The sequence below is a fragment of the Watersipora subatra genome, chromosome 4 (genome assembly GCF_963576615.1).
Source record: "Watersipora subatra chromosome 4, tzWatSuba1.1, whole genome shotgun sequence".
Taxonomy (NCBI): domain Eukaryota; kingdom Metazoa; phylum Bryozoa; class Gymnolaemata; order Cheilostomatida; family Watersiporidae; genus Watersipora; species Watersipora subatra.
In genome coordinates, this window is record NC_088711.1 from 8,843,729 (window position 1) to 8,904,348 (window position 60,620).

The 60,620-nt window shown below is 36.9% G+C and overlaps 3 protein-coding genes across 3 annotated transcripts; all 3 read left to right on the plus strand.

Annotated features, from left to right (window-relative positions):
* Positions 1 to 9,439: 9,439 nt before the first annotated feature.
* On the plus strand, positions 9,440 to 26,721 carry LOC137393883 (neuropilin and tolloid-like protein 2). The gene is made up of 12 exons (XM_068080595.1): positions 9,440 to 9,677; positions 10,153 to 10,302; positions 11,253 to 11,384; positions 15,267 to 15,392; positions 15,911 to 15,937; positions 17,072 to 17,214; positions 18,594 to 18,825; positions 19,990 to 20,115; positions 21,521 to 21,860; positions 22,492 to 22,673; positions 23,408 to 23,654; positions 26,109 to 26,721. Exons 1-12 carry the CDS (start codon positions 9,440 to 9,442, stop codon positions 26,212 to 26,214), a joined length of 2,049 nt encoding a protein of 682 aa, XP_067936696.1. The 3' UTR covers positions 26,215 to 26,721.
* Positions 26,722 to 28,320: 1,599 nt separating this feature from the next.
* Positions 28,321 to 49,487, plus strand: LOC137392831 (dual specificity protein phosphatase CDC14A-like). Its single transcript, XM_068079163.1, has 15 exons — positions 28,321 to 28,381; positions 29,517 to 29,653; positions 30,508 to 30,598; positions 34,960 to 35,035; positions 36,821 to 36,919; positions 38,115 to 38,194; positions 38,475 to 38,541; positions 38,881 to 39,031; positions 40,147 to 40,377; positions 40,551 to 40,689; positions 40,981 to 41,176; positions 41,322 to 41,398; positions 41,633 to 41,689; positions 42,593 to 42,736; positions 48,884 to 49,487. Exons 2-15 carry the CDS (start codon positions 29,587 to 29,589, stop codon positions 48,915 to 48,917), a joined length of 1,509 nt encoding a protein of 502 aa, XP_067935264.1. The 5' UTR covers positions 28,321 to 28,381; positions 29,517 to 29,586; the 3' UTR covers positions 48,918 to 49,487.
* A 2,280-nt stretch (positions 49,488 to 51,767) lies between these two features.
* LOC137393884 (uncharacterized) lies at positions 51,768 to 59,981 on the plus strand. The gene is made up of 3 exons (XM_068080597.1): positions 51,768 to 52,704; positions 58,671 to 58,748; positions 59,863 to 59,981. Exons 1-3 carry the CDS (start codon positions 51,768 to 51,770, stop codon positions 59,979 to 59,981), a joined length of 1,134 nt encoding a protein of 377 aa, XP_067936698.1.
* Positions 59,982 to 60,620: the final 639 nt, after the last annotated feature.

The following is a 60,620-nucleotide window of genomic DNA, read 5'->3' on the forward strand; positions in this document are numbered from 1 at the left end:
ACCAGGATCTCTGATATCTTGTGAATATCGGGGATCCTGGTACCTACAAGATGCCTGTCCCAGTGGTCAAAAAGACCAGTGCAAGCATAATGGAATATAAACTAAAAGATAAGATGGATGTTAGTCGGGAGGATTGAGACACGGAGCAAGCGGATCGGAAAGGTTTCACTGCCAGCAACATGTTTGAAAAGTAAGATAGTGAACGCCAGAACTTTTAAATGCACATGATGAGCACCTGGCATAGGGTATTGAGAAAAAGAACAAATCAAAGCAGGATTCTTTGATGTGCGTCAGCAGATCATACAGCATGCTTCAGAGGAACACTAGAAAGATTTAGACCTGGTAGAAAAAATCTTCAAGCTGCAGCAGACATGAGAATATTCTATCCCAGACTGTGAGAGACTTGTGGTTGTACAAAGAAAACTTGTACAACTTCATGATCACGATTTGACTAAAATATAATTACAAAATGATGAAATTTTTCGACGATTTTCGAACCACTCTGAACGTAGCAAGAGACCTTGTTGGAATGGCACAACATCGGATTGTGGAGAGCACAGTTGTTCCTACACCCCTCTGACATAATTTGGTGATTGGTATAATTCGTAACAAAAAGGCCATTAGCTGAGAAAGCCTACCATCTGAAGTAATATACAAAAACTGTTTACTTGTACCTGGAGCATTAATATAAGTTGAAGTACCTGCGATGATGAGGATAAAATAGATTAAACAATTTATAAACTTTCAGATTTCTTGAATGAATTCAGTTTTTAGTCCAAACAGTTCACAAGTCAATTAGTGAAAGTGAGATAGGAGGCGGATGGCGAGCAGCCCTGGTTGTGTTACACAGTATAGAATATAATACATTGTCATCTGACATTGTAGCAATCTCTGTTGTCTTACAAATTCTAATGTATGAGTTGCCAGCCTAGTTTTGGTAGAAACTAAAGAAGGCTTTATCTGCAATGAAGGTATACAGTATACAGGTAAGTTCCCATACAAATACACCAAAACATTGTTGTGACAATTATACAGTAGTACCACAAAGTGACATAAACATTAACAGGACATAAATCGTAGTAATAAAAGTGTTAGTAAGGGCACATGTACAGGTAGTAATAGAAGTATGAGTACATGTGCAGGTAGTAATAGAAGTATTAGTATGAGTACATGTACAGGTAGTAATAGAAGTATTAGTATGAGTACATGTGCAGGTAGTAATAGAAGTATGAGTACATGTGCAGGTAGTAATAGAAGTATTAGTATGAGTACATGTACAGGTAGTAATAGAAGTATTAGTATGAGTACATGTGCAGGTAGTAATAGAAGTATGAGTACATGTACAGGTAGTAATAAAAGTATTAGTATGAGTACAGCGGGTACCTTTGCAGCAGATCTTTTAAATCAGGTATCGACATCATGTATTATCTTGAAAAACATTAAAAATTTTATTACAATCTTCTTATTGGTTTGCCCAATCTAAAGAGCATATGCATGTAAAATTTACTGTTTTGGTCACTCAATCCAAGATAAACAAGAATAAAATATATGAAAGATCTGATTTTTTCATATATTATATTGTCAAAAAAAAGCTTTGATTTCTATTGTGCTGTGTACATAGAAGATAAAAGGAAGGTAGTTGGTTACAGGAATTTACAATGATATACTTTTAAGGTAAGTTCTTTGTTTTTTTCTTTATTCAGGTAGTGAGCTGGAAAACTTCACTGCATAGTTTCAAAACTGTTCAGAGCTAATGAACGAAGCAACTCGTGATGATAGAGACATAGACCTATTAACTATACTATATAGTATAGTTAGTAGGTCTATGGATAGAGAACAGAATGAGCAACTGATGTCATGTTTGAGCATATTTTTATCTATTCCTCAAAATACACCCATTGTCATGGCAAGTATTTATTCAATACAAAATAAGCGGTAAAGCTGGGAGAAGTATTGACAGTTATCGAGTGATTTTGCCCAAATAGTGTTTTGCCTATTTTTTTAATTAGCTAATAATACTTATATATGTTGTTCTTTATGGCTTTATTCAAATGAACTATCAACAACATCTAAACAGTACTAGGCCTGTCAACTACTAACCTATAAATGTGAAAATATTTTAAATTTATGTTTGGAGTTGTCTTCTTCCTTTGTTGTTAGTGCCTGAGGCTATTTATTTGGTATCAGAATATGAATGTATAAGAAAAATACATTGTTTGAGCAACTACTTCTACCTGGTCTAATCTACATTGTTTCACTTTATATATACTTATTTACAACTCTTATTGTGTATTCAGTATTTGTCATATCACCTGTAGGTCGCTGCTCACAAGTAACTCCTGTAATATTCTCATTAACTTCAACCCTCTATCAATCATACCAATGCTTGAACAAATAAGCTCTGCTTGTCTCAACTCTCTACCTCTTACAGAATATCACCTCAGGTAAGTTGCTGGCCAACAATGGCATCTTGTCTTTTACATTATCATTGCTGTCCAATCAGCAGCTAGATAACATGGCAGCGGCTGTCACTGCTTATAATCGTAATGTAACAGTGATAGCGCATGGTATGAGAGCCTTGAATGGCCCGCGGTTGTTCTCCATGAGAGTGCCCAGCGTGGGTGGTATTTGTGATCTTGTCAGACTCGTATTCTGTGTCAGCGTTGTGTAAGTAGTTAGGAGTACTACTTTTTAATGCAAAATAGAATTGCTGCCGACGCATGTATTCCCTGACCTATGACAAGTGGTGAAAGGAATTAGCTAAATCAGGGTGGGAAAAGAAAAGCACCTGACTGCTCTTTAATAGCACTCAGCTGGATATCACTCGAGGAGCATCATCATAATCTCGATCTAGTCGACCAACCAGACGCTGAGTAAACATCACGAGCAGCTCTATCAATTGTTACATTATCAAACTTCTGTCGCAGGCGCTAAAGGCTTGAAGTAATACAAATGTTTTGTTAATCGCCTGACAAAGCTAACAGATGTAATTTAGCTATAATATACTCAAATCGTTTTGTTAACAGGTTTTTTACGTCACGGCTAATTGAATGAATAGAATGCTATAGTTGAGCAGTTGAATAAAGAGCTACATGCACCGGACTGGCAGCATAAGATCGGCAGCTAATTTGCTAGTGATTGAATTTGTCATTGAACTCTCTACCATGAACTCCAGCCACTTCGTATGGATTATAGTAACTCTCTACTGCTTCACTACATTATCTGCTGCAGGTAAGTACAGTATACTACGTTATCTGCTGCAAGTAAGTACAGTATATATTCTGATAGGATTAATTGCTATTCACTTTAGCTTTACAAACATTTAACAGATATTTCATCGAATGCCATTCTACTGCTGTATCATATACATGTATATTACTTTATTGGCAATAATTTCATGTCAAAAAGAAAACAGTGTTTCAAATTATGCCATGCTAGAATCATAAAGCCAAAAAAGGGTAGCACTAGCCACTAAAATCAAATAAATGGCTTGACATAAAACATTTAAAATACCTTTCTCTGCTAAGAGAACGGATATTAGGTAGAAGATTGCTAAAGCAGCTAGCAATGATGTTTTCAAAATGATTGTTAGATGCTGTATGCAATTTGTTTGTATTACATAAGTTGAAATGAGTTAAAAACTTTTTATTGTCCTGTAAGAAACTAGGATACAAACTGTGATCTTGAAACTTTTAATAGATGTAAAATAAACATTTAGCATAAGTAAAATAAAAAGATGTGAAGATTTGGAAAGATCATATGGGAAATATAATGACACTTTTCTTAACTGTTAGTCTAGTTACACTGACAGGCCTTGAGGGTGATTGATGAGAGAATCAGTTAAAGGAAAATGCCAAGTCTTGTTTAAATAGAGACATATCATTGTCTCTCGGGACATATCACAAACTAATTTTAGAAAGTAACATTTGCTTTCTTGACATGTTTGTAACCACGCTGAAAGCCATGTTCACTTGGCTTGAACTTCACTTGGCTAAACAATGCAAATAATGCATATAATAAATATCAGTCACTTTGAGAAAATGGGATAAAAAAGGAGAAATCATGTGTTGACCATTGAGAATATCATTTAAGTGCAGACAATGAACAGTTTAATGAGTTTCATAGCCTAAGTTTATAGTTAGGACGCATACATACAATACCCGTTGTAGGTACGCATGTATAAAACGAGTGTGTGTATGTAGGTATAACTTATTATTGGCATTGGTAATCATTAAAAAATGACATTTTTCATTACATGCCAAAAAAAAGAAAAAACATAAAAAGACGTAAATCAGGAAGTATTGAGAACGCTTTAAAAGTTAGTAATATAATAGTTTGGTAGAGGAGTCTGGGTATTGAATTGGAGGTTGTTGCAACAGCGAGTTCATGAACTGAAACATACGATGGTGGATGCAGTATGTTGGTGTCACGGAATTGAAAACTATGTTGACCATATGTGTGGAAGGGTAAATATAAATATTCTGTGCATAATTTATCCAGAATTTTTAAAGGTGTAACACAAAAACATAACAAATCATAACACCGGTTTCTTATGTTCTATAAGAAACAGTAAAAAACTTGTTATGTAACACAAATATAGCAGATATATTTGTATGACAATGGTAAGATGTCTTGGCTCCTGTTCATCACACTAATATTGCCCTGACACCCCAGTTTGTTATAATCAAGTGTATTGTGATATGAATAACAGTACATAGCAGGTGAATCTTGTAAACACAAACATATGGACTTACTGAGTGCTTATTCACCAAAATTCATATCATAACATCATCTTGCATCACGCTCATCACGCTCATCATCAAACATATCCGGTTTTTTGTTTTGCAAATCCATAGGCAAACATTTGGCAGGTCTTCGAAGAGTTATGGCAGGTCTGTAATAACTCTGACAGCTGGCTGTCATGCCAATGAGCGCATCTGTATGATAAACGGCTGCCGATGAATTCAAAGGCAATTTTCAAGCAGGTGCCCACAGATCATAACAAGACTTTGATAACCCTCTATTGGCAGACATATGTCATAACGTATTGAGTTATCTCTCCTGCACCGTAGCAATTAGCCTACTGAGTACCACATTGTGTTTGCTTGTACAGACTCTCACCTATATCTACACGCTGCTTTATAGACTAAACAATGCCAGTTTCCACCTGCATCTACTCAGCTTCATCATAGCAGACTGATAACTCAAGTTCTCCGTCTACTCCATGTCTGAAAGGCCAATAACCGATTTGGCTAAAGATAAATTTTTAGATTTCTTTGACAGGTTAGCTCCTCAAGTTTTCGAATATTGCAGTGCTATGATTGCTTTTTATCACTTACAGTGTAAAGGTCCAGTATCTGTCAAACACTCTGTTCTATTTATCTGGTTATGAATGGCCTCAGGTCTTTGCTACACACAGAAGTTGATGTAACAAACTGCAATTAATGTCATTTATCATGCAGTTTAAAAACTCAAATGTTGTGAATTAAAAAAAAAAATTTGAATTGAGATGGTTTTGAATTTGATTAGCAATTAATGTGCCTATTGTCAAAATTATATACAATCTTCGGTTGTCATTATTCGACCAGAAAATCATAATTTTTATTCATTTCATTCTGAAACTGATGGTCCTTATATTCACATTACACTTATTAGTCATTATATTTAAGAAAGTCAGCAACAATTTGTGGGCAAGAAGTCAGTATTTTATCCTCCTTTTGACATAGCATTAGTAATCAGCGACAGCGACTTTTTCACACGATTTCTGACCATTGGCAGCACTTTTAGGCTGTTGTCAGCGTCTAGATTGTTTTTAGAATTCTACAATTTTCAGCACATTTAAGCGCTAAAAATGATGTCAGCACTTTTAGGTAGTTTTCGGCACTTTCATGGAGTTTTTAGCACTTTCAAGTTATTTTAATATTTCAACAGCAATAGGTACTGATTCGAAAGTAATGATACATTTCCACACAGATTTATTCCAGGTATACATGCATAAGGTAATCCAGTGCTAATAAGGAGTGATTAGCAGAAGTAGCAGTTAGATGAATCAGGCAGCGCAGATGCTAAATAGCATATGATGCACACATAGAACTATTTACAGTGTGCCTGTATAACCATTTTCATCTTTCTACCTAAATGAAATCATTTGTCTAAGAGAGAAAGATTATTTTCTACAGAATGAGGATAACTTGAGGATAGCTCTTTTAAAAGCGACTAAGGAATGGTTGTAGGTAAAAGTAAAGTGAACTGCAAATTGGTTTAATTAAAATGATACATCTGTAAACAGCTCATGTGTAATACCAGCTTTTTATAATACCTAGTTGTGAGATGCTGTGCCATCCCACTAAATTCTGCTGGTACTGTTAATAAATATATTCAATTTCAAGAGTAAGTGTAATTTTTTTTATAAATTGCATTTGTTGTTCTATTTTTAAAATTTACATCAAATAGCCTAGTTTAAATTACAACACACTAGAAAATCGTGACATCAATCATATTGGGAAGAATATTGACTAGTTTGAGTGAGGTCACACAGGAGTGTTGATGAATAGCTGAGATATGGCACTCAAGGTGTAACTAAATAAGTCAGATTTACATGTTTTGGTTAATTAAATTCAACAAACAAATTCAAAACCTTTATTACTTTTATTAGTTTATTTCTAATCGAAATGAAACGAATTATTGAAGTAATAACTTTGTTATTTCTAGTAGCTACCGCAATTATCTAGAGAGATGTAAAAGGGGAAAGTGTTTTCAACAAACCTCAGCATTCTAGACTTATTGCCAATATCATCAAATGACCTGTGTTGCTACCGTTGCGACCCTTTATGACGACCCTTTGGGACGACCCTTTGGGACGACCCTTTGGGACGACCCTTTGGGACGACCCTTTGGGATGACCCTTTGGGACGACCCTTTAGGACGACCCTTTAGGACGATCCTTACATAAACTTAATCATTATTCAATTGTTAATTATTTTATTCCGACTTGTTATAAGTAATATATTAACAAAAATGTAGAATTCTCGATTTTAATTTATGAAAAAATAAGAAAATGGCTCAATTTGTCCACTTTTGGTTCTATGTTCTATCGGTTTGTGTTAACTAATGGGTAATCAGCTCAAAATGTGAAATAAAAGGCCTTCAAATGCATCATTAGCAGCAACTTGAGTTTTGTATGTCAGTAAAAACACAAAGTTCAAACTATTTAAAGATTACAACACTTTGCTTGACACACTTTTTGGAGCAGATAGAGAAAGGGTAGATGGAGTCGAGATGTTGCAAAAAAAACTTTGTTTTGGAAGGCACTTGAAATGACATTAGCACTAGAATCAGCTAGGGGTGTCACAGTTCAGGAAGCTCTTTTGTCACTTGTTTGTCGGTATTTAACTCTACAACAGTCAAGTCCACTTTAAAGATTAACAACAAATTGTATACTTAAGGTTTAATATTAACTTGATTATATGACTTGATCAGGAGTGATGCCTGCACTCATAGGTGACTCTGCAATCAGGAATAGAAAACATTTACTGCTCTTCAGAAGATATGATTGAGACCTGGTCAACTATTAGCGGAGCCTAAAGGCGTGGTCACACGAGCACCGAACCGACGTAGGTTCGGAGGCTGGTTCGGTTCGGGGAACATGTCACACGGCCACCGAAGTAACTTCGCTTCTTAGATACCATACGTATAGAGACAAGACACGGTTTCATTAGTAGTTTTTATGTATTTGAGTTAAATATTTCTATTGTAAACAAAAAACTTTGAGGAACAATTATAATTACACAGCAGGTTTATCAGAAGATCGTTCAGCTGCTCAAAATAAATCACTCGATACAAAGATTTTGCTAACCCTTCCCATCTACATAATTATATTTTTTTATTAACATATGAATGTTTTTCTATGCTGAGTACATAACAAACAAAATCAGTCTTTATCATAGTACTGTGGTTTTACATAAATAAATCAGTCAACGATACTTCATCAGGATGAATATGACCAATGATATACAGCCCAATATTTGGGGCTGTATATCATTGATATGACACATTACTTATATTCCACACGAAAGAAAATCACAACCATTCCCTTACATTTATGCAAAACTTAAGTGCAACATCTTACATTTATGCAACCCAATCACAAGTCCGGGTGAACCTTGTCGTAAATTGCTTCATGTTGTTTACCTATTTAACGAAATAAAAGTATCGTCCCATTTCTTTTTTAACTTTACTCGCACGCACGTAAGAAGAAATGTGACGCGTGCTCGCTAGAATTCTAGAATTTTAACCAGCCAATAAGAGCAAGGGTTCGGCACGAAATTTCGAGCAGTACCGAAATAGTTCGTTTCGGTCAGAAATGTCCTCAGCCGAACTTTTTAGAGCTGAAAACGACGTCGTTTTGCGTCATTTAGTTCGGTTCGGTGCCCGTGTGACCACGGCTTTAGTTGACTCTCTAATTCAAAAATTCTGACGAGGCACGAGCCACTAGTAAATTTTAATGACTGCGTGAAGAACTAGAGCTTTTATGATTGTAAATGTTAGGCTTTGAGAGTCGGATGCGCCGTAGCCCATAGCTTCATTATTTTCATTATTTTTTTGTTACCAAAAGAAAAATTACGTGAAAAAAATGAGAGGAAAACTATCTTATAGTAATAAAGAGCACTTTATACACTACTAGTTGTGCACACCACTTTTCTCATATGGTGTGGCTTACTGGTAATAAACCTGTTCAGGTATGAGACAGGTAGAAGCTCACTCCAAGAACATTTTAAACAAAACATTTCTAGTCATATGGCATGCTCAGTGGCTTCCACCACTCCTACCCCTGACCAAGCCAAACAACAATGGTAACTGCTATTTTGTGAGGCCATTTGGTGTGGTTTGCTAATTATAAATCAGATATTGCAGTCATGAAACAACATTCTTCATGAGCTGCTGCAAAATTATTTGAACCAAACAAACAAAAATCACTTGAGCCCACCAGACATAAACGACTTGCCCGGTCTGTATCTAGAATCTACAGGAGTGGGAAACCTGCGGCCCGCGAACCGCATGCGGCTCGCGAGACGTTTTAATGTGGCCCTCGTTCATAAGTTGTAACCGATTAAATAGATTAAATATTTTCTTGAGATGACCTTGCCAGCATTTGGCATTCATATCAACGTCTTCTCATACAGCCTTGTAATAGCATAATTTCCTATTGGTGACTTAACAAATGTTATAACTAACCTCGCCTTCTTTTTTTGCCTAGCTTCGCGTGCTGGGCCAATGCTGTCTCACTGGCTGGGCACACACGGTATGCATGCCCATACACACCTACTGATATCACAATCACATGGGCATCAGGCTAGTACAACACAATACTCAAACTGCATTTAGTTAATGAGCATGTCGCAATATTTTTGAAAATGCGATTAAATTCGGAATTTGCAAAATGGCTTCGGCTAAAAAGAGAAAGATAGTTTATGAAGGTGGAATGTTCAACAAGGATTGGGAAAACTCTTATTTCTTTGTCGAAATTAGTAAAAAGCCTGTCTCTCTCGTTTGTGGCAAACATGTAGCAGCAATGAAAAAGTCAAATCTGCAGCGCCATTTTGATTCCTGCCACGGTAATCTTAAAAAATTGACAGCGCAGACTCGACAGGATAAGAAGATTGACGTTCTAAAGAGGGGTTTGAATGCACAGCAAATTGATTTGAAAAGGTATTGCAAGACCGATAATGATATTATTCAAACGAGTTATGAAATTAGCAAACTAATTGCGAAAAAGCTGAAACCCTACATCGAAGGAGAATTTGTGAAAGAATTTATTGTTGTAGTATTGTTGTATTGTTGTTGTACTGTTGTCAATAAAAATCCCTTGTGTATTTTGAGTGTATTTGCGCATAAGTTGAGTCAAGTTTATGTTGCGGCCTGCCATTAATGTAATGCAATTCATGCTGCCCATAGTACCAAGTAGGTTCCCCTTAAATTATTCTAGAATATCCTTATACCGTTAGAATTTCTTTTGCACATAATGTTGAATTTCCATGTTATTGTTTTTTTTTTACATGGCCTGAGTTGCTTTTGTTAAGATCAAAGTTAAGATCAAATGATAAACATATATTGCTGTATTTATGAAGCCGCTGAACACTTATCATGTTGCAGAGGGTTATGAGCTTTCACTGAATGGATATGAAGAAACTATTCAACAAACCAATTGTACAAACTTCACTAACACAATATCTGAGCACCTTCACAGCCCAGGATACCCAAATAAGTACTTTGAAAATCTTGACTGTCGCAAAGTGATCAAAGGTAACTAGTCTCCCATATTGTCATGGTGCCTGATTATAGCCCCCAACGTAAACCCATTTGTTATGAAGCAAATGTTCGGTGAGCACATGTACCCAATCACGTACTTTCTAGCCTTACATGTACTGTATCACGTACCCTCTAGTCTTACATGTACCCAATCATGTAGCCTCTAGTCATACATGTACCCAATCACATACCCTCTAGTCTTACATGTACTCAATCATGTAGCCTCTAGTCATACATGTACCCAATCACATACCCTCTAGCCTCTTATGTAACCAATCATTTACCGTCTAGCCTCACATGCACCCAATCACGGACCCTCTAGAGTCTAGCTTCACCCAATCATGTACCCTCTAGCCTCACCCAATCACGTACCCTCTAGCCTCACCCAATCACGTACCCTCTAGCCTTAAATGTACCCAATCACGTACCTTCTAGCCCCACCCAATCACCTAAAGAATCCAAAACACTCCTCCTGTCCAGTTAACCCGCTGACTATATTAGTCCTTTAATTCAATTAACCACTCATTCAATTTTATCTTTTGTTAATCTTCATCACAGCCAAAGTGTTAAGAGAAAGCTTTGACTTGAAAAAATCTCAACAGTTGCTAGAAACCAATAGTTGGGAATATGATTCAGAGCTCTCTATGGATAATTTATTCAGCTGATTAACTATTCTATTATAAGGGTAAAAAAGCTAAATTTATAAACTATTTCCATCTTCAGTGTTATAAATAGAATTATAAAGACATTAGGCAGCGGTCAGCGTGACTGAAGAAACAAAATAATGGGTTGCAACATCTCTCTCTGATGAATATGTACTTCCGACAGCGATTCATCAATGAGAGACTGTGGCTATCGGTGGAATAAAAACGAATCATAGGTGGAGTAAGGGTGTCACATCAATCTTATGTAGTGTTATAATAACTATGGGTTTGTTTATATAGCTGGGCCTCAGTTCACAATCAACCTCAAGTTTATGATCTTCCATTTGGAGGCCTCTCAGGAATGCCAATATGATTATATTGAAATCAGAGATGGAATGTATGGATTCTCGCCCCTTCTCTTCCGAGGATGCGGTAAGTATAACTCTGTAGTCCATATTATTTACCTTTTCTTCTGAGGATGCGGTAAGTATAACACTGTAGTCTATATTATTTACCTTTTCTTCTGAGGATGCGGTAAGTATAACACTGTAGTCCATATTATTTACTAAAGCATTTATAGTTCTTCAATGATCAATTGAAAATAAAAACTATATTCCTTTGACTTATCCTTCTTCAAAAACAGGTTAAACGATTTAAAGATGTAATAAGTTGACAGCTTTACAGCAAAACATTGTGTAAGAGCACTTGAACGTTTACTTGCAACAAAACTCACATTAAATTACAGTTATTTGGTATCAAAAAATTCAATACGTCTTACTCTGTTGTATTGTAGGTGCAAAATATGTGGAAATGCGATTACAAGCTCTTAAAAGCTTATAAACGAACAGTTAACGAAAACGTCAGGGTGTAGAATCTCTTTATTTTGATGACATTCGCAAATATTTTGGCTATGTTTTGACATGTGATGTTAGTGATGTTATCACGTGAATTGAAAGGCTAATAAAAGGCTTAATATAAAAACGTCTAGTAGAACTAGTTTATGACAAACACTTCAGGTTTTATCAAAAAGCCCGTATCAAATATAGATGCTCCTCTACTTTACAGTTTTGTTTCGGCTTGGTCCAATCGTCTAGTTGTAATCTGATCATGTTACCCATACTTCCAGCCAAACAGTGAGAATAAGTTCTGCAGTATTTTTTGACTATAACAGGTGACCAACAGGCTCGTCATACTTATTAGAGGATGATATGCAATCCTTCAAGCTAAGGTTAAAAAATTAAACCAACCTTTACGGTAGGTTTTGAGATATCAGTGCTCAAAGTAACAGCATTACAATGATGATGAAATAGACATGGTTTTATTGAATGCTTGGAGTATATTTGTGATAATATTTCGACAAATGAGGTTGCATGAAAGTGTAACAGAGGCCATCGTGTTCAACTACGTCCCATTTGAGCCGTTTTGGAAAGGGATACCGATCTACGGCGTTTTTGTGATGGCTGTGATTAACTGTTCGTTTTTGAGTTTTTAAGAGCTTGTAATCACATTTCCACATATTTTGCACCTACAACACAGCAGAGTAAGACATGGGGAATTTTTTGATATCAAATAACTGTAATGTGAATTTTGTTGCAAGTCAACCTTTAAAGATTCTTAAACTTAAAATGCAAGAAGTAGTGACGAAATTGACTTAATATACTCTCCTTACCATTTTAAGGTCTAATTATAGTTATTGTACTGAGCTTTTAGGTGTTTTTGTAATATCTAAACGTATAAAGTACATGTGGGGTGTTCGCGTATTAATTACGGTAATTGATTGGGTTACATGATGGTACGCAATAACCTAGTCAAGTAGGGTCTGTCGACAGCGAATGAGTGCACGGTGTCGATGAATCATTAAAAGCTGTAGCTTTATAAAAAGTTTTAAAGTTCGCAGGCTATGATGACCAAATCCTTTTCTTGTAACATGTTGTGTTCAGTGTAAGCAAAACATGCTTTTGCTAGATTTGTTCATGGGTCATCAATAGAGTAATTACCAGATGAATTCACATATCGTTAAAGGCAGCATGGAGAAGATAACTCTGGGTTTGTCGATACGCATGGGACCACGAATTCTTATCGTTCATTCAATTCGTCAACAATAAATTTTTTTGATAGTTTATAATATGTACCTCTTTGGGCTTCATGCAAGAAATTCAAAAGCACCCTTTATCTTCTGTAACTACAGTAAGGAAACAAATAACTTGGTATTAATTTTACATACAGAAGTCTAGGAGAATCGTTGCAAAAAACTGTTTTAAATTTTGGACAGACAAGTAATAAGTAGGCTTGTTGTGGTAAACAATAGCTGCGGGTTTTACAAAATGATCAGCATGATTGCTTGTTGATATTGTTTACTAAGACAGATGTGGGCGTGACACATAGCCTGTCTTCTAACCAACTACCACAACGTGACACATAGCCTGTCTTCTAACCTACTACCACAACGTGACACATAGCCTGTCTTCTAACCTACTACCACAACGTGACACATAGCCTGTCTTTTTACCTACTACCACAACGTGACACATAGCCTGTCTTCTAACAATGTTTACTAACAGCTAACTATGATGGTCTTTTGAATTGCTGAACTTCTATGCAATCATTTCAAATGTTCAAGTGATATAAGTGATATTGAAAAAAAGGTTTCATGCACGTTTAGTAGAGTTTATATATATATTTGTATTGTCAGTAACTTTTTTGTAAATAATAAGTATGCTTGACTAACATAGACCTATTAGCTATCCTTAATATATACAGTATATATGTAGCATAGTTACTAAGTCTATGTTGACTAGAAAATTTTAATCTTCTTGATCTCACAAATTTCCTACCCAAACTTAAAAATAAAATGCATTTAATTTTTGGGCAAACAGGAAACTTTCGATACCCCCTAAACGCTTGGACAGCAAACACTAATGTAAAAGCTCAAATTTTTTCGACGTGTACTTTATTTGACATCAATATCATCACCAAAAAATGCTTTTCACAATGTGCTAGTAACAACATAATTTAAACAAAAGAAAAGAAATGTGACAACAAGTTTGACTTTAGTGAAGAGATTTTCTGAATAACTCTGACCATATTCTGTCAGTCGGTTGAATATAGTGGCAATGGTATAGTTGTTAATTTAGTTTATTGATTGATGTCATTAGATAACCAACGAGTCAGCCAATATATTTTTAAACTATATTGGCTATAAACAGGCACCAAAGCTATATAATTGAATATTGAGTTGAAAAAACAGCTACACTGAAAATTCAAGTGTAGGCTACTGATATTCTGGTAAACATGCAAGTTACATATTGGACGAGAATGCAGTATCGACTAACAGTTAAAAATTCTCTGAACAACATTAGGCTATACATGTACCTATTAATAGGGTATAAACCGAAACACGCAATGTGTGCATGAGTAGAGTTAGCTCTATTGCTAGCCGCAATAGAGTTAACTCTTCATAGAGAGTGACAGTGTTCAGCCGCGAATAAATTAATCCGCGAATATGCATGAAATGGCAATTTTCCCAAAAATTAACTCCGCGAATAAATTCATCCAGTAGGGTACGTCATATCCTATATGCACAGTATTGCGCATATATTCGTAGATATAGCCACTGTTTGTAGCTATTGTTTGATCAAACTTCTAACAGCTAACAGATTGGCATCAATAAGATGCAAAGGTGGGATATAGCGAGTTGTTTCATGGTTCTGTGCATGGTTGATTTCTTCTAGATCCAGCACGCGTCTCATTTCAGGCGTTGATGATTGTGACAGTAATAATGGCAGTGGTTAGGTAAAAGTCTCAAAGTTACTGGCAACAAGAGATGACTCAGTCTTGTGTTCACAAATTGTCGACCATATTTATTATTTTTGTACATTAGCTACTTTGTTGTGCATAATAGGTCGATCTTCCATATGTAATAATTCCTTGACAGGATTAATCTATTAAATTGTATAGATCGAATTGCGCCGATTTAGCTTTTGTCGACCTTCTCTGACACGATGTTGGTCCATAGCTGTAATTTTATCGATCTTTTAATGTATGGTTGAATGGTTTAATGTATGGTTTAATTTTAATGTTGGTCGATCAAATTTGTGTGATGAACAGTGGTACATAATTTTTTTGAGCTCATGGCCCGTAGTTGTATGCCTGGTTGTACAATTACATTCTTTGGCCAAACTGTATGTAAAGTGTACTAAGTATTTCATGCTCATTGCATAGTTACAGACAAATTCTCTACCAACTTGCAGAAGGCTAAAATTGCTCTAAATTAATAGTCCTAAAATGGCAAGTTAGAAATTACAATGATTTTAGGTGATGATGTTCGGCAAGGCACCATTTTTAAATCGACCGGTCAGTACATGTGGATTAGATTCGTTTCTGATGGTCAAATCTCGCGGAAAGGATTTCTCGCTAAAATCTCTGCAGGTCCTCAAACAGGTCAGTTTATATTTAGCTCATAGCCTCAGTGAATATTTATTTCCTGTTTCACACAATATGAGCTGAACAGCATATAGCGGTGGGGGGGGGTAAAGTAAGCGCAGAGTTGTGTAAATGAACAAAACTTAAACAGGAAGTGGTTTATACCATCTAATTGTAAAAAAAATATAGATATGTATTTGTAGCATAGCTGTATAAAATCTTGTCAAGGGAAGATTGATAATTTGGATGAGTGCCTGTAATTTCCAAGATGTATTCCTTTTATAAATACTTAAATTAGTGTTATAGCATAGTAACTGTGGGTGGTATAGTTATATTGTGTCAACTGTCCACAGTGGTCTAAAAGTGTCCACAAGGGTTATAGTGAACTCTCAAATCCAATAGTTACAGAAAGAAATTTACATGTGAGCTAACGTAAAAAAGGAAAATGTTATATTATATTACAATAGATTATATTATACTATATTATATATATATATTATATATATGTTTTTGAAGCTGAGTCTGTTCTATTTCAGAATCGTCCAATAAGGAAGAGTCATTTGGTAAGTACACTTCCATTCATGTATTTTCATGCTTCATGTCTGGTAGCAGTCATGTGAAGGGAGGTACACCTTCACCTTCATTCCAATCACTAATTGTGTACCACTTTATGCATAAGGGGTACACTAATCGTGTACTCCCACACATAGGGGACACTAATCGTGTACCCCTTATGCATAGGGGGCACTAATCGTGTACCCCTTATGCATGGGGCACACTAATCGTGTACCCCCATACATAGGGGGCACTAACCGTGTACCCCTTATGCATAGGGGGCACTAATCGTGTACTCTCATGCATGGGGGACACTAATCGTGTACTCCCACACATAGGGGACACTAATCGTGTACCCCTTATGCATAGGGGGCACTAATCGTGTACCCCTTATGCATGGGGCACACTAATCGTGTACCCCCATACATAGGGGACACTAACCGTGTACCCCTTATGCATAGGGGGCACTAATCGTGTACCCTCATGCATGGGGGACACTAATCGTGTACCCCTTATTTAAAGGGGATGGTGGATCACCTATGCATAGATAGTCTGACAACAATCCAACTGCATGTATAGTTGTGACATGCGTTTACCATTGAGCTGTTATTAATAAAACTTTTTGCAAGTCACAGTGAAGTTGGTCATTCCTCTGCAAGCTCCTTCAATGCCTTTATAATGTGTACATGGAAAGGCACTTTATTCTAGATTATTGCTACGGTCTACTAACACCTTATTTCATTGGCCTACATTTGGGCTCTCATGGTGATGACAACTTCCAAATACATTTCATCAAAGACAGTGCTTCCATAACCCAATCAATTGTTTGTTTATTTAGTAAACATATTATAAAGCCTAAAGTTCACAGCAATACCTTGGCTTTCTTCTTTCCAGTAATATTTAGAAAAAGATTTCCATTATTCATAAAATGAGTATTTGTAAAAAATTTATGCTCAATTTTAAAGGAAGCATCAAGGTTTCTCTCTAGCTAATCCTTCTGTTCCTCATGAGAAAAGAGTGGCAGTGGCAGCATCAATGGCGCCAACAAATTCTATTCATACTTTTTGCGCCAAAGTGTTAGCTTATTAGGGTCACCCTTGTAGGCATAGCTGAACCCATTTGTTATTGCGCTACTTTTGTAGCCTGCTACAGTCTAGTTGAGGGAGTGAGTAGTTTTGAGATCAACTCAGCCAGCATACCGAGGGAGTCGATGGACTTTTATGTACAGCACCCAGAAGAGCCGATCGACTGTATATGGGATATTCGTCTGCCAGTCACCAGCAAGGTAACTTGTCAACTTGGTAGATGCTGCTCGCTCTAACACATAATGCTGATCCTGAAATTCGGTCCCCATGTATTTCCTAAGCAGTCACACCGTGTGACTGCTTAGGAAATGGTATGTTTCTCAAGAGGCATCACACACTGCGTGTGACTCACATGCAGTGTGTGATGCCTCTTGAAAAACATACCGGTTATGAGGGCCAACTAGCTAACAATGCAGCTCATTGGTCGATGCAATGATCCGAGCTTAAACGATTCAATTAATTGTGTCACTATTAGCTCTATGCTTTATACAATTGTCGAGAACCTTGAAAATGACTATGCACGGTCATTCATGCAAGATAAATTGGTTTTTTTTCGTGGCCTATGAAGTCTCAATCAAGGTTACATCTTTCATAAATGGTTTCTTCGATGATGATTATAATAGACAACATGTGGAATCATAAATAAGTGGAATCGCTTAAACAGTTAAACTCGTTACTTCTTGAAAAACGATCATATTGTTATGTATTAACCTGTGAACCACCTGTGAGCCATGCAACATCTTAGAAAACGTGCGAGAACCCACCCCTTTAGTATCTAAACATACTCATTTTATGACATGCATTCGCAACATTGATTGAGCATTCCAGTAGCTAAACACTCACGCCAAAGAGCTCTCGCTGTCAGAACTGACTTTGTTACCTGCTGACTGGCCGTAATTCAATAAGCTCTTTACCAAACTCTGAGACAGCCATTTTGAGTAGATAAAGAACGCTTGACACGAAGATTGTTTCGCTATTTTATTTTAACATTTCTAATGTCTATGCTATGAACTTTGATGTCTATGTTATAAACCCTGATGTGCATTACTGCGCCCCTTGCCAGCAGGTCCTGAGTCAAACCTTTTCTAGAAATACCTCTTCATATTATTAGACAACAATTCTCTGCACACCTGCTCCTATTACAATTGTGACCTGATCTGTAGAAATTGAAATCATCTTTTGCTGCTATTATTTTTTAAAATTTAATCTCTATTCTGGATCGTTCTAAAAGTATCCGAATGTCCACCAAATATGGGTAACACTTTCTTAGTGACCATTTGGTATAAATATCTAAATATTGTTTATTACAATATTATTCTCTTCTTTCATTCATGAGCTTTCAGCAAGTACAAAGTATCTGTAATTAGTTTCTCTGTACTATCATAAGTTCACTTTAAATTGAAAATAGTTTTTATTAGGCATATGCATACGCTCTCAGGAATTTTCTGTAGTTCTATGGTTAAAAGCAATTGTATGTACATGTATCTATCCAATTGGCAGCCATATTGTTAAAGCTAACCCACCTATCAATAGTTTTCATTCAGCAATAAGTTGGAGTTGTCTCACTCTTGTGTTTCAGGTATTATCAAGGATTTACAATTATTCCATCGAACATTTAACAGCCAACTGCGACTCCAACTACTTAGCATTCTATGACATGTCAACAGCATCATCAGATGTGCAACAGAAAGAATGTCGAAGTGTATACTTACCATATATATCTAAAAACTGGCGAACCATTGTCCGTTTGCATGCGCATTCCATTAGAACTTTACCAGAGTTTCGCCTTCTTGGAAATATTTATTGGCCAAGTAAGTATCCACTTACGCTATGCACTCATATGTGCTCACCCTATGTGCTCTAATCTATGTAAGTTCTCACTTGAGCAATGTATTTTAATTTAAAAGTGATTTCAAAAATTTTAAAGCATACTCGAGAAATATTCACTAAATAACAATAATTGTGGTATTAAAATTCTAAATGTAAAAGACAGTGAATAAATTTGAAAAGAAATTTGGAGTTATCTGACCATGTAAACAGGTAATATCTAAGTACGGTACATGTACTTAAAACTGTTGCTAATAGAATGTTGCCTGTCAATTATAAAGTGTTATGGCCTACCACACACTTAGTATTAAGTTTATTTTCAGTGTTTAAACAACTATTTAAACATTTTAATAACTTATGCGCTGCTGTTAGCATCATCATGAAAAGATTTCCATTGTGAGAATAAACGAAACAAGTTTTTCCAATATTATTATTGATAATAGTAAAAACATTTGATGTATAAATATTATTTTATTTTACTAATTCAAATACAAATTTATATCTTCTGTTTATACTAATCCTAAAACTCAATTGCCTTTTTCATTGAGACTACTGCTTAACTTTTTTGTGGATATTTTAAATTTCCTCTTTTTGTAGGTTTTAGAAATTTTATTCCCAGTTTTCAAAATAGATTTAGTGGTGTTTAATAGTGTAGAAAACACTATTTATTATCTACTATGCTAGTAAGAGTTTGCCACCTCAGAGTAAACTACAACCTGATTGTATGACTGTTTTGACCTCTCATATGCAGCTTGAGCCACTAAAGTACTGATTGCTCTTATCGCTTTTGTAGTACTACTGTAGCACTACTGTAGTACTACTGTAGTACTACTGTAGCACTACTGTAGCACTACTGTAGTACTAAAGTAGTACTACTGTAGCACTACTGTAGTACTACTGCAGTACTACTGTAGTACTATAGTAGCACTACAGTAGTACAACAGTAGTACTACAGTAGTACTACAGTTGTACTACAGCTCTACAACATCAGCACTACAGTTGTGTAAGAAGTAATAATACAATAGTACAATGGTAGCTCTACTTTAGTACTACGATAGTACTGCTACCATTGGAATAAGTTATCATCTAAAACATTACTGCGGTCAAGTTGCTTTTAACAATTGGATATATGTATTTTGTTGTTCCAGCTTCAGCAGGTAACTGCACCCATGAATCTATGGTCAACTGCTTTGATGGCTACTGTATCCCCACTGAACTGCGATGTGATTCATATGAGAATTGCAGAGAAGGCTATGATGAGGATTGTACATTAGGTGAGACTGTACATTAGGTGAGACTGTACATTAGGTGAGACTGTAAATTAGGTGAAACTGTACATTAAGTGAGACTGTACATTAGGTGAGACTGTATATTAGGTGAGACTGTATATTAGGTGAGACTATATATTAGGTGAGACTGTAAATTAGGTGAAACTGTACATTAAGTGAGACTGTACATTAGGTGAGACTGTATATTAGGTGAGACTGTATATTAGGTGGGAATGTACATTAGATGAGACTGTATATTAGGTGAGACTGTATATTAGGTGATGCTGTACGTTAGGTGAGACTGTATATTAGGTGAGACTATATATTAGGTGAGACTGTAAATTAGGTGAAACTGTACATTAAGTGAGACTGTACATTAGGTGAGACTGTATATTAGGGGAGACTGTATATTAGGTGATGCTGTACGTTAGGTGAGACTGTATATTAGGTGAGACTATATATTAGGTGAGACTGTAAATTAGGTGAAACTGTACATTAGGTGAGACTGTATATTAGGTGAGACTGTAAATTAGGTGAGACTGTACATTAGGTAGGACTGTACATTAAGTGAGGCTGTACATTAGGTGAGACTGTATATTAGGTGAGACTGTAAATTAGGTGAGACTGTACATTAGGTGGGACTGTACATTAAGTGAGGCTGTACATTAGGTGAGACTGTACATTAGGTGAAACTGTACATCAGGTGAGACTACATTAGGTCAGACTATTACAAGCTATTAACCTATAACCTTCATGACTAAAAGCTAGATTACCAAAGCCGATAAACTTGTCACAAATACACAAGTTAGTGTGTTTAAACTGGGTTTCTACAACAATAAAATAATAATAATAAAATAATACCATAAGCTTTAGGTATTAACTATAGATTATATTGTTACACGAACTAGCTCACAACTTATAGACAAGGAAGGTCTAAGCTAACTGCCGCAATTTCTTTTATTGGTTCACATAATGCTGTTGTGATTTTTCCCACTCCCCCACACTTCCTATCTTTTTTAGTTGCTCCAGCATCTTATAAGAATCTTGGGCCCTGAAGCGAAGTTAAAGTAGTCGGTTCAATATTCTACCTATACCTGTGACCCACACCATCTATACCCATGACCCACACCATCTATACCCATGACCCACACCATCTATACCCATGACCCACACCATCTATACCCATGACCCACACCATCTATACCCATGACCCACACCATCTATACCCATGACCCACACCATCTATACCCATGACCCACACCATCTATACCCATGACCCACACCATCTATACCCATGACTTACACCCGCTGCCTTTTGTCTTACCAGAATTTTGAGATTACCTGTGAGAGTTGTTTGATTAGTTTAAAACTGATTCCATCCCAAATGTAATGAAGTTCTGACATATTTTAGCAAGTGACACCAAAAGCTTCAACCCAAAATACATTACATTGTTCGCTGTCGTCATTGTGGGCAGCATAGTTCTCACCACACTCATGACACTCGTCGAAGTTCTTCAGAAGCAAAGGTCCGCTAGAGAAGAAGCGAGAAGAAAAAGTTCATCTACCTCCTCATCAACAACCTTGAAGTCCGCCTCTCACACATCTCACATATCATTGCAAAACACAAAGCAGAGACCTGTGAATAGCCCGTGTACCGAGCGAAGTATGTCTGTTGCGGCTGGGAGTGTCACAGCTGGCAGTGCAACAGACACCTTCACAAGCAGCCGATTAAACGAAAATGTATCTTTCAGGTGAGTGAGTACTGCAAAAGCAAATGCTATTTATAGCTAATTCCTATACATTTCATAGCTAATGTATGCCTAATGCATATCAATCATATGTTAATGCATTGCTGTGCATACCTAATGCATGGCCAGTGCTAAACTAATGCATCTGTAGCAAACCTTTGGTAGGTCTGCAAGTTGCCATTATTCTCTCTCAAACTTGAGTTTTAAATGGTAAAATTCTCAGTAAAATTATTTTGCATTTCAGTAAGCAAATAAAGTCCAAGAGTATGCAATAGCTGTTTAAAAAATTTATTGCTCGCATTCATAAAATGAAAGAATAATAACGAACAGCGCTTCAGTAGAAAATGGGGCCCGCGGCTTCAAAGCATGTTCAAAGCAAATGATATTGGTAGGTATCTCACAGTTTAAAACTCTTTATCTTGTCAATTTTCAAAATATTGGCAAAGTTTACAAACGTCACTTGAGTACTCCGGTGCGAAGAAATTTCAAAGTGGGAGTCGTCAGTCTATTGATATGACAGCCTTTTTATAACTCCCATGAAAATTGTTTATACAGGGTGCAATTTATAAAACAAGATTACAAGTTACAAAGAGTTAAATTATAAATATGTCTAATAATCTACTTTCCTTAGCAGAAAGCCTTCGACACCTGTAGTCCCGCGATTGGTCAAACCTAAGCACGATGGTAATGACAGAATTTATGCCATGCCTCACATCACCCTCCCTCCTACCAGCAGCATGGCTAAACTCCCTCCAGCTCCACCCACGCCACCCCCTCCTCCTATTCCAGTTGATGAAGGAAAAGGATTTAGGCTAAGTGAGTATATTATTATGCATTGTATTGACCGTTGTATGTGGTCTGGTTTCTTTTGGTTTGATGGACTGTCTCATCAGATTGTGCTTTAAAAAAATAAAAATGTGATAAAAATTGATAAAACGGTGATAAAAATGCTTTCAAATAGCCACAGCTTTTAGATTATAATATACATTATTCTATTACATCACTATGTTAATAAAAAATGGCACAATGCTGATGAGATATTAGAATACTGTAGAAATTTATTATTCCTGTCATACATGTAAATATCTTAATAGACATATTTAGAGCCTGGTGAGTTATCTTCGGTTGATATAATTAGAGTAATAGAGATATAACTTTCATTCAGTCAAGCCATTTACTTTCTCGATATGCATATAATTAATTATAATCATGTAACCTGTTGCCTTTATCTGTAAGCTAGGAGTTTGATCTGTGTGTTCTATAGACATCATATATTGCAATATCCTTATAAAAAATCCCAAAATGCAATACTCTTGTATTTTATAAAAAAATCCCAATATGCAACCATGTTGTGGTTTATAAACATTCCCTTACACAATCATCTTATCCTTTAAAACACTTTCTATTATGAAACATGCAATAAACATGTATTTCACAAACACCTCATTATATAATCCTAAGGTCTCTTCAATGTTTCGACAATTTTATCCTACCATTTTGATAAGAAAATAGTTGTAAACAAAAATAAATCTATATGTTTTTTCCCTTAGTTTACGACCTCACTCATATGGGAAATGCCGCAAACTTTGAATACCCGCCTCCTCCATCCTTCGTAGAACATGAGTCTACAGATTATTCAAGTACTAGCAGCTCGAGTTTTGGTAGCCTTCCCAGAGATCAACACTACGACGTCGCATGTTTAGGCCCTAAAAGAAAAAAACCGACTCATCTAAAGGTTGAAGTCGCAGTCGAGCCAAGTCAGACTGAACCTCTATTTCAACCCGCTCAAACAACACCGTGAGTTACCAGCATCTGTACTCATGATAGTTATGTTATGTCTATTAAACTCGACACAATATTGTCCTTGAAAAATTGAATGAAGCCAAAGTTTTAGTGTACCAGTCTAATTTTAGTATCACTTATTAGCATATGCATCTGACATGAATATTATAACATGCATGTGAGTTTGAAGCTATTGGATCTGGTACTTGATGACTACAACAACAACTAGGGGCCTACAATTTTCATGCATCATCGGTCAGTCGGTCAGTGTATAAGTAGTGAACAATAGACTTGTTTATCAAACATCCCATTTAAATTACGAATTATAGCCTATGGCCATTTGGAGACCTTACTGCTTATACGCATATAACTTCAAACTCTCTATATATGGGCCTAAAGGAGCTAGGTTTAAGGTTCAATATAGCTGCATTGGATGCCCAAAAGGTTTTGTGCCTGGGGAGTTTGAAGCTTTTGATGATTTATCAATACACTTCAGTTGACATGTCTGCTCGCTAGTCTGAACATGTCTACTCGCTAGTCTGTACATGTCTACTTGCTAGTCTGAACATGTCTGCTTGCTAGTCTGAACATGTCTACTCGCTAGTCTGGACATGTCTACTTGCTAGTCTGAACATGTCTACTAGCTAGGCTGGACATGTTTACTCGCTAGTCTGGACATGTCTACTTGCTAGTCTGTACATGTCTACTTGCTAGTCTGAACATGTCTACTTGCTAGTCTGAACATGTCTACTTGCTAGTCTGAACATGTCTACTTGCTAGTCTGTACATGTCTACTTGCTAGTCTGAACATGTCTGCTTGCTAGTCTGAACATGTCTACTCGCTAGTCTGAACATGTCTACTTGCTAGTCTGAACATGTCTACTAGCTAGGCTGGACATGTTTACTCGCTAGTCTGGACATGTCTACTTGCTAGTCTGTACATGTCTACTTGCTAGTCTGGACATGTCTACTTGCTAGTCTGAACATGTCTACTTGCTAGTCTGAACATGTCTACTTGCTAGTCTGGACATGTCTACTTGCTAGTCTGTACATGTCTACTTGCTAGTCTGAACATGTCTACTTGCTAGTCTGGACATGTCTACTTGCTAGTCTGAACATGTCTACTAGCTAGGCTGGACATGTCTACTTGCTAGTCTGTACATGTCTACTAGCTAGGCTGGACATGTTTACTCGCTAGTCTGGACATGTCTACTTGCTAGTCTGTACATGTCTACTAGCTAGGCTGGACATGTTTACTCGCTAGTCTGGACATGTCTACTTGCTAGTATGAACATGATTACTTGCTAGTCTGAACATGTCTACTCACTCTAGTTGTCTGCTGATGTATGAGTTCAAATCTCGTTGCTGATTTGATGAAAGGGAGTTACATTATACAACTTAGGCATGGATGCAAAGCAAATTGCATCCACAATTTTGAGAAAATGTGTTTTGACATGCTCAGTACTACCCAACATATGACACTTCTCAAAATATAACTTTTCTATTAGTACAAATCTAACAATTGGTAAAAATTAAAAATAAAACGAGAAAATAGTCAGAAGTGTATATCAATTAACGTGATTTAAACTACATTGGGTGTAAGTCAGAGGAAGTTACAGATACATATTTTTATTACTCTATCACTGAACCATAGCATTGCCAATCCTGTGCTTACCGTTCAGATGTCTCTAAGGTAAAGCAAAAATACAAACCCTATTTTACTGATTATTGCTTTTTTAATTTATATTTCACGTATAATTTAGGTTTATATTTAGTGTTTTTACATAGTTTATATAACACATTTGTTTTCATGTTTATATAATTTTAAAGCATGGTATTATTTAAAGTATTTATTCTTACTTTTTGGGCTTTACAACGAATACAATGTATAGGATACAAGGATGTAAGATGTAAGGATACAATGTATCTTTACCGGAATACTCCAACTTATGAACATTTTCAACATCAAAAGCAAATATCGGAAGGAGTGAACTCGGTGTATCAAAGAGTGCATGAAATAGTTTATACATACAATGTACATAATTTTATATCACTAGACAACCTGTTTCTAGATCCAAAAATGCCTCTTGTCATATATTCATTTTCCGCAATTAGTGCTGCAATTAGGCCAATTGCAGTTTTCTTCTAGTAGTCATGTCAACTCATCTTTTGTTCTACTCATAGATATAGTAAACTCTATACTTACTATATCTATCGGGTTTACTATATCTATAGGGTTTACTATATCTATGGTTCTACCTTTTGCACTTGTATGATTGCGACATACGTACTAGTTACTAGTTATGTTGGGTTGGGCGCATGCAGCTAGCGTGTCAGTTACTACAATACTTATAAGCAATTCATAGAGAGAACTTCCACATTTATGAACTTTAATATATTTTGAATATTTAGTATTCATTTAATGTTTAATATTTTTAACATAGTAAAATTGTTGATACCTCTATTTAGGAAAGCATCAAAATTTCGAAAACCTATAGAAAAGAAGTGCTGGACATTTGATGACGATACTGATGATGGAGCCATGGAATTGACTACGTATATTAGCACATGCTAGCCCTTATTCATATAATATTATAGGGTGCTGTACCCAAACACCCCTTATTCATAGAAAGTTATAGGGGGCTGTACCTGGAGACCCCTTATTTATATAATGTTATAGGATGCTGTACCCAAAGATGGCAAAACAAATTTGCATGTGAAAGGATTTTTATGTTAACCACAGGATTATTTAGTTTTGGTACTTTATATTTTTATTGCTCATATTTTTGTATAATACAAGAGATAGTTTCCTTCTGCCTTAACTAGCTATGCAATTGTATGTTTGCTATTCATAACTGTATTAACTAATATAAAAGCAAACCACAGCTACAGAACATATTGTCAGCTGTAATAAAGCTGTCTATAATTTTAGCTTTCGTGTGTAACCAAAAATATCCGAAAATCTTTCCAATGCTTTAGTGGGCTATTAACGATGCTCTAAAATGTCTTTCATACTGATTTCCTTATTATACAATGCATGTACATGTGACTCTTAACTTTTAACATCCCTTATTGCCTATACTTAGCAGCCATTGTTAGTTATTTGCGTAATGATTTACCTCAAGAGTTAACAAAAATTCAGAGACGAAATGTTCAAGTCTTTGTTCACCATGCAAATATTCCATCTTACATTTGGAACTAAATGATTTAAGCGAAGCAAGAAAATCATTTTAAAAGTTTGTTCTTGGTACAAGTCAAGCCTGAGAAAAGGTGTAAAGAACAATGACCCATTCAACAGGTCGGGATCATGCTGAGAGCAAAGCGCTACTGGCAGGTGTCACAGGTGCTAGCTTGTATTGATCAGGTGAGAATAAGACACATGACTGACCACACACATTGTTGCTAGAAGGTAGTTAAACTGCGATTAACTGGCCAACAATTAAAGAAATTGCTGTAGGTAGCTAATTTATATTGGCTATAGATCATGGTTCACATTGGTAATAGTTCATGAATATCACTTGAATAAAAAACAACATGCCATCAGAAATGTTTGTCAAAGTGAACTAAGAGTTGAAAACGTCTAAGTTTCTACCATGTACTAACAAGTCCTTAGCAAAATTGTTTTCCTGCACTGAATATTTTCCTTCAGTAGTTATTCAGAGACCAGCAAAAACTAGCTGCCAGTCTGCCACCAGTGAACATATACGGTAGAAGTACCTGCAGTAGTTGATGGTTTTTAACTTTTTATGTGTTGTGGCGAGTAAACTCACAAGGGCTGATACTCTGACCAGCAAGTCAAAATTTTGGAAGTGAGTTGTGAATCCTTGTGATTCACAGCTAGTACTGTTTTATCTTATGTTGTCTCTACTCTTCTCAATAGTTGGCTACTGGGTGAGTATTTTCGGTTTGTGGGAAATACATACTGTACATTTAGTGTATATGATTGCATTATTGTTAGGCCTCGGTAGCTGGTTTACAACAAAAATTAGCAAATCATATGCAAATCTCAAGCAATCTGGTCAGAATAGATCTATAATTGTCTATGAAGACTGAAAACACAACCATCTGTGAACAGTGCCATGCTTTAGCAATGTCACATTCCAGCAATGAAGAAACAAATGATTACACTAACAATGCAGCAAGGCAAATGTTGAGAAATTATGCATATGCATATAAATTACACTAATAACACTACTTTGCAGAGGCCCTATGCTGTTCAACGCGATGTGTTAATTTTCCACAGCCTCTAAAGACTGATCATAGAAATTTATTGTTAGAATTAGTGCAACTTTTTTATTAACTTGCAGCGCCAATAGATTGAGAGAAAATGAAAAATCAAAACTATTAAAACATATACAAATGACAACTGCATAGTTCCGAAAGTTCATAGTAACGAGAACTAAATTACGTAGTTTGATGTCCATGTTTCAATCCCATTTCAATAAATACATGTAGTGTATGTGCATTCACTAACTATAACCTAGGAATTATCTTGTCGTTTATTTTAACGAGAAGACAATTTTCGTATTTGGCTCACCGCCAAACGGCCTTACCCTTAGTAGGTCCTTGCGAAATACATGTAGCTTATGATTGGCTTAAACTCCAACGGTTCGCCAGGCAACCGTACGCCGAGCCATTTTATTGGCCAATCTGCAATGTAAAAACGCCCACGTGATTAACCATTTAAATGGCCAGCAAACAACTCCGAAAAAGGCTACGAATCCGGCTTATTTTAAAACTCGGTGAGTTATATTTAAAAACCTGCTAATAAATCATTGATTTCGATCCTTATGTATATCAGCAGTTGAGGGAGATTTAATTATTTTATAGGAATTTTATAAAATAAACAAATAGTTACATTAGCAAGCGATAACATGGATATATGTTTGCGTGTCCGAGAATCTTGTTGAGATGTTTAAAATTGACTGACGACTAGAAACATCCCAAACGTGATCAATAAAATAACTGTTAGTAATTTTTCTTGTGCGTTTATTAATCTTTTTTATTGTTGTAAGAAATGGACGCAGCACCAGCAAATTGTTAGGTATGTGTGATATTAGCAGAAATTACATGCAAACATATCCCGGTTTGTAAGTTGTTGCAAATGATTCAACGAGCCTGTGTTAAATTGCTAAACCTTAATTATATAAATTTTATAATTTAGTGTTATATTTGCTAGTTTTATGTATCCTGAGGTTTGCAAAACACACCAATAACTTCACTTCAAGCAAACTAGCAAATGTTTTTAAATTCGCAGGTGGTGGCGAACGAATTGACACAAATCTTTTAAACCGTTATTTATTTAGCTGTTACATTGAGAAATAATACATTTTTTAATACGATATTTCCGATTGGTTTTATATAATTTGTTTAGCAGAAGTTCTTGATTTTTTGTGACCTTGGGATAGCTAGATTCTGACAATGCAGAAATACTATAGCTATAAAACTGATACTGCATATAAACATGCATTTGCCATTTGCATTCTATTTGCAGTAAGTAGAATAGTTTAATGTATAAGCATTGTGTTGGGTATTGTAACCAAGTTGTCAACTGAGTTTTGAACATACCGCTTTCGTATAAAACTACCTTTTTTAAATTTTAAATCGTGTTATTTGTTGTAAAATTATCTTGGGTATTCCTACAAGCTCTGAAACTACTCGCAATAGTGTTTGCGATATTTCAGTCATATTTCAATTGCCAACTGTGATGATTTCAGCTACAGAATTTGTTTCATCTATATTGTTATAAACTTATACATTTTATCTCTTTGCAACTATATGGCATGCGTAACAATAGTTATGCGGTATCTCCATATTCTGTTTTATGCAATGGGATTGCATTGATAAAGGATCTAATACATGTGTATCATCTTTCAGACTGGCTAATAGATTTTTTTATGGCCACGCTGGCTGACTGATTTCGTATGTGAGCCTGAGTACCTAGTTTATGGATCCCAACTCGCTTGCAGCACCTAAAGTGCATGCGGATGAGAATTCTGCAGAGATCATACCAGGTCAGTGAGCTATTATAAGCAAATCATTTGTTTTATTTTACAGAGTTTTAGCTTGCTTTTCATTACACTGTTTTCTTTGCCTAAGATTGACTCTACTTTGCACGATCAATTTTTCCATGTGATTTATATTGATTTGAAACATGTAGTCACACGGCTGCAGTAGGATAACTAGTCAATTGTTGAGGAATCTCATACACTCGTGGTTATGGGTTTACAATGAATACATTTGTAATTTTGTTTGGTAATTTGATTACTAGTAATCCTTGATTAAGTCTGTGATTGTGCAGGAACATTAAGTCTTTATATAGAATGCAAGAGATATCAGATTATCTTAAAACAAGAGACAGCTATAAGACTTATAGTTTTTGACTTGAATATAACAAGCACACAAATAATAGCAGAGGCTCAAAATTCGCTGTCGATCTGCTGGTTCTAGCTAGATCAGTGACTCGGCAAAGGTTTAGTACTGCAGTCTCTCCCTTTCTCTTGCTTTGCTTTATCTGCTTTTTGTGATGCACTGCAGTGAGTCATCAGGGCATCCTGATGACTCACTGCAGCCCTTTAAGTAACGCAGGATGCAATGTCCTGTGTATCATTTACTAGTAAAACATGTGAGCACTTGCATTACTTCCTGCTGCTTTTCAGAAACCATCATTGGGCTCGCCATAATGTATTGTTTGCACTTAAATAATCTCAGAGTTGCCTCCTTTTGATCACATGACTATTCAGTTGTGAGGACAAAACTCCACACACATCTTTAGCTGTAATCGCTTTTAATCCAATTATTTGAAAATACATGTAGATATTTTTTGAACTATCACGTTCTGTTAAATTGTTGCCATTCTTGGTTTCAGGGCAATTCTATTTCACTACCGTCCGATCTAAGCCTGCACTTGTGCTCGGAACTCATTACTTCTCTGTCGATGATGAACTCATCTATGAAAAGTAAGTTTACTTTAGCAATGCTAATTTGGCAAGCTCTGAATGGTCAACTCTCAATTCAAGTCAACAATACACCGATCTAAATCTTTACAGATTTTTTTTGCATAGAAAACTACGCCCATAGCAACACCTGAGCCACATAGATTTGTCTTGTCGCAAACAGTTGAAAAATTACAAAATATTTTTTTATGAAATTCGATTTCTTTGGTAGTTGGCAAATGTTTACATACTGAGATTGGGCACAAATAATCACACACAGTGGAACCTTTACTTACAAAGACTTTACATACGAAATTTTTAGTCTTCTGGTAAAAATTTTGCTTCCACTTACGAAAGATATTTCTAGATACGAACAGCCTTTCGTATTTTAGCTCTGTTTGTTTCCTCTGGGTACAGCGTACAACGTGTCGCACTCAGTTTCATTTGTTAACAAAAGTTAGTAAACGGTAGGGTTGCACGATAGCTTGATAGTCAATTGCGATAGTCGATAGTTGTCTTCTCGATATGAATATGGTTGCCTATTTTTAGCCTATCGAAACATCCGAAACTAATATATCGTTATCGAATAATAAAAAATAATATAACCCGATAGTTATCGCTGTCGGATAGCTCGAACGCATGGTTAACTCGAATGGATTTGTTTGGTCCGTTCTCACGCATTGACAAATAGCTTTAGATGACTCGACCTCAACTTGATTAACTCAAACAGTTTTTTGACCAACGGCTACTGCGACGGTTGTTATTGCTTTTGAATATCACTTTATTCCAAGCCATAGAGATAAACCTCAACTTTTAGTAGTTTTCAGGCGTCGTTATTACCATCATCGTCAAAACATTTTCGTTAACGGCTTTTCTAAAGGTTTGCAAAATCAAATTTTGCCAGACATCCGCTTAGCGATGGCCCTCCGACAGCTAAGAAAAGTGAGCTAACCTTCGAATAAACTTAAAGAAAAATCGGCAAACTTGATCTTGGTTAGAACGCTCATAAGAACAAGATGTCTTTTCTTCTGAGCATTTCAACAGCGATCAAGTTTTGCCAATTTTAATCTGAAAACGTCCTGGCAATCACATCACCTAAAACAACAAACCAATCTCAATTCTCAAGTGATAGAAAAGTCTATACGTTCTGATGAAATTTTTTTTAAACTTTACACTACAAGCCTTTTAATTTGCAACAAGCCATCTATGTGTTTGAATTATATAGAGTTTGTATATGTACATTTATCTACTAATAAATACTTGGACTTGTGACAGTGCTCTGGTAACTTGAACGCTCTGATAACTCGAACACCTTTTCTCATCCTCACAATCCTCGATCTTTTCAGGCACGATAATTCGATAGTTTTACCAGCTGCCAAGTCACGCGATAACTATCGGTGAACTCAGTCTGCTCATTGATAATTCGATACTATTGCTATCGGTGGGACAACTCCAACGATAGTCGATAACACTTTTTCAAACGACAAATGCCATCCCTAGTAAACGGCAAGTATTTTGTATCCTTTGGAGTTATCATATATCACACACAGAGTATGACAACTTTCATTGCTAACGCTTGAAGTTTTGTGTTCTCTTTTGATGATATAATTTTTAAGTTTGTGATGATGTAGATAAATCTTTCTACGTTCATTTTTAAAAACTTATTCGTGGTAAAACAAAAACAAGACAACAATATAACACCCACCTCCTCTGACTGCCGTCCTCCCACTTACCGCGGTCTTTGCTTAGCTCCGTCTAGACAGCCTGCGTCAAAGGTAAACAATCATACCATTCATAGCTATTATTTGTTATTTCTCAGTTTTTTTTTATATTTTCGTGTGTACTTTTTTTATTCATTATGTGGTAGTATAATTTTAACATGTATTTGTTTAGTAAATTACATACTAACACTTGGCTTCAAGTATGTGTTTAGTATACTAAATTCATTTAAGTTAAATTCAATATTTATGTTATATGTTCGTCTGTACGTCTGTCTGAAGGTAAGAACTCCCTACGGTACGTACTGCACATAGTACATTGTAATGCTACATTTTATTGCAGATCATAACCCCTAAATACACTACAGTTATTATAGGTAACTATAGTTACTAAGGTTAATATATTATTTTATTACTAATATTTAATTTGTACTGTACGTATGTAAAATGTTGATGTTTTCACCAGGGAGTGTTAGCATTAGATAGTTAGATATTAGATTTTCGTTTTATGGTGCCAACACTGGCACGAATTAAAACCATCTGGCATGGGTCCACTGTACCGTCTGGCAAAGGTCCACTGTACCATCTGGCGAGGGTCCACTGTACCGTCTGGCAAGGGTCCACTGTACCGTCTGGCGAGGGTCCACTGTACGTCATTTTCTCTCTCAAGTGCGGCAGGAGAAAAAGCGATATTTTAAAGACTAATCCAATTGAGAATTTGCATCAAACTGACACTTTACGCTATAGTATATGGAATTCTTTACGTTCTACGAAGTAAAAACTTTACATAATTCTTTACGTGGAATTTACGTTTTAGAAGGTATACATTAGGCCTATAGAAGTGGCTACTGTATTTATAATTTATACAGCTGTTAAATCAGAGTTTAATAGAGGCTTAGAATGGATTTGAGCATTTATATGGAAAAATTCATATCTACTTAGAAAATTTTCTGCCTACGAAATAGATTTCGGAATGAATTAATTTCGCGAGTAAAAGTTTTACTGTATTAGCTGGTAGTTGGTTTTCCAGGAGTAGATAACTCCTGTGGTTGCAATGCACCAATGATGAAAAGATTTAATTGTCATTATGCCATATACAGTCAAACATGGATAACTCGAACTTCACGGGACCGAGCAAAAGTGTTCGAATTATCAGAGCGTTCAAGTTATCAGAGCACTGTCACAAGTCCATGTATTTACTTATTTATTAGTAGATACATGTACATATACAAACTATAATATAAATCAAAAGCACAAATGGCTTGTTTCAAGTTAAATGCTTCTAATGTAAAGTTTAAAACGTTTTTATCAAAAAGTACAGACATTTTTCTATCACTTGAGATTGGTTTGTTGTTTGAGGTGATGTTATTGCCAGGACGTTTTTTAGATTGACATTGGCAAAACTTGATCGTTGTTGAAATGCTCAAAAGAAAAGGCATCAGTACATATACAAACTATAATATAAATCAAAGGCACAAATGGCTTGTTTCAAATTAAATGCTTCTAATGTAAAGTTTAAAACGTTTTTATCAAAAAGTATAGAGATTTTTTTATCACTTGAGATTGGTTCGTTGTTTGAGGTGATGTTATTGCCAGGACGTTTTTTAGATTGACATTGGCAAAACTTGATCATTGTTGAAATGCTAAAAAAAGACATCTTTTTCTTTTGAGCGTTTTACCCACGATCAATTTTGCCGATTTTTCTTCAAGTTTATGCAAAGATTACCTCACTTTACCTCGCTTCCGAAGGGCGTTAGCTAAGCGGATGTTTGGTATAAATCAAATTTCACCAAACCTTTAGAAAAGTCGTTGACAAAAATATTTTGCCGATGGTGGTAATAACGACGCTTATGAATTACGAACAGTTGAGGTTTACTTCTATGGCTTGGAATAAAGTGATTTTCTAAAGCGATAACGACCGTTTCGGGAGCCGTTGGGCAAAAACAGTTCGAGTTAACAGTGTTGAGTTCGAGTTATCTATAGCAATTTATCATTACGTGGGAACGGACCAAAGAAACCGTTCGAATTAACCATGTGTTCGAGCTATCCGTGGTCGAGTTATCCATGTTTGACTGTACATGTAAGGAAGAATTACTATGTATAAGTGGTTTCATCAATTAATGACTTTCTGTAGAACCTTTAGTCTGCCAAGCCATAAGCTATAGTATTACTCTACTTGGCTTATTCTACTAGTACCCTACTCTAAGTACTGCGTTACCTTGCAATGACCTTGGTGCCAGTTGCTAAGTTATATTTGACAACGATATGTCAATGATACAGCTAGTTGGTGTATGCAAGTGAGATAGTGCATTGAAGAACAGAATGCTAACTGACTCTATGTCTTTGCCTGAGTTACATCATTGGTTATGCTTCAATCATACATTGACCAATGACTGTGTATCGCTTGAGCAAACTATTGACATACCATCGTCTCAGGGAGCCTTACTATATTATGGTAGATATTTCCAATGTCACAAAATTAATCTATGCGTGTAAGATAGAACTGCCACTATTACACAATGGCTAACAAATTTTTGTTACATGAATTTAGTTCGATATCTTAGTTTAATACCCTGATCAATAACGCGCAGGAAAGTTTTGTCGGGAGTCTGTCTCTGCATGTGCTGTGGCCACGAGTGCAGCATTTATATCCAATTTGTTTTGCAGTTTCTACTCTGACTTTGGACCACTGAATCTTGCGCTTATCTACAGATATTGTGTCAAACTTAACAGGAAGCTCAAGGTCAGTCTCATATTGTGTCAAACTTAACAGGAAGCTCAAGGTCAGTCTCATATTGTGTCAAACTTAACAGGAAGCTCAAGGTCAGTCTCATATTGTGTCAAACTTAACAGGAAGCTCAAGGTCAGTCTCATATTGTGTCAAACTTAACAGGAAGCTCAAGGTCAGTCTCATATTGTGTCAAACTTAACAGGAAGCTCAAGGTCAGTCTCATATTTTTCCTTGTAAGAAAAATTTGCTTAGAGCATCTATCAATTTCCTTTTTAACCATTCTGCAAACTTTTGGCCTTGATGCAGCTTCTAAAATCTATAGGGCCTATGTATATTCCCTGATGAAGGTTTATGTTTAACAGGAGACAACAATAACACGAGGATTGTATATTTGATCTACCAAAATATCACATTTACACTCCATTTTTTTTCAATAAAATTTTATCCATTTGACTCTATTAGTAGAAAGTTACTGAGGTCATTGTGGTTCGAATAAAACCACAAAACATGTTTACTTGCAAGCTTATATCATGGAGGAGCTGAGTACAGATACACTTTAGTTAGTTATTGCTCTTGAGTCAGTAGATGTACTTTTGTCTATGCTCTGAATCAATAGATGTACTCTAGTCAATAGATCTAGTCTATGCCTTTTCATCATTGTATATATACAGCCATACCTCGTCATACCAGCTTAATTCGTTCTGCAACTGAGCTCGTATGTCAAGGCAATATTCCTATATAATATAACTAAATACAAATTAATCCGTTTCCACTATGGAAAACCATCTAAAAACAGAATATTACGATGTATAAACCTGTTTTAATTGTTTTAATTTAGTACCTACATTCACAAACAAATACCGATTTAGCAGTTATGATCTGCAATAAAATGTAACATCACTATGTACAGTACGGTATGGAGTTCTTCAGACGTAGCTGCTAACAGCAGTGTGAGAGAGACTTGACGACAACACGTTTGGTACACTGGACTTCTGTGATGCTATGTACCATAACATGTACTTTGAATTTAACATAAATGAATTTAGCTTGCTAAACACGCGTTTAAAGCTAAGTTTCAATCTTTTAACTTTAATTTTGTCGTCTTAATTTTTTATTATCTTTTTCTGGTTGGACACTTTTTGCCTCGCTTTACTATAACTTTTAGCTGACCTTTTTTAAAACTTTTTCAAATTGATTCGACGAGAAAGACCGAGCAATGCTGTTCTCGAAAATGGCCTTCCGCTTACTTTGCTATTTAGTGGCCATCAAGAACTGGCTAGTAGCTCAAACTTTTCTCTTAGCTCAAGGCAGAAACTCGCTTGAAATTTTTCTCGTATCTCGATTTTCTCGTATGTTGGGGCACTCGTATGTAGAGGTATGATTGTATTCCAGTCACTGCTGTGAGTCAATAGACATATTCAAGTCAATACTTGATATACGCACTGCTATTTAAAAAGCAATTGCATTCATACATATTGCCAACTCAAAGTTAAACATCTCGTGTGACATACATGTACTAGCTGTTATGGTACGCTAGCATTAGCCTTCAAATATGTTTAGAATTTTTCTATATAATGTTGGTTTGCAATTCCCGCATCAGTAGGTTGGCAGCTCTTATAATAGGTTGAGTAGCATCAGCATTTTAAGGGAAGTTAATATTTTCTATATTGAGGAGGTAGCATGTCCCAGAAGGTTAAACTGGTCAGTGTAACAACCGACCCCATCGCATTATCCTTCCTCTACAGCTTCTGGTCACCAGTTAGCCGTATGTTAGAGAAAAGTCTTTCATTTCTGTAGACATTCTGCAAAGCACCGCAACATACGAAGGTTGTACACTATACAACATTTGATGCACGGAAGAGGGCTAATGCGGCTCTCTTAGTCGGCTCCTACCTGGTAAGACAACTTCTAATTCTTTTTTTTTCAATGTTGGAGGATTCCAACTTGTTGTATGCACACTACTCCACAAGTTTTACAAGGTGTTCTAAGCCATTGAAGTCACAACACTATATAAATGTATAGTATGTATGATTGAGGAGTTTTATATATGACTAGAGGCTGAACACCTATCCTGAATACAAGCAACATGTACGCTTGGAGCTAAGGCTAAATAGATGCTATTGTTCTGAGCTAAAAACTTCTTTCAATGTTTCTTCTATTAAAAGTCCTTATCCAATGTTCTAACAATTTGTGATTATGAAGTTAGTTTATTTTAGTAAACTTGTTGTAGTTTCATGTATGTATTTAACCATGTTTTTCCTCAGTTTTGTTTAAACCGTGTGAATGTATCGAGTTATATAGTGTGATTGCAAAGTATCTTTATGTATATATAAGATGTCTTGTCTAAGCATATGTTATCAGGGATAAGTATTTGAGATGTCTTGTGTAAGCATAGGTTATCAGGGATAAGTATCTGAGATGTCTTGTGTAAGCATAGGTTATCAGGGATAAGTATCTGAGATGTCTTGTGTAAGCATATGTTATCAGGGATAAGTATCTGGGATGTCTTGCGTAGGCATAGGATATCGGGGATAAGTATATGAGATGTCTTGCTTAAGCATAGGTTATCAGGTATAAGTATCTGAGTTGTCTTGTGTAAGCATAGATTATCAGGGATAAGTATCTGGGATGTCTTGTGTAAGCATAGGTTATCAGGGATAAATATCTGAGATGTCTTGCGTAAGCATAGATTATCAGGGATAAGTATCTGAGATGTCTTGTGTAAGCATAGGTTATCAGGGATAAGTATCTGAGTTGTCTTGTGTAAGCATAGGTTATCAGGGATAAGTATCTGGGATGTATTGTGTAAGCATAGGTTATCAGGGATAAGTATCTGGGATATCTTGTGTAAGCATAGGTTATCAGGGATAAGTATCTGGGATGTATTGTGTAAGCATAGGTTATCAGGGATGAATATCTGGGACCTTAGCGAATGTCTTGTTTTACTGTGTCAAACCATATATGATAGGTAAAAATTGTGGACATCAGCACAAAACCAAGGTTAAAGGGGAAGGGTTATCGTATGTGGAATCCAAAACATTATTAATACTATGTCCAGGAGTAACAATGGCCTTTCCCTATTGTTCGCTAGGTGATATGCTTAGACAAGACTCCGGAGGAGGCATACAAACTACTTATAGCAGGAAATTCAGCACCACTGCTGCCATTTAGGTATCGAATTTATCTTCTTGTGATTTTAATTGCCTGTTAGTAAGTTGGTCACATATCAAGTCGGATGAACCTGTCTTGAAACTAATGAAAATGTAGACGACACATTGATTGTACTCGTGCCCTAACTTATCTCGTCTTCGAATCATTCATTGATGTCTTGTATCACAATATTCTGGGAATCATCTCTTCATGATATCACTGCATAAAGTGAACAAAAGATATTTCAACGGCGTTTCTTTAGCGAACTGCCATGTTTGAAAGTTATATATGATTTTCACAGAGATGCCTCTATGGGAGCCAGTACATACAATCTGACTGTCCTTGACTGCTTACATGGCATTCATAAGGTATTCTAATTCTTCTGTCTGTTTCCTTCACTTTTTCTGTCCTAATACATCATCAAAATGGATTTATTAGACTGCATGTTGCTAAATATGCTCTTTCTATTAGCCCAGCTATTTAACCTGATGTGTTTCAATGCAGAGAACAGTAGTGTGTAGTTGGAAAAGAGATGCTGATGGTTCAGAGTGTCAGGCTCTGGTGAGGGTGGGTAGAGAGACGTCCTGATGTGTCTAACCATTTTGTGACATCAGGCTATGACAATATTGGTAGATGCGAATCATGGTACATCTACATATATGTGTATGTCTATCATCATGCTCTGTTGCTTGTATTCTGTGTTCTAGGCACTTGTCAATAAATTTTTTGACTTCCGCACGTTCAACCTCTCCGAGTATGAACACTATGAAAAAGTTGAGAACGGAGATTTCAACTGGATCATACCCAAGAAGTTTCTTGCCTTCTGTGGACCACACAGCAAGACTTGCATAGAGAATGGTAGGTCGCCCATTCTTTATCCCCATCATTTTTATGCAGCCTTATGAAGCATTCCTTTGCTTTTTTTATGTATTGCTCACTGCTGCAGGGTATCTACTGCACACCCCAGAGCACTACTTTTATGTATTGCTCACTGCTGCAGGGTATCTACTGCACACCCCAGAGCACTACTTTTATGTATTGCTCACTTCTGCAGGGTATCTACTGCACATCTCAGAGTACTACTTTTATGTATTGCTCACTTTTGGCAAGGTATCCACTGCACACCCCAGAGCACTACTTTTCTGTATTGCTCACTGCTGCAGGGTATCTACTGCATTCCCCAGAGCACTAGCTTTATGTATTGCTCACTGCTGCAGGGTATCTACTGCACACCCCAGAGCACTACTTTTATGTATTGCTCACTGCTGCAGGGTATCTACTGCACACCCCAAAGCACTACCTTTATGTATTGCTCACTGCTGCAGGGTATCTACTGCACACCCCAAAGCACTACCTTTATGTATTGCTCACTGCTGCAGGGTATCTACTGCACACCCCAAAGCACTACTTTTATGTATTGCTCACTGCTGCAGGGTATCTACTGCACACCCCAAAGCACTACCTTTATGTATTGCTCACTGCTGCAGGGTATCTACTGCACACCCCAGAGCACTACTTTTATGTATTGCTCACTGCTGCAGGGTATCTACTGCACACCCCAAAGCACTACCTTTATGTATTGCTCACTGCTGCAGGGTATCTACTGCACACCCCAAAGCACTACCTTTATGTATTGCTCACTGCTGCAGGGTATCTCCTGCACACCCCAGAGCACTACTTTTATGTATTGCTCACTGCTGCAGGGTATCTACTGCACACCCCAGAGCACTACCTTTATGTATTGCTCACTGCTGCAGGGTATCTACTGCACACCCCAAAGCACTACCTTTATGTATTGCTCACTGCTGCAGGGTATCTACTGCATGCCCCAAAGCACTACTTTTATGCATTGTTTACTGCTGCAGGGTATCCACTGCACACCCCAGAGCACTACTTTTATGTATTGCTCACTGCTGCAGGGTATCTACTGCATGCCCCAGAGCACTACCTTTATGCATTGTTTACTGCTGCAGGGTATCCACTGCATGCTCCGGAGGCATATGTGCCCTATTTTAAGAAGCACAATGTGTCCACAATCATTCGACTCAACAAGAAGATTTATGATGCAACCCGCTTTGTTGATTCCGGATTTGATCATCGAGATTTGTTCTTTGTGGATGGGTCGATACCTAGTGAATCGATAGTGCAGCTTTTTCTTACTATCTCTGAGAATGCTAAGGGGGCTGTCGCTATACACTGTAAAGGTATGTACTGTTGATATACACTGTAGAAGTATGTACTGTTGATATACACTGTAGAGGTATGTACTGTTGATATACACTGTGAATGTGTGTGCTGTTGGTATACACTGTAAAGGTATGTACTTTAGATATACGCTGTAGAGGTATGTGCTCCTTATAACCTTCTCTCTCTGTAGCTGGACTTGGCCGGACAGGAACACTGATCGCTCTCTACATGATGAAACACTACAAGTTTACAGCAGCCGAATGTATTGCCTGGATTAGAATTTGCAGGCCGGGCTCCGTCATTGGTCCACAACAAAACTTTCTTGAAGCGTATGTAGCAGTTGGTTTGTATAGATGGTTCCATATTGACTGATTGATTGACTGATTGATTGATTGACTGATTGATTGACTGATTGATTGATTGACTGATTGATTGACTGATTGATTGACTGATAGTCAAAGCTATAATGTGTTCCTTAAAGACTATGGTTTTGTACCTTATAAGGAATTGAGTTAATATTCACAGGTGTGTAAAATATCGCCAATTTTTGTTCACATGTCCCTAGTGCGTGTATTTATTAGTGACGTTGAGCTGTACACGAGTGTTTGTTTATGCTGCAGGAAGCAGATGCAGTGCTGGACAGAGGGCAAGGCCTATAGACTGAATCAGCTGCAGCAGGCACGACAATTGGACACCAAGGATGTCAAGGACATAAACCTGCATAGTTACTCGGACGTTCTCTTTGGTGTGGATGGTATGAAAATTGCAGAGTTTTCTACACAACTTTCTGGCAAGCAAATGGATGCCAGCGGACAAGTGAGTGGTAGCGGGATAGATACAATTTATTTGATATTCTTGTTGTTAAAATATGTTTTTTCAGTATTTAAAAATAATAGCCATATTCAGTCATATGTTATGTTTTCTGTATAATCATTGATATTTGCTGGTTGTTATTCTCTAGATCATTAAAACCCAAGGAGACAAGCTTAATGCTATTAAAGCTCGCAGGAGTCTGAAAGTAACCAATAAGATTGCCAGGTAAGTGATGTAGACTTAGCTCAGTGTTTTCATTTAGTTGAAGTTATGGTGTCCTAATGAAGTTGACGAGGCCTGGTGTTTCACAATGCGCCTGCGTCCCAAGCTCTTCATTTCTGCAGAAGTGATGTTATGATACCTGGTAAGTAGTTCTGCATATGTTAGTAGTTACAGTATGTTGTTTGTGACCCTCTACTCAGCTATAATTTACTCATAACAATCATTGGACATTTATAGGAGTAAGTGCCGCTCCTCCGCACTGAGGGAGAGAGCGGCACATCTCAACCATCCGGTGTAAGTAGAACTGCTTTTTTTATTATATGAGAATGCTTTTTCCCAGCCATCTTGATTTGGACATTGCTTGGAGCCATACCATAAAAAGCTTTCTGATCATGGATTGATTAATAAATGTTGTCTGATGTAGATAGCAGTGATGGCTTTGCAATGGGTTGACATAATTGTGATTCTTGGTGGTGTCATGCTGCCAGTGCTTCAATTTGATTTCTCCCCTATAGCTGTTATTTAACTGTCGGAAGTAAAATTGTTGGAGAGACTTCCAGCAACCGCTCTCAATCTCAATAAATCATATTTTCAGTGGGAAATGTCTGGATGTTAAATAATCATAAACTTCTGAGGATAGAGCCAAGTTGGTTAAGCAGGATTATCTAAGATTGTTAATAGTAATAGAGGTGTCAACGGTTTCTTGCTCGCTGACGATCAGCTTCCAAATTTATCAATGAACTTCGCAACTTAAGGCAACTTAACCGCTCATCGCTATTATCGACTTTAGGGTAGACTAAATCCATAGTTCAACTAATTACCTCCAAGACAAGCAATGGCTTTTTAGCTTCAATGGAAAATTGAATGTGATTAAAGGCTTTTTTGATTATCCTTGCTTTATATAATTTGCTACACACCATCTCCGCAGTAGATTTCTGTTTGGCATGATTGATGTGTTGGCAATCATATTCACTTGGCAAATGTCTGTTTTTCTATGTTATTTTTATGTGAAAGTCGTAAGGCGATATGATTGACTAGTCTGGAACAGTATTGATCATTGTCTCCTGGGTGTTTTATAGACTTTAGCGTGGTGAATGTACAGCTTTCTTCTGTCTGTAATGTACGTACATGTAGATTCCTCCAGACCTGCTTCCGTTCATTTTAGATATGTCACGTATCTGGTGTTGTTCTTTTCAGCGTAGCTGTTGGTCGGTCACAAGTGGGTCCTGGGAGAACTGATAAAGGTTTGTCTATGAAGCACCCTACCAATGTGATTGCTGACCATCAGCCCGTTGCCAAGAGAATCACGAGGAAGCTCGCTGCTGAGGCAGGCATGAAGCTGTAAGATACTATATAAATATATAAAATATATTATCTTGTGTTCTCCTTGTGTGTCTTGCTATATAGTCATGCATGTGTACGTTGTTTGTTCTGTATGCTCCGCATCTGACATATGGAACTTATACAGCAGGCAATGTTACAACGTAAATAATCCGTTACGAGAATGTTTACGGTTTAGGGATTTTATGTTTTACGAACAGATAAATACATGTAAATCGCTTAATCTGTTCCAAGGCTTTCACAAGCTCACTCCTTTGGCCAATAAAAAATAGAAAACTAAGGTTAGCCTTTTAATTTAATGCACAGTAACTGTGGTGTTATTAGTTTGTATCAACAACTTTTCTCTTATCATTTTCACATGTTTTAAGGTCCATGATTATGATAAATTTACGTTAAGTTAGGGGGAGGACACGCCTACAACGTCATTTTAAATGTATTTTTTCACTTTTTTTTGACAGCATGGTCTATGCTGTAAGAAAAACAAATTTGATGTTTAAAATAAAGTAAGACTAAAATATATCTTTACTATTATAATAAGAGCTGTGTCTGTCGTCCCATTTGTCGAAAGCCAGGGTTTGATATTAGGATAGAAGATAGCTTTCAACAAGACTTCAACTCGTTACATTTAGTTAGGTAGGCTGCACTCTAACATCTGCATCAATCGACCGCTTTTAGGTATTTCTTAATATTTGTGCAGCTACTTATTCTCTGTGTTTTATACTGAAACCTGACAATCTCTCACAGCACATCAGACTGCCAAGGTAGAAGTATATATAGTAGGGATACAGCCTTATCGTCATTTTCTCTCTAAGTGTGGCGAGAGAGAAAGTGATATTTTTAAGGCTAATTATGAAACTCATTATTCAGACAGAATTTGAGAGCTCGCACTGACTTGACGCTTTTTGTTATATAGAAATTCTTATGTAATACAAAGCTAAAATTTTACATGAATTCTTTATGGTAAAGGTTTGTTCTCACTATATTCCTGTCTCTCTTGCAGTCGATCATTTTAACAATGACTGTCTTATGATTTAAGATTTATCACTGACTTTCACACAGCTCTGTTTTCCGCCTTCTTTTGCCATTCGGTTGTGTCTAGTTCCCTCAACTTTGTGTTACGCTTCGCTACATTTTTGTATCTCAGTCTGGGTCTGCCCTGATTCCTCTTTTTTTCGTAGGGTTGTGAATATACCTAGGAATATACCTGAATATATATAGGTAATAGTTGTCTTGGCAATCACTCATGACCCATCTCGTGCACATGTCCCAATTATCTTGGGCCTTTTTCATCAGGTTGTCTGCTATGGTTAGCAGGCCAGCCTGGTTTAGTCTGTTTGACCTTGTCTTTCCAGGTGAGATTCATTATGCTGCATAGTTTTCTCACCATGGCTGCGTGCAGTCTCGTTACTTGCGTTTGGTACGCGGTTCAGGTCTCAGCTTCATATAATAGGGTAGTTAGTATTACAGATCTGTATACCATACACTTGGCTCGCATGGTTATATGCTTGTTCCGGCACAAATGGTTCTGAAGTTCTCCAAAAGCAGCACTGGCAGTTCCAATTCTGTGATTAAGTTCCTTATCAATTTTGGTATTACTGGATACGGTACTACCCAGGTATCTGCAATCTGTGCAGAGAGTGAACAGCTTGTTATCTATCAGGATATCTATAGGATGTGGTGGTGGATGCAGACACTTTATAGGTTGATACAGACATTGCGTTCTTCGTGTTTATCATTAGGCTGATTTTTATGTTGCTTTTACAAATCGATCTGTAAGCAGTAGCATGTTCTTCAGCCGAGTGGGCAACCAGATCACTGTCATCTATGAACAACATATCCCTGACAAGGGACTTGGTTTTGGGTGATTTGGATTTGAACTGAGAGACTCCGAAGAGATCATCACTGTGCCTTGTTTGCATGTAGACTCCTTCGCTGTGGTCTTTAAAATCAACTGTAAGCATAACACTGTAATATAGTGAGAAAAGAGGTGGTGCCAAGACACAGCCCTGTTTGACATCATTTTCTACAGAAAATTCTCTGAAGCATGATGCGCTTGGGCTATTTGAACCTGTCTTCTGTCGTGCAAAGATCTTACCAGGTTTATTATTTTGTTAGTGCAGCCTAACTTCATCAGAACTACCTTGTCTTGAGACCGTATCAAAGGCCTTGGTGGAGTCGATGAAAACAATGTACGAAGGCATGTTTAGTTCTAGACATTAGTCCTGTACTTGACGGAGGCTGAACACCATATCTATTGACAATATCAAGTCGAAATGCTCAGCAAAGCGATCCAGAATCTGATGCTTATCCTGTTGGACTGTTTCTCCATCAAGTGTTTTAGCTAGATCCTTGATCTCTGTGGGCCATACACTTCTCTGAGGTTATGGGAAAATTCCTTTCATATTGTTGTGATTGGCAACGGACTGTAGGATTCTTGTTTGTTCCTCCCACAAATGTGACTTTAGCTCTCTGGTGTGTTGCTGGATTGGTTCATCGCTGTTGAAAGTTTTGACTTGCTTGTTCTAGTGCAACGTGACAGATACTGACTTTATGCAACATTTCTCTCTTCAAGCAGCTAGTTTAGCTTTACATCATCCTCTCTGAACCAATCTTGCTGTCTCTTGGATGGACTGCCCAGTACCTCATTAAAATGCTGCATTAAAATTCAGACATTTTAAAGTCTCCCATCGTTCAATGATCTTTCTTATTACCTTCTCCTTATCTAACTTTTCATTTATTTTCTCCTTCAGGCCCTCTCGAATCTTGTTTTTTTTAGTTCTTCAACATTTAGTCTCGTCAGTTATTTCGGACAGCTCTTGCCAAGTTTCTTTTGTATTTTGACTGTTGTCATAAAACATACCATGTTGTGGTCTGTACAGCAGTGTGCAGTTTTATAAACACTATGTCCCAAAACATCTCTCTAGTTCATTCTTTGTGTAATCACATAATCTAGTAGGTGCTAATGCTTGGACCTTGAATGCATCCGTGTTGTCTTATGATCCTTGCGAATGCGAATCCTTGCGATGAAATACGATTGGGTTTTGCTCCATTTTCTTGGCTCACTTTTGAAGGCAAAGCCAACTTCTGCCTCTCTTTGTTCATGCTCTTCTCTGCCACTCTAGTAGAATGTATAACCACTGTCTACCAAACTACCTGAGAAAGATAGATGGGTCTGGCAAAGTGCTGCAATATCAATCTGGTGTCTTTGAAGTTCTTTTGCCATCAGTGCAATCTGTCGTTGTGACCGATTTGAGCAGTCTATCAAAGTGTCCTTACATTCCCTTCTGAAATATTCAAGATTGGCTCGTCACTCGACTGTTTGCTTTCTAGCTGATTTTTCACCGGGCGCCAAAGCAGGAACAGCACAGCGCAAACCTTGTTAGGTCTGACGACGTTTGATCTGGTATGATTATTATTGATTTGTGCCATTTTTATAAAGGTTGAACACTAGCTTTTGCATTACTAGTTCCTCTCTTGCCAGTACAGATATGTAATCTAATGGGCAGGAACAGGTCCAGACACACTGGCATCTTTTGTGTGCTGCAGCGGCTAGCCGGATGATGTTTATCTATCCCTTGAGTGTGGCCACGGCACACTTTTTAGGAAGTTTAGTTAGACGCTGTGGAATATTTCACTTCGTTCTAACAGGATGCCCAGAATCACCCCAGCTTAAAGCTGGTGTCGCCAGTTTAGTTGTCAGCAATCTGAACCATGATGCAGGTTGTATCGGTTTTCATAGTTATTCAATAACAGGTGTATGATATCGCTCGGTGTCGGTGTTAATTACACAATATTTTGGTGATCATCTGTGATAACAATATTCATACTGTCGTAAACCTATCCGGGTTTGCATCAGCGAATGGTCCGTGGCATGACATTCTCATTGTACAATGCTGTCATGGAAACAAAGAAATACTAGCCCTCAGCAACTATCATGAAAAAAATATAGATTGAACAATCCTCGACAGCCAATCACCGTCGCAGGAAAGTTTGGCAGCTGCAACTTTTGTCAACATATCGACGTTGCTTCGATAATGCCATCGGTTTATGGTGCACATAAGCGACAAATACAAATAATCACCGAGAGGACAACGCTGATATAGTGTGAACTAGTCAGTAAAGATGAATTTTTTGTATCATTTGCAATTGTTTTTGATGTTTGAGGTGATCTGACTGTCAGGATGTTTCAAGATTAAAATTTACAAAATTTGATCGCGGTTAAAACGCTCCGAAGAAAAATACACATCAAATTGACATCACTAGCTTCGCGGCTGCCTGTCTCTCTCGTTATTCATATCGGCTATGACATTCAACTTGCAGCTCTGCATGTCGGTTGGTCTCTATTGTGTCGGTCTCTTTGCTGAAGTGCAACTATAGATGTCATAATCGCACGTTTACTTGAATCTGAGAATTTTAACTGGGATCAAGTTTTATCGATTTTAATCTTGAAACATTTTGGCTGTCAGGTCACCTCAAACATCAAAAACAATCGCAAATGATGCAAAAATACCGATACTTTCTGATAAAATTTACTAACATTTTGTTCAAGTTTATCTTCAAGTAGAATTTATGTGAAACGAGGTTTGCATTATGGAATCATCTATCGTTGTTTTAAGAATTTGCTTGAGTAACGGACGCATCTCGATCGCTGTACTACCTTTAGATATACACTGCTGCATTGAATACGAGCATGAGCTTTGTAGGCAAATACAATTTTATTATCTCTAACAGTCTGCTACGCCATATATATTAGATTTATCAACAACTTGAACAGTAACGTTGTTGGTCGAACCACAGAGGTTCAGGTATTTTTTATAAACACAAATGCCCACAGGAGTTAAACCTATTGCAAAAGGTTGTTTCGGTTTTGTTTGACATACAGCAATCTGTTTCAGGCTGCTCATATTGGTGAATTTTACATTATTATTGGTGACACAGATACCACCTTTACAAGTGCTTAAAATGTATAAAAAGGAGGCTTTAGCTATTGATACAAGTTGTTGCTTTGGCTGAAGAGTATGATTAGATTATCTCAACTGGTTCCTCGAAAAATTTGGTTTTTTGAGCAAAATTAACATTTGTTAAAGTTCATATAAAATATATCTAAATTACTACGAATATCGTAAAACCTCTATTTGAACGCCATCTCTATTTGACTGCCACTATAGGAGAAAGTTTAAAAATACAGTGCCACCCTTTAATTGAACGCCACCTCTATTTGCCTGCCACTTTGACATTCTTTGATTTTTCCGAACTCATAATAGAAAGTGATCAGTAGAAGTGTCCACAAAAAGTACTAATAATGATTTGGTTACATCAATAATAAGCAGTTCTTTTGTTGTCGCTGTAGTGGTTGTCATGATTTTAGTGACGGTGTACCTGAGAAGATAGATCGTCACAATCAACAAAACTTCACCCTGATTCGAAGTTATTAAGGTTTAAATCATATCCATTGTTTTCAGATTTGTTCATAATTTGGTTTACAATCTTACCTGAAGACTTTAAAGCATTTGATGAATGATGCTAATATGATGATAATACTCTTCAGGAACATTCACTGTTATGGCATACTACATCTACTGTTGCGGCATATCCCAACTTGAAAACATTAATTATGTCTTTAAAACTTGATAACGTTATGACTGTTCTCTAACTCCAAAGCTTTACGGTTTTTTCTTTAAAACTTTTAAAGTGACACCATCAAAATAATTAAAACTGCATCACGCGAATATTTTATAATTAAAGAGGCCGATGGCATTAATGTCGATCCACCGGAAGCAGAGTGCGAAATATAAGCAACAGCAGCATCATTTTACTCATAGAGAGGTTAAATTTATCTTCCCGAAATTCTGATGGGCTAGTCAAAAAATACAGCGCCAGCCTGTATTTGAACACCATCTCTAATAAAAAGCCGCTATAGGGGAAGGGTTGAACAATAGAGTGCCATATCGTTCAAATAGCGGTTTTAGGTATCCCAATTTTCATTAAAACTTTGAGGTAGTACTTCTGTCTTATCGGCTAAAGTAATTAACTATAATTTATTGTTGTAAATTTGTATTATTTTACCAGTAAAGTGCAGTAGATATATTTAGCTGTAAGAAGAACCAGCTTGTGTATTACTAATGATAATGTGAATGCTATTGACAGGAGATCTGGGAAATCAACAGTCAGATGTCAATAAACTAAACTGACATATACCTACACCAAGCAAACAACGAGCTGCTGCTAAATGAACTTTGAACTGATTATAACATTATTTTTATTTATATCGCTTACGATTTTATGTGTTTGTTAGTTTTTCACTATTTTTCATACTGCTCTTGAGAGTTTACATAATATACTGATTATTATGTATATTTATGTATACTTGTATCATGATGTATTTATATATAATTTGTATTGTTTACAAACTTTGTTGCACAATGATGTTAATATATTTATTATATATTTTCCAAGGATTCTATGAATTCAGTGAAAAGCTGTATTTTTAATAATGAAATCAATTTTGATTGGATAATATTTTTACAAGCTATTTATTCTATAGAAGACAATGTAAATAAGTACATGTAGATGCACTGTTTTCTCATAAAGAGTTTGTTTTACGTAATATGTTTGTATAAGGCTTATTGATTTACCTTTGTCCGTTTTTGTAAACCGCAGAATTCTAGTAGCAAACAAATATATATTTTTATATTGTGTTCTTCTAAATTATGCATTTGTATGTAACAAATATAATAGCTGATAGAAGGAATTGATGTGGTTGTTATGCTGACAAATATTGAACTCTGCTATAAAGTAATACTGTACATTTTACTGCAGTAGCATATGTGAGCTTTCGTTTCTACAATATTATTCGCCTTTCGGCTCCATTTATCATACTAAATAATCTTCTAGGTATAATCAATAATCATTCTTACTTTTCCCACATGAGCCACCATATAATGCAATGCTAGGTGCATTGCATCAACTGAATTATAAAATAATATTGAAGAGTGTTGAGCAACCCGAGAGCTATAATTATATTTGGCAGCACAAGTGGCAGGGTACGTGTAATTATACCATCACCCTTGGGGAACTGGTTTGCTAGGAAGATCAATGGAATCAGTTGGCTAGGAAATGCTATTTACATGGTAAGTACTAAATCAGTTCTCTTTGTAGAGCGAAAACAGAAAGTACCCACTTCAAGTTCAACAGCCCAATAAAGGTAGCGTATAGTTACTTTTTATAACCCATAATAAAAGGCATGACTATGTGATTAAACTAGAAGCTGGTTAGAAATAATGTTTGTATGCGTCATTTATTTGCAGATCATCCCATAATTAATTTTTATTATCACTTTTATCCACATAAAATCTACTTGTACGAATGAATAGATACTGAGCCAATAGTGATACAAGGACATGGGCACCACATGCTCTTGTATATCTACCACACTTGTGTGTACCAACACAAGTGCATGTGCCACACAGACGCAAAATGTATGTCTTAGGTGTGCCCAACTATTCAACACATCCCAGCACATAAACCAAACTATATTCACACCATAAGCTTACTAGGTACATTTCACAAATACATTACAGATATATCAAATGCCTACCACACATACATAACATGTACATGACATGCACACTACACATGCATAGCACATACACAAAATATATATCTCACAGTACATGTACAACGCGTACATGTGTCAAATACATACTGCAAAATCACAGCATGTATGCACTGCATTATATACACAATAGACACATCAGATATACCACACAGACACATCAGACATACCACACATACACAACGAACACATCAGATATACACAACAGGTTCATCAGATATACCACATACACACAACAGGTACAACAGACATGTACACAACAGGTACAACAGACACACCACATATACACAACAGATACATCACATATACACAACAGACACAGGACATATACACACAACATATACGCAACACATAGCAGACACACCATAAATACATAACAAACACACCACACACGCGCAATCTGACATATATTTAAAAGTACTGTTACTTTTGAACTTCCTGGTGATTACTGAAGCCAATATCATTATACTGCTAGAATTGCAATTCCAACTGCATTATGTTCCAGTGATTCAATGAGCTCTTCTATTACAAATTACATTATACCCGGTGCAATGTGTGGCTCATGTACCTCATATAACGCAACCAATCAATGTCCAATTAAACGGATAATCTTTCTCACTCTGAGGATTGAAATGCCAGTTTCCAGCATTGATTTTTGGTAAATGAGATGTGTTGGGGTGTTCTGGCCAATTAGAAATCTCATTTGTTAGACGACTGCTAGTCGACCTATCATTAGCCGTAAATAGATTGCTGGGTCAGCATCAGGATGACTAAACGCTTCAGCAGTTTGTCAGCTCACAGGTACGAATTGTATATATTTCAACTTCTGGTATAATTTGATATTTTACCCATAATTCTTTTGTACATGAACAATTTAGCTAATCTATGAAATAAAAAAATTGTTTTTTACTGACAAGCTATGAGGCCTTTCTTAGAAACATTTAGCAAATACGACTGCTAGCTTTATAGAAAGGAATGACAATTGGTTATGAATTCAGTCTGTCAACAAACCTAGTCATATCTACATTCGGCCAAATTTAGACGAGTTGTTTCAACAAAACTCCAGACCAGTTAATCCTCAAAAATCATCTTGTAAAAATAATGCTATATTCATAGCAAAAAACAAGCTTTTACTTTCTATAACCACTGACAGACCACAATTGCATAACTCTCTGAACAAGCATTTTTACTTAACTTTAATTTTTCTTTTTAAACTCAAGTTAGCTATATCACCAAAAGCTGTTGCTCAAATTGCTTATATAAAGTTAGTTAACCACAACAAACTCTCCTTTGATATCAAATTCATCCATCCATGGGAATACTATTGGGCCAGATATGATGCATGAGCCAATGTCTGGTAACCCGAGTGGTTGTTGTTACGTGTTTATTGTAGCTCTGCTAGACTAAAGACACATGATGTATGCTAGGGCAGCTATCATTGGTCGAGTCACAAGAGAGCGCACTGAACGGAGAAGCAAAATTTTAATTCCGGCACCAGCAAAACCTTCTCCGGCTCAGCTTCTGTCATCATTACCAGTTTCGAAGTCCTGTTTTATACCATGTACAAAAAGACCTTGCATTGCACTTATAATAGCATCGATTCTCATCCTCATTGGAGCGGTCATGTGTAATTTTGCATATAATGCTGACCATTACTCGACCTTCATAAAATTGCAAGCCACCAATCACACAACAAAAGTAAAGAATGTATCACTTTATAATGGCCTCAGGTCCCTCATTTATGTCGGACCGACCATCATCGGCATAGGGGCTTTTCTGATAATTGTCGGTTGCGTGTTGCTCTTTGATATACGAGACAATCGTTTAAAACAGGACGCCAAGCTTCAGAGAGAGCAGCAGCAGAGGTTGAGTCGAGAACTCACGAATAAGACTATATTACTGAGACAATCCAGCAGAAAGCGTAAACGTGACAGTTTACTTTCAAGTGTTTCGGAGAGAAAGGATGATAGCAACCCAGAGTCACCTGCCAGCCAATCAAAATCTATTAAAATGGTAGCGATATTAACTGAACCCAATCAGACATGTTCGCACGAAGAAGAAAGGCGGCTGAGCCAACCGTCGATGTCATCAGATCTTCCCAAGGAACAGATAAACAACATTGCAACAATCAGTCAACCAAACAGCCCGAAGATGCTTCTGGAATCAAAAAGTGTTCTATACACAGAGGATGCTCACATGGATAAATGGCTGCCATTCATCAGGTTATCCAGTTCAAGGTTAGAGAATGGACCAATCAGAGTATATCATTCAAAATCAGGCGATGTCAATCGTGGATATCAGAATAGCGACTACGATTTGGCAAATACCTTAGAAAATGAAACAATCAGCAAAGGTTGTGATCAAAAAATTTCGGATCATCAACCAAGACCTTTGTGTAAAATCTCCTCGGGGGTTGCACTTATTTTGCAATCTAAAACCCAGAGAGAAACAAACTTATAGAAAATAATAATATAGCCAATCAGACTTCTGACCATTTGAAAGCATTTTCATTTTCGTGAATTATGCTTCATTTAGTAGAACACCAACAGCCAAAGTTAAAATATTACATCAGCAGACAACTTTCCTAAGGATACGTTTTGCATGTATATGAATTTCATGATAACATTGGCTGCACTGTTAAATTTTCAATCATGTCACTAAGCTATTCTGTGAAATGTCAGTTCCTCTGGTGCAAACCTTTCAACTTTTTGGTCAGGTGGTGTTTATCGATTAATGGAATTGTAGATGGATGATGGTATATAATAAAGGAAACAGTGGTTTTGAGTTCAACAGCCAGTCTTCAAGCAGTAGACTGCATTTCTGCCTTCAAACAACATGAAATTGTAATTGGTTTTCTTAACACAAATGTTTACTTTAATTGCTATAAAAGTTACAAAAGACCACTTTGTTGTCTGTAACAAAAGCTCTATATTGATTTATAGATATCACATTATAATATTGCTGGCAAATGTTATAAAGTATTTACAGTTAAGCAATTTCTTGCTACAGTATCTGGTATTAGCTGCGCTTGATTTCAAGTATCCTTTGAAAGCAAAAACGCTTAAGGAAGCTCTAACTATAAAAAAAGGCTTTCTCCCCTGCATTCAGATGCAGAGTGGCAAAGAATCTATTGAAAATAGGTCTGTCAAGCTATTGAAACATCATACAGGAGGCAAGTGAAAAGCGTGAATCGTCTTGTTTGCTCTTTTAATTTGACCGTTGTGGCCTCTGTAGAGTTTATGAAGTACCAGAAAAACTACGCTATATGGTTATGCTGTTAAATCAGTTTTAGTTGGCAGACAATAACAAGATTGGTAGGGCATAGGTATATACTAATAAGTCTTCAGCATTTAAAAATTATCTGTTGCATTGATGAATCTTATATAATTGGGTGTCAACTCGGTGTCAGAAGCTAATCTCTAGACTGAGCTCAAGGAAATAGGATTGTTCAAAACGATTAATGGGTGTAAAGTGGACAAAACATGCCAAGCTTTTATTCGGTGCACGAAAACCCTGAACATATATGTGGAGAGGTGAAATACAGTGAATAGGATTGCAGTGAATAGGATGCAGTGAATAGGATGCAGTGAATAGGATTGGTTGTAAATACAGGCTGTCTTGCAGCCACATCAAATGTGTTGGACAGCAATGAGAGAACTTGTAAAAATCAGAAATAGCTAAACCTTTGGGAAATGTATTCGATAAGGTCGCGTATTTCATTGAACTCAATTATTAAATATATCCATCCGACACAGGTGAAATCTTGTCACAAGTAAAAAATGTTGGTGTTTGACAAGGTATGTTATAAAAACAGCCTAACAGTGTGCGAAATAAACCCATACGCATTGGATAATAGTTGTGTATATAGGTAGCTTTTTAAATACATATTCTGAAGCTATTAAAGAGGAAAATGTTTGTTTTTACCAGTTAGATACGCTAGGTAAATATTTTTGAGCTAAAGCATGACAAGAAATAATTTTACAACTAGATTCAGAATTTTATGCATAGCCCATCTAAAGTTTAGCTTACGATATGTGAGAATAACTTTATGACTTGCCATCGCATTAGCAAATGAGAGCTCATCTGGGTGCTAGAACTGCAGGCCATTCAAGGAGACCAGTCGGCATTCAACAAGTATTGCCAACAGATGCAGGGTATCCTTAGATGGATTGATGAATTGACTTACTCCTAGAGAGATCTAGGGCAGTGAGTGCTAGTTAAATTGCACTCTGCTAGATCATTGTGAGCAGACAACTGCTAGTATTGTTGTGGTCAATTATTTATTTTGTCCCATCTCGATTCATATTAACACACACACACACACACACATATATATTGTTTGCATTTGGTTAGAAAGTATACACATAGTGAAGTCATGGAATCAATGCTGAATATACGCATCATATAATGTATAATATAAAGAGTGCTTAGCTTGGATCTCTATATTATACATTATACTATAATTCACTCTGCACATAGTGTATTGAGTGCTTTTTCTTTATTATTCTTTACAAAACTGGCGTTACTAGCGATAATAAAATTTATATAGTGTATATATAATATTAATAGTACATACAAACTCTGAGGTTTATATGTATAAGTGTCAGAGTTGGTCTGCCATTCGTCTGTCAAGTTATAGCTACGAAAAATTATGTTTGTACTAGGTTTGAACTCACAACATTCAAATCGGAAGTCTGCTAACAAGCGCATGAACCACGAGGCTAAGTTGTTTTTATTATTCCTCTCCCTCTTACCATACAGTATATTATAGTATATATGATTTAAAAATTTAATATGGGCAATTCGAAAAGGACATACAGTATATTGTAAAGGACATACAGTATATATGTCCTTTTCGAATTGCCCATATTACATTTTTTATTATTAGTTAATATCACTTTTTGCATTTGTAATGTTTTTTAGATTTTTTAAAAACTAAGTTCTTTACCATGGCATCATATTTTTTAATTAATTTACAATTTTCAAATGTGCCGTTTCAATTTTAAATGTGCTGTTACACTCTTATTTCCGGTTTCGGTAAATCTGTAAAACTTAAATGCTTTTCACGTGGGCAATTGTATTATCTGGAATAGGAACTGCTTTTACGTTCTTGCTCCGTTCGGTCAAAGAAAGAAAGTCCAATACCTCATTTTTACGTTTGTACCAGTACCTAGAGGTACCAGTATTGTCCATCAAAACTTTGAACACAATGAGCTTCTGTTGCAACAGTAACAATTTTTATATACACTCTTCTATGTACTCATTTTTGATAAATCATATCACATACAACTTAATATACGTACATAAAGTCAGCAATTTAGAGCGGCCGAGTTATAGACTTGTTCAGAGAACACATCACCAACTCTGTTAGGTATGCTGGCAGTCAATAAATACGAGTACAATGATAGTAACTTCCTTCATTCCCCTCTCCCATCTTGGCCCTCTTCAGGGCCACCACTTCTATCTCAAGAGCTCTGTTCCGCGATGACAACGGCGGGAACTCCGTGTCGTAATTATTGCCAGCTTTTTTTTATTACACTGCATTCTCTTAAAATAGAATTCTGTTCTAGAATAGTTGATGGCTTATCATCGTCTGCTTGCATTTTGTTGAGCCAATAATTTTGTAAGTGCGTCGGCTTCTTGGTTACCCTGAAAAGTCGCTGCTTTACATCAGTGTTTGTTTGCTTGGCCGACGCTTCTGTCACCTGTAGTTCGGGCTCAAGACAGGTTGCTGTATCTACCTTACTCTCAGCTCTGTGGGCTTGAGTGTTTTCTCATAGAGAAGTGTTTTCACCAGCTTTTGGATATAGTTTAATCTTGCCTTCGTGCTGCATCGACAATTTTCCGTTTTGTTCCATTTCATACCTTTAGTAGGGAAGAGATTTTGTAATGCGGTAGGATCCAACATATTTAGGTTGGTGATTTGTTCCTCTACCTTTTGTTTTGAAATATGATTAGAGCCAGACTTTATTACCTTCAAGAAATTTTGGTTCTTCTTCACTCTCATTTGTTCGGGGTTTGTGTTTTTGCCGTTGTCGTAGTCATATTTATGAAGTGTGCATGTCTTTTTTTAGTTGGGCTGCATATTCATCTTCCGTGCAAATTATCTCAGTTGGATAGTTGACCAGCAGGTCATGTGGCAGTCCAACATCTCGCCTTAGCATCAACGAGTGTGGCATCTCGCCCGTGCTTCGATGAGGTGTAGCCTGTATGGTTCGCATGATTTGGGGGCACTAGATGATCCAATCCCAGGTGTTCTAACCGGCCAGCATAGTCCTTAAGGAATTCCCAAAAGTCCGATTTAACCTCTCCACTATAGAATTTCCCTGTGGATGACAGGGAGTGCATCGAGTCCTCTTGCAGTTCCACAGCTCACAGCATAACTTGAATAAAGCTGGCGCGAACTGTGTCTCTTGGTCCATGTGTATTATTTTAGGGATCCCAAAGTAATTGAACACTCGCTTATATAGGACCTTAGCTACTGTGAAGGCCTGTTAATCACAAATTGGAATGGCATCGTACCATCTGGGAAGTGGTCTGCTAGGGTTAAAATCTGTGTGTTACCTTCGATAGCCTCCGGCAAGTGTCCACATAAATCTACTGCTGTAACCTGCTATGGTCTTCCAGCCCTAATCTGTTTTGGCAATCAACACGTCGGCAAAGTGCTGATTTTGCTTTCTGACAAGCAACACGTTCATTCACCTACTTTTGAACATAACTTGTCATGCCAGAACCAATTTTGGCGAATTATGGCTAGGATCTTATTGAGCCCGAGATGGACAGATTGGTGTGCCACCCGCGTTACTTCTTTTTGTTTAACATGGTAGCATATTGCACTTGTGGCTCATCTATCTTGATAAGGTAACTCTACTTGAAGTACACCAAACTCATCTAATTTTAGGTGATCCCATAGTTTCACCAGCTTTTTTGCCTGCCATCCTAGGTATTGGTCTGAAGGACATTTTTGGTCCTGAACCTCTTAATATAGGCCTACCAATGTGTTCATTCATATTCTGGACCTTAGCCAACTCATTTTGGAGTCCCACTGGAAAAGTGGATACCGCATCTATATGTACTGGCTGCTCTTGAGATGCTTCCGGAGCAAGGTAGCATTGGCAGTGCTTGCAATCTTGGCAGATCTACCGACTTAGTCCGACTGCATTGTTATGTTTCAGTCCCTTAGCGATGCTTCAGGGTGAATTAAAATTTGAGAGTATTTTAAACCAGCGAGCTAGCTGGCTCATTGGAGTTGAAGTTCGGAGTAACCATGGGAATCTGGCATGGTCGGTACATATCTCAAATTTCCGCTCATACAGTTGCGGAGGAAAATGTTTTAGGACCTTCACAATAGCTAGTAGCTCCAACCACGTAATGCAATAGTTTGCTTATTCGGGTAAGCGCATCTTAGAAAAGTACGCAATTAATCTTTCTTGACCATCTTCATGTGGCAAGACTGCTCCTGAAGCCGTTTGGCTAGCGTCAGTATCAGAACAAATGGTTTGGAGTAGTCTGGATATGCAAGCACGGGTGCTGTCATCAAATGCTTCTTAAGAGGTTGAAAGGCGTCCTGACACTCGTGGTTCAAGCATAATCTTACTTGGATAAAACACAACTAGCTGTGAGGTCGAGAAGGTTCAGTATCATATGCAATGAACCTGCAGTAATACCCACAAGTACCCAGGAAAGCTCTGACATCAGACTTATGTTTAGACAAGGTCTATTCACTCACAGCTTCAATTTTGGTAGCGTCTGTCTCCACTTCATAGGCCTAACTACATGCCCCAGATAATGCATCCTCTCCCCAAAAAGTGTGCACTTAGGTGACTTCAGCTTCAATCCGGCTACCTCTAGTCTATGAAAAACTTTCTAAACGTTCTGGGTGAATATAAAAATCAGCAGAGAACACAGTTATGTCATTTAAGTAGATCAACAGTGTGCACCAATGCAAACCCCGTAGAACTGTTTCCATTAGCTGTTAGAATTTAGATAGTGCTGAAATAAGACCGACAGGAAGGACTTGCCACTCCCAGAGATCTGATCTTGTAGTAAAAGCTGCAGCTTTCTTTGCAGACTTTTCTAGCTCTCCTTGCCAATAGCCACTGGCAAAATCCAAAGTACTGAACCACTTACTACCACCCAAGGCATCCGAGCTATCATCAATTCTAGGGGGTGGTATGCATCCTTAGTGGTGAGTTCGTTCAGTTTGCGGTAGTCCACACAAAAATGCCAGCTGCTATCTTACTTTTTCCCTAACACAACTGGAGAGCTCCAAGTCCCATGGCTCTCATTGACTAGGCCATGTCCTTTGAACTCTTGCAGTTGCTTATCTATATCTGCCTCTTGTACAGGACCAGGCTGGAAGGCCTTTGTTTGGTGGGCCATGCATATCTAACCAAGGTAATGGTATGCTTGACGACAGCTGTTTTTTCCCAGGTCATACTTGCCTGTACTGAAAATAGACTGGTGTTTCTGCAATAACCTCATTGCCCTTTTTACTTGGTCAACAACCAACCTATGACACCACTGTCTAAAAGCATTCTCAAGGTCTTCAGGCATTGTTCCGTTGGTTGATCCCATATTTGGGTTATCTTCCACCTTTGAACCACACAACCGCCTGATTTTTGAACAACTTGCAATGACCTGTCCCAACTTCAGCTCTATCTCCGTATAGTTCATTATGCATACACAGATGTCTTGATTTTTAGGTGGATGTATTGAGGAGACAACTACTACACTGCCAACCCATCAGTGTGTTCTACAAACGCTGCCTTATGATTCTAAATGCAATTCAACCTACACTGTAGCTTGAATGTGCTTCTCGCTTCGGGATGGCAAGGATGCAGTGTATTTGGCCTGGACTGTGACCTGCAAGAGTTATCTGTTGGCAGCTCAACAATTGATTTTCTGCTCTCGGCAGACCATCTGATTGCTTTTGAAATCAATTTGGCAGTTAAAGTTCTTGAAGAAGTCAAAAGCCAGCAGGATAGAATTATCTATTTTGACAATGACAAAGCTTACTACAAATACTTCATTACCCATCTTTAATGTGATTTTTGTTGTCTCTTCTAAGGGAATCCATTGGTCCGTTGCCAGCACACCTTTGCCATCAACTGGGAAGAGGTGCGTGTAGGAAGACAGGGATAACCGTTGCAGAACTCTTTTGGGAATTATGGATTGGGAACAACTACTATCAAGAAGGAATGTAATCTTTGTCTTTTCTACTTGAGCCTGCACATGATAGGAAGTGATCTCGGATGGTTGACAGAAGCAAACTTTTATGTCACCTCTTACATTTGGTTCAGTTCATCTGGGGTTTATGACTGCTGAACCGATTCCTTTCCTGCCTTCTTTTGCCTGCAGTCGCAAAAAGTATGGCCTGAACTCCGGCGACTGTAGTAGCGTATGTCCTTTGAGGATTCCTGTTGGCTGCCAGACCATTCAACAGCTCACACTGAGCAGTTATCAACTGCTTCTGTGATTCCATCAATCACTGGATTTTTTCTATTTGCAGGGAAGGAAATTTATTTAGCATTTCCTGTTGAGAGCTGTGACACTCCTCCGTCTGGAACTCCATTTGCTTCTTCAAGTGTTGGACACCCTCTGCCTCAAGATGGTGGATCCCTACACTAGCAGTCATAGAGACATTGGGCGATATTTATGAATGACATCTACCGCTTCTGAGAGAGAACTTGGTGGCGACAACCGTAACGTTAATGGCAATTGTTGAATTGTCACCGCACAAAAGACTTCCTGTTGCTCGTTTGTTGATCCTGCAATTCGGTTGTTAAGTTCGAGCATGCTTTTTTACTAACGTCTTCATTTTTTTCCCAAATCTTTGAATGCTTTCTATTGGTTTTAGCTTTAATCCTAAACTAAATAGTTCATATACAACGTAGGCTACACAGCACTTGGCAGCTAATAGTGTACTACCACCATTCCAAAAATCAAATTACCTGTGACACGAGAGCAAGCCATCAAATAAATGATAATTTAGCAATGATTGAATTTAGCAATGATAACAAGAACACAGGTCTTTGCTGTTTCTATAATAATTATTGAATAGCTATTTAAAAGAACTAGATCATGCGCTCACAAGTAAAGCGTATTCTAATCCTGCATTTTAATTTTAAATAATATAAAAATTTAATATAATATAATAATATAAAAAATTTTCTTAACTTGTCGCTAGCCCGTTGGTAGCATAGTGAATTATCCCCTTTTCTATGTTTCTCAATGATACTTGTTAAACATGTGAAAACTCGTGAAAAC

Coding starts and splice junctions, on each gene's coding strand:
- LOC137393883 (XM_068080595.1), top strand. CDS start 9,440: ATGGCTTCGGCTAAAAAGAGAAAGATAGTTTATGAAGGTGGAATGTTC. Junction 15,938..17,071: donor CAATAAGGAAGAGTCATTTG/GTAAGTACACTT, acceptor CTACTTTTGTAG/CCTGCTACAGTCTAGTTGAG. Junction 20,116..21,520: donor TGATGAGGATTGTACATTAG/GTGAGACTGTAC, acceptor GACATATTTTAG/CAAGTGACACCAAAAGCTTC.
- LOC137393884 (XM_068080597.1), top strand. CDS start 51,768: ATGTATGCTAGGGCAGCTATCATTGGTCGAGTCACAAGAGAGCGCACT. Junction 52,705..58,670: donor AAATGAAACAATCAGCAAAG/GTTGTGATCAAA, acceptor GAACTCTTGCAG/TTGCTTATCTATATCTGCCT. Junction 58,749..59,862: donor GCCATGCATATCTAACCAAG/GTAATGGTATGC, acceptor TTCTATTTGCAG/GGAAGGAAATTTATTTAGCA.
- LOC137392831 (XM_068079163.1), top strand. CDS start 29,587: ATGGATCCCAACTCGCTTGCAGCACCTAAAGTGCATGCGGATGAGAAT. Junction 36,920..38,114: donor TCTTAGTCGGCTCCTACCTG/GTAAGACAACTT, acceptor ATTGTTCGCTAG/GTGATATGCTTAGACAAGAC. Junction 40,690..40,980: donor CAACAAAACTTTCTTGAAGC/GTATGTAGCAGT, acceptor TTTATGCTGCAG/GAAGCAGATGCAGTGCTGGA.